The 72,089-nt window shown below is 41.2% G+C and overlaps 1 protein-coding gene across 1 annotated transcript; it reads left to right on the forward strand.

Annotated features, from left to right (window-relative positions):
* Positions 1 to 22,024: 22,024 nt before the first annotated feature.
* LOC137636300 (clumping factor A-like) lies at positions 22,025 to 40,245 on the forward strand. Its single transcript, XM_068368725.1, has 4 exons — positions 22,025 to 22,224; positions 31,714 to 31,793; positions 32,613 to 34,060; positions 40,157 to 40,245. The coding sequence occupies exons 1-3, from the start codon at positions 22,025 to 22,027 to the stop codon at positions 33,980 to 33,982; spliced, it is 1,650 nt and encodes a 549-aa protein (XP_068224826.1). The 3' UTR covers positions 33,983 to 34,060; positions 40,157 to 40,245.
* The last annotated feature ends 31,844 nt before the right edge of the window (positions 40,246 to 72,089 follow it).

The raw sequence follows: 72,089 nt of genomic DNA on the forward strand, positions 1-72,089 counted from the left end.
GAAGAACTGGAGTGGTTGAGAAGTATATGCGGTATCTGGCCGATAGTCGGCGCTGGTGGGCACACCCGCAACCTTCATGGCGATCGCTCGCGAGTTTTTGGAATCTGTCGGGCCGTCGGAGACGTCAGCTATTTATATATTCACCGGGTAAGTATATTCAAAAATTTATCTTATCATGAAAATATCATTTTTATTTTTTACTGCACTTTAATTCTTGTTTGCAATTGTTACACATCCACATCAGTTCTTCGTGCTCTCTAAGAGCCCTGACCTGAAACAATTTTTCGAGGAGTACCGGATATCTCAATGAAAGTTCTAAGGACTCTCACGATTTCTGTGCAGTTTTATCGATCAAGGGTTGCACGAACGTGTATCTAGTTCGCGCATCTACTAAAACAAAAATATATTTTAGGCCCTGCGTGTGAAAAAGGTAATGGGCCTATTAAATCAATATGCACACGTTGCCATTTCTCTTTAACTAAAGGCCAGACTCAGGCTGGAGGTAGGTTTAATCTATGGGATCGGAACAGATTACAGAGGTGACACGAGTCTACAGTATATCTTTATTGTTTGTTTCTTTCCTTTCCTGGTCTATATATCACCTTATTGTTTGTTTCTTTCCTTTCCCCATAAAAATTATCAGTAGCTCGTCTAAGAGTGTTTGCTACGCTCATATGACTGGATACGGGTGAGGAATGTGATAATGCCATTGCCTTACTTATAAAACGAGTGGGTATACAGTCCAATAAACTAACTCGTTTCTTTTCAATTCAGTTACATACAAAATGTCATCCTCTATCACAAATCTGTTAGGTGGGAGCGAGACGTCGGTAGGAAATTCTTCAGTTTTCTTTCTAAGGTAGGCTTTGACTTTACCCCATACAAGACCCTTCATTCTGTGCACTAATTATCTATCCTACATCCCAGTCACAATCATCCTGAACGTTTTATGCCTCAAGGACAGGTTCATGTTCACGCTGCTCATTCAATTAATTTATACTTGAATTGGGCCCAGGACATTCATTCACCCTTCCTGTCCGAACCGTGACTGGTTTGCTCAGGTTGGCGCATACTCATCGACCTTGTTATAGCGGCGATAGATCGAGATAAGGCATCTGCGACTATGTTAGTACGCCCAGGAATGTATTAAAATTCTAATAATGCTTCTAACCTCCTCGCCTGACGACTCGATAAATCTGACTTCTTAAAAATGCATGACAAAGGTTGATGATCAGACTTGATATGAATCTTATGTCCTAAAATGAAATCACGATTCCTTTCTAATACCCTCTTAACCCTTTTACCCCCGGGGTATTTGGAAATTTCCCACCCTTAACCCCCAGGGGGTTATTTTTTTCAAGCACATTTTGCAGTATATTTTATTTAGATTGCTCTAACAGCCTTAATTTTTGTCATAGAGAGGTCAGGTTGGTCTCATTCTCTTGGAAAATGCCTGAATTTTCTCAAAAAATTATCAAAAAATATGAAAAACTAATTTTTCAATATTAAACTTACCCGATAATCATGTAGCTGTCAACTCCGTTGCCCGACAGAATTCTACGGGAGGGATACGCCAGCTATCACTATACTAGAAGGGGGTGTACTCACAAGCGCCACCTGTGGCCAGGTACTACAGTACTTGTTGTTGTCGCCACCTCACTTTTTCCTCTGTCGTGCTTCCGGCTAGACGTTCTTGGATACGCTTATGATTTTGGAGTATTGTTCACGGTTTGGTGAAGTATTTCTCTAAATTTGCAGCTATTCGCTATACTGGAAACTTCTATGTTAGCTTAGCTAGCGTTTGGAATTAATTTAATTTTTATGGTGACGAAGAGAGTATGAACTCTCTTTCACCTTTAAATGGCCGACCCTTCCCTTAGACGGAAGTGTTGGTGTCTAAGAGAGTATAGACTCTCTTTCTTAGTTTTGTTATAGATTTATTTTATATCTCTCCGCTTTTTATAGGCCTCTTCGATTAACTTACTTTTATTATAAACTTATTAAAATTAATTTTTATATTTGTTTATATTCGACCTTTCCTAATAGTAGGCGGTCTTTTCTTGGTACCGAAGTTAATTAACATTGAGCCCGTCATTTGGGTTTTACCTGTTAACATATTATGCTATTTTAATGTTTTTGAAAGAATTTCTTTGATAGTCTCGTACTGTTTTCAAAGTTGAACTAACGTTTTGTTTTGTCTCTGCAGTTGTTGACGTTCAGAACGTTCAACTTGCGCTCTATCGTTACGATAGAGAGAGAATTTTCACGGTGTCACGTTGCAGTAAGAGTAACCGTGTCTAGCGTTTTGTTCATTCTTTCTTAACTTAATGGTTTTAATTCTAATAAAGGAACTTTTCATTTTGGGAAATATTTCAGTTTTTTCCTTTAACAATAATATGTTTTAACGATATATATGATTGGGCTCTTCTCTCAGGTTCTAAGTCAAGAGAGAGAGAGAGAGAGAGAGATAGAGACGGAGGGAGAAAGAGGAGGATAAACGTTTCATTCAAGCGAGTAACGTTGTTATCGTTTTTGCTCTTCTCCCTAGTCTCTTTAGGGGAAGAAGGTAAACGTTTCTAGAGTGATCTAGTGTTTAGTCTCTTTCCAGCCACTGAATTATTTATCTTTCATTAGATTTTTCTGTTACATTGTAATTCTGTTTTCGCAATTACTAACTTTTGAGAAAGGATAGAATTGCGTGTTTCAGGTACAAACCACTTAAAGTTTCGAGTTCAGTGAAATAAGTGCAAACAGAAAATCAAAGTGATAAGTGATTAGCGCAAAGTGTGTCAGTGTTGTGCGTGAGGGTACTTCTGTGTGTGCCAGTCGTCCTCCCAGTCCGGGACCTCTTGCAAGCTCCCAAGCCCAGGGGAGAAGCAATGTCGAAGGGCAAAAGGGTTCGGCAGGCCTTGATCGGCGCACAGAAGTATCCTCGGTGGTTGCGGGCGTGTCTTACAGAGACCGTCACTCCCACCCGCAGACGATTGAGCCCTTATTTTGCTCGTCTGCAGAAGAAATTTCGGGGAGAAAACGCTGGTCTCAGGTCTCAAGACCTCTTAAACGTAAAGTCCAGACCTATGCCAGACGTACGAAGTTAGAGTTCAACAACCCGTGGGTTAGCTCTGACTCGCCGCAGTCATCAGTTGAATGCACTCCGCCTAAGAGGAGTAAGGTTCTGCCGCAACAGATCTCTGCTGTTAAGGCTTTACCTCAGCAGACCTTAGTGTCTGCCGACCCCAAGTTGACTCTACTGCAGTCCATGCAGTCACAACTTACGGTCTTGATGCGTGAGTGTCAGGCTGAGAAGGTTGCGCCTCCTCCTGCGCTCGCTCCGCCTGACCGCAGTACTGCCTGCCAGGCGTACGATGTTGAGCCACGTTCTGAGTTTACTGTTTCCAGTGGTGTGCAGCTCCCTCCGCCTTCCTTAAGGCAACCTCAGCAATGGGAACAGGAGGCTTATACCTCTCTTCCTCCGCTTCCACTTGCTGTTCCACCAGTGAGGCAACACTCGCTTGAGGTACAACAACCTCTCCCATCCATGAGTCAGTCTCCTCAGCTCTCGCTGCAGCGAGCTCAACCCTCCTCAAGGCAAGCACCTCAACACCTTAGCCTTGCGCCTCAGGAGCCTCAACTTGCGAGACATTTACTGCGTTCTGCGCAGCCACTACCTCATCGCTCTCAGCTCACACCGCAGGAACCTCAACTTGTTCCTCAGGAACTTGCTACTGCGCATCCGCCAACCACTCAGGAAGCGCAACCCTTGAGTTCAGCCACTCATGCCAGGAGTCAGCCTCCTCCACCCATGCGCCTACCTTCTGCTACTTCTTTTGATCAGCCTTTGCAGACTGAGCCTCAGGTGTTCCCTCAACAGAGTCTTGAAGAGGAAACCACAACTATTGTTGTTCCAGCTCGTTCTGACTCTGCTGTTCAGCATACCTTACCTCCATTTTCAAACATTATAATAATGGAGGTTATTTGTATTACTTATATAAAAAATATATTTGTATTCCTTGCAATATATTTTTAACAAATCGCAAAATATGGCAAATATCATGAGTTATGAATGTAAGGTAATATTATGTTGATATTAAACCCCTTGCAAGCATGCATGTAGTAATGCAGTGTTGCCAACAGGGCGAGTTTCCCTTTCCGGAGGTGAAGTAGATTATAGTACATTTAGTGTAGCTTAATTCTACGATTATCATGCCGGCTATCAAATTCATCAACAAAACAGTCTAAATCAATTCCCTCGGCACGTGCACTTTCAATGGACGGTAATGCGATATTACTCACTCTAGCACTGGTCATGGAATTTCTGAGAAATGTTACACGCCATGCAACACGCTCTGCTTACCTTACAGCATGCTCTACATACAGCATGCTCTGCATACAGAATGCTCTGCTTACAGCATGCTCTGCATACAACAGGCTCTGCATACCTTACCGCATGCTTCTCAGTCACACATCTTTGGTTGTTGCCAACTCACTAGACTGTCAAGCAGTTTCTTAACGTTGCCTTCTAGTCTGCTGCGTTTGCACAGTGTAACCCTCACTGAGAGAACTTAGCTTTTCTCGGATATGGTCCCTGTAGATGAGAAAGTGCTTTTCTCCCTCCTTCTGATATTCCCTTGAGGACTCTGTCATTTGGAGAGGAGCCTTTAGCTGCGTAGCCTCCTATGGACTTTTATTTAAGCATAACATGCTTCCAGGGAAGGTAATGGTCCCACTTCAGTCGCTAATCCCGTCTGTTACCACACCTGCTCCCATAGTCCTTGAGCTGTGTTGCAAGACATGCAGTCCAAACTTAGTCCTTGTTAGAGGATTTTTTGTTTACGGAGTCAGTGTGTCACTGGGAAGACGTTCAACAACCAGCAGGAGTGACTTGTTGTGACGCAGTACGGCAACCTTAGCAACCCGATAAGGAGTTGTCTGTACGACCCAGACAGTCTAGACAGCTTCGGGTTGTCACTGTACTTCCTCGCTTCCCCATGGTTGACAGTTCACAGACTGTGCAGCAGTACCATGATCTTGTGTCCGGCTCCGTCAGACGACTGGCTTTTAAGAGCTCCCACAAGTCGTCGCTGTCTGGAGATTCTCAAATGGACTATGGATCTGACCAAGGAACTGGGCCTCCTGGTCAATTTTGAGGAGTCTCAGCTCGTCCCATCCCAGACCATTGTCTCCCTGGGTATGGATCGTCAGAGTCGAGCTTTTCGGGCTTTTCCGTCGGCCCCAAGGTTCTTCCAAGCCCTAGAATGCATCCAGAGCATGCTGAGAAGGATCCGATGCTCAGTCAGGTAGTGGATGAGTCTAACAGGGACACTTTCATCGCTGGCCCTGTTCATCGTGTTAGGGAGACTCCACCTCCCCCCCCCTTCAGTATCATCTAGCTGCTCACTGGATAAAGGACATGACGCTAGAGACGGTCTCAGTTCCTGTTTCCGAAGAGAGAAGGTCTTCTCTCGCGTGGTGTAAGAACAGCTTTCTTCTCAAGGAAGTCTACCTTTGGCTGTTCAGAAACCCGACCGCCGTCTCCTCTCGGACGCATCAGACACGGGCTGGGGTGCGACTTTGGACGGATAAGAATGCTCGGGAACATGGAATCAGGAGCAAAGGACACTTCACATCAATTGCAAGGAGTTGTTGGCGGTTATTCTGGCCTTGATAAACTTCAAGTCCCTCCAGCTTAACAAAGTGGTGGAGGTGGACTCTGACAACACCACAGCCCTGGCTTACATCTTCAAGCAGGGAGGGACTCTTTCGTGGAAGTTGTTCTAGATCGCAAGGGACCTCCTCATCTGGTCTAAAGATCGAAAGCTCACGCTGGTAACGAGGTTCATTCAGGGCGGTATGAATGTCATGGCAGATCACCTCAGCCGCAAGGGTCAGATCATCCCCACAGAGTGGACCCTTCACAAGAATGTTTGCAGCAGACTTTGGGCCCTGTGGGGTCAGCCAACCATAGATCTGTTCGCTACCTCGATAACCTAGAGACTCCTGTTGTATTGTTCTCCGATTCCAGACCCAGCAGCAGTTCACGTGGATGCTTTTCTGCTGGATTGGTTCCATCTCGACCTGTATGTATTCCCGCCGTTCAAGTTTGTCAACAGGGTACTTCAGAAGTTCTCCTCTCGCAAGGGACACGGCTGACGTTGGTTGGCTCCGCTCTGGCCCGCGAGAGAATGGTTCTTAGAGGTACTGCAATGGCTGGTCAACATTCCCAGGACTCTTCCTCTAGGAGTGAACCTTCTACGTCTACCTCACGTAAAGAAGGTACACCCAATCCTCCACGCTCTTCGTCTGACTGCCTTCAGACTTTCGAAAGACTCTCAAGAGCTAGGGACTTTTCGAAGGAGGCAGCCAGAGCGATTGCCAAAGCAAGGAGAACATCCACTCTCGGAATCTATCAGTCTCAAGGGGAAGTCTTCCGTAGCTGGTACAAGACCAATGCAGTTTCCTCAACCAGTACCACTGTAACCCAGATTGCTGACTTCCTGTTATATCTAAGGAAAGTAAGATCCCTTTCAGCTCCTACGATCAAGGGTTACAGAAGTATGTTGGCAGCGGTTTTCCGCCACAGAGGCTTGGATCTTTCCACCAACAAAGATCTACAGGACCTCCCTAGGTCTTTTGAGACCTCAAAGGAACGTCGGTTGTCCACTCCAGGCTGGAATCTAGACGTGGTCCTAAGGTTCCTTATGTCATCAAGATTTGAACCTCTCCAATCAGCCTCTTTTTAGGACCTCACGTTAAAAACTCTTTTCCTCGTGTGCTTGACAACAGCTAAAAGAGTAAGTGAGATCCACGCCTTCAGCAGGATCATTGTTTTCACATCTGAAACGGCTACATGTTCCTTGCAGCTCGGTTTTTGCTAAACGAGCTTCCTTCACGTCCTTGGCCTAAGTCGTTCGAGATCCCAAGCCTGTCCAACTTGGTGGGGAATGAACTGGAGAGAGTACTTTGCCCAGTTAGAGCTCTTAGGTACTTTCTAAAAAGGTCTTAACCTTTACGAGGACTATCAGAAGCCTTATAGTATGCTATCAAGAAACCTTCTTTTCCAAGTTTTAAGAACTCAGTTTCTTACTATTCAGGCTTCTGATTAGAGAAACACATTCTCATCTGAAGGAAGAAGACCTTGCTTTGCTGAAGGTAAGGACACATGAAGTGGGAGCTGTGGCTACTTCTGTGGCCTTCAAACAGAGCCATTCTCTGCAGAGTATTATGGATGCAACCTATTGGAGAAGCAAGTCAGTGTTCGCATCATTCTATTTCAAAGATGTCCAGTCTCTTTACGAGTACTGCTACACCCTGGGACCATTCGTAGCAACGAATGCAGTAGTAGGCGAGGGCTCAGCCACTACATTCCCATAATCCCATAACCTTTTAACCTTTCTCTTGAATACTTTTTATGGGTTGTACGGTCGGCTAAGAAGCCTTCCACATCCTTGTTGATTTGGCGGGTGGTCAATTCTTTCTTGAGAAGCGCCGAGGTTAAAGGTTGTGATGAGGTCCTTTAGTATGGGTTGCAGCCCTTGATACTTTAGCACCTTTGAGTTGATTCAGCCTTCCAAGAGGAACGCTGCGCTCAGTAAGGAAGACGATCTTATTAAAGGCAGAGTAACGGTTCAAGTCGACTTCCTTACCAGGTACTTATTATTTCATTGTTATTGTGGATAACTGATTATATGAAATACGGGATACTTAGCTATCCTTTAGTCTTGTACACTGGTTTTTTCAATATTAAACTTACCCGATAATCATGTAGCTGTCAACTCCGTTGCCTGACAGAATTCTATGGAGGGATACGCCAGCTATCACAATACTAGAAGGGGGTGTACTTACCAGCGCCACCTGTGGCCAGGTACTCAATTACTTGTTGTTGACACCTCCTCAATTATTCCTCTGTCGTGCTTCCGGCTAGACGTTCTGGGATACGCTTATGGTCTTCGAGTTTATTCACGGATATTTGGTGAAGTATTCTCTCAGATTAACGGCTGTCGCTTTACTGGAAACCTTCTTATATTAGCTAGATAGCTTTTATATAGTACTGATATAACGGTTAACGATTTTTGCTTGTTTTTGGATCCCCCTTTGGCTAACTCTTTGGATTACAAGATGTCTGACATTTCGCAAGCCCCCTCCCATAGACGATGTAGGTCTTGCAATAGGCGTATTCCGAAGGCCTCGGTAGATCCTCACACCGCTTGTTCTGACTGTAGGGACAGGCCCTGTCAGTTAGAAAATCGATGTGAGGAATGCGCCGGACTTTCGGAATTGGAATTTGTCCGTCTTTTAAAATATTCAACTAAGTTAGAGAGAGGTAGAGTTAGGAGGAGTTCTTCTCACTCTTCTATGTTTTCCTCACCTCATGATCCCCTACCTTTTCCTACCCCTGTAGTGGCTACCCCCGAACCTACTGTGTGCCCTCCGCCTGATATGTCAGTTGTTTTGCGTGCTATTCAGGCTTTAGGCGATAAAGTAGAGTCAGTGGTAAGTGACCATAAGTCTCTGATGGCCGAAGTTAAAGAACTGAAGGTCAAGAGTGCAGTGGGTGGAGTTAGTGCCAGTGCTGTGACGAGTGCTAGTGTCGGTGCAGTGCCAAGTGCTAGTGTTAGTGCCAGTGTGGTGCGTGAGGATTTTTCTGTGCGAGCCAGTCGTCCTCCCAGTCCGGGACCTCTTGCAAGCTCCCATGCCCAGGGGAGAAGCAATGTCGAAGGGCATAAGGGTTCGGCAGGCCTTGTTAGGCGCACAGAACTATCCTCGGTGGTTGCGGGCGTGTCTTCCAAAGACCGTCACTCCCACCTGCAGACGATTGAGCCCGTCTTATTCTCGTCCGCTGATCAACTGTCAGGGAAGAAACGTTGGTCTCAGGTCTCGAGACCGCTTAAACGTAGAGTCCAGTCCGCGAGTGCTCAGCCAGGTTGCAGTCATTGGCTCAGCTCTGACTCGCCTCAGTCATCTGTCGACTGTACTCCGCCCAAGAGGAGTAAGGTTCTGCCACAACAGAGCTCGACTGTTAAGGCTTTACCTCAGTCTACTATCGTTTCTGCCGATCCCAAGTGGACCCTGCTTCAGTCCATGCAAGCACAGCTTTCGGACTTGATGCGTGAGTGTCGGGCTGAGAGTGTTGCACCTCCGCCTCCGCCTACACTCCCTCCGCCTGTTCTCGCTCCGCCTGTGCTCGCCCCGCCTGCGCTCGCTCCGCCTGGTCGCAGCACCATCTGCCAGGCGTACGATGTTGCACCACTTTCTGAGTTCGCTGTTCCCAGTGGTGTTCAGCCTCAGCCTTCTTTAAGGCAACCTTTACTTGGGGATCAGGAGAGTTATTCCACTCTTCCTCCGCCTCCCCTTGCTGCTCCACCAGTGGTGCAACTCTCGGTTGGGGTACAACAACCTCTCCCTTCCATGAGTCAGTCTGCTCAGCCATCGCTGCAGCGAGCTCAACCCTCCTCAAGGCAAGCTCCTCTACACCCTGGACTTGCGCCTCAGGAGCCTCAGCTTGCGAGAACTTTACCTTGTTCTGCGCAACCTCAACCTCATCATGCTCCGCTCATCTCACAGGAACAGGAACGGGCTACTCCGCCTCCGTCCTCCGCTCAGCAAGCGCAATCCTTGGGTTCAACCTCTCTTGCTAGGAGTCAACCTCCTTCACCCATGCGCCTTCCTTCTGCTTCGTCTGTTGTTCAGCCTTTGCAGTCTGAGCCTCAGGTTTTCCCTCAACAGTTACTGGAAGAGGAAACCTCTGTTATTGTTCCTACCCGTTCTGACTCTGCGGTTCAGCATTCTTGTCCGATCTCTCCGCTACACTCGGGTGATGAGGTGTCGGATGATGAGGAGGCACACCTTGATCCCTCCTCAGACGTGGACGAATCCAAGCTTTCTCCACAGTCTATTGATTTTCGTAAGGTCTTGGCTCTACTCAGGGAGATTTACCCAGACCACTTTGTCTCTGCTATTCCCCGCTCTCCACCATCTGAGTTTTCGCTGGGCGTACAACAAGCTAAGTCCTCTTATACTAAGCTTGTCCTAGCTAGATCCTCTAAGAGGGCTTTAAGGATCTTAGGGGAGTGGCTGCAGTCTAAACAACACCTTGGCAAGACTTCCTTCATGTTCCCTCCAACGAAGCTCACTTCGAAAGCGAGCGTTTGGTATGCCACAGGGGAAGCACCAGGCTTGGGAGTACCTGCCTCTGCCCAGGCTGACTTCTCAAGTCTGGTGGACTCGCCTCGGAGAACTGCTATGAGACGCTCGAAGGTTTGTTGGACCTTCTCAGACCTGGATCACTTACTGAAAGGGATGTTCAGAGCATTTGAAATGTTCAACTTTCTCGACTGGTGCCTGGGGGCCCTCAGCAAGAAAACCTCTCCTGCGGACAAAGATTCTGCCATGCTATTAATGTCCTGCATGGATAAGGCCATCAGAGATGGATCGGGCGAGCTAGCGTCGTTGTTTGTATCAGGGGTGTTGAAGAAAAGGGAACAACTGTGTACCTTCCTTTCCGCCAGCATTACACCTTGCCAACGGTCACAACTCCTTTTTGCTCCGCTCTCGAAGTTCCTCTTTCCCGAAGAGCTAGTTAAGGACTTGTCTGCTGCCCTGATACAAAAAGATACGCACGATCTTGTAGCCTCATCGGCTCGTAAGTCTAAGGTTGCCACCTCAGTCCCCAAGACTTATCGCTCCCCAGTGGCTGATACCCCGGCTACGAGGTTCATACCGCCCTTTCGTGGTAGAGCCCCCAGCCGAGGAAGCTCCCGTCCAGACTCTCACAGGAGCAAGTCTAGGAAAGGATCCAGGACATCTAAGGGAAAGAACTGACTCTCCGTTTCTCCAGACAACAGTAGGAGCCAGACTCAAGATCTTCTGGCGAGCCTGGGAGAAGAGAGGTGCAGACGCACAGTCTGTCAGTTGGCTGAGGAACGGTTACAGGATTCCATTCTGCCTCAAACCACCTCTGACCACATCGCCCATCAACCTCTCTCCCAACTACAAAGAAGAGGACAAGAGGCTAGCATTGCAACAGGAGGTGTCGCTACTTGTGCAGAAGAAGGCAGTGGTTATAGTCCGGAACCATCAATCCCCGGGCTTCTACAACCGTCTCTTTCTTGTGGCCAAGAAGACAGGAGGTTGGAGACCGGTGCTGGACGTCAGCTCTCTCAACGAGTATGTCACCAAGCAGACGTTCACGATGGAGACGACCAAGTCGGTCTTAGCAGCGGTCAGACAGGAGGACTGGATGGTCTCGTTGGACTTGAAAGATGCATACTTTCACGTTCCCATTCATCCAGACTCCCAACCTTTCCTGAGATTCGTTTTCGGAAAGGTTGTCGATCAGTTCCAAGCCCTGTGTTTTGGCCTAAGCACAGCTCCTATGGTCTTTATTCATCTGATGAGGAATGTAGCGAAATTCCTACACTTGTCGAACATCAGAGCCTCCCTCTACCTAGACGACTGGCTGTTGAGAGCCTCCACGAGTCGTCGTTGTCTGGAGAACCTCACTTGGACTTTAGACTTAATCAGAGACCTAGGTCTATTAGTCAATATAGAGAAATCTCAACTCATTCCCTCCCAATCCATTGTGTACCTGGGAATGGAGATTCAGAGTCAGGATTTTCGGGCTTTTCCATCGGCCCCCAGGATAAGCCAAGCCCTAGAGTGCATCATGAGCATGCTGAAGAGGAGCAATTGCTCAGTGAGACAGTGGATGAGTCTCACAGGGACCCTCTCATCACTGGCCCTGTTTGTCGAGCTAGGAAGACTCCACCTCCGCCCTCTTCAATTCCATCTTGCTGCTCATTGGGACAAGGGCTCGACTCTAGAAGCAGTCTCTATCCCTATCAACCAAGAGATGAAGACCACTCTCCTGTGGTGGAAGCACAATCTCCTTCTCAAGGAGGGTCTATCATTGGCCATTCAGACCCCCAATCTTCATCTCTTCTCAGATGCATCGGACTCGGGCTGGGGTGCGACCTTGGACGGACGGGAATGCTCGGGAGTATGGAACGAGGAACAAGGATTACTCCACATCAACTGCAAGGAACTGCTAACAGTTCATCTAGCCCTGTTGAACTTCAAGTCCCTCCTGCTAGGCAAAGTGGTGGAGGTGAACTCAGACAACACCACAGCCTTGGCTTACATCTCCAAGCAAGGAGGGACCCATTCGAGGAGCCTTTACGAGATCGCAAGGGACCTCCTCATTTGGTCAAGAGGTCTAAACCTCACTCTGGTCACGAGGTTCATCCAGGGCGATATGAATGTTTCAGCGGATCGCCTAAGCAGAAGGAATCAGGTCATTCCCACGGAATGGACCCTCCACAAGAGTGTGTGCAACAGACTTTGGACCTTGTGGGGTCAACCTACCATAGATCTGTTTGCCACCTCCATAACCAAGAGACTTCCGCTGTATTGTTCCCCTGTTCCAGACCCTGCAGCAGTTCATGTGGATGCTTTTCTGCTGAACTGGTCCCATCTCGACCTGTACGCATTCCCTCCGTTCAAGATAATAAACAAAGTTCTGCAGAAATTCGTCTCGCACGAAGGGACACGGCTGACGCTGGTTGCTCCCCTTTGGCCTGCAAGAGAATGGTTCACAGAGGTACTTCAATGGCTAGTCGACTTCCCCAGGACTCTACCTCTAAGAGTGGACCTTCTACGTCAACCTCACGTAGACAGGTTGCACCCAAACCTCCACGCTCTTCGGCTGACTGCCTTCAGACTGTCGAAAGATTCGCTAGAGCTAGAGGCTTTTCGAAGGAGGCAGCCAGTGCGATTGCCAGAGCTAGAAGAGTTTCCACTCGTAGAGTCTACCAGTCTAAGTGGGAGGTCTTCCGAAGCTGGTGTAGAGCCAATTCAATATCCTCTACCAATACCTCTGTGATCCAAATAGCTGACTTCCTTCTACATCTTAGGAATGAGAGATCCCTTTCAGCGCCTACGATTAAAGGATATAGGAGCATGTTGGCTTCAGTTCTCCGCCACAGAGGTTTGGACCTGTCTTCCAACAAGGACCTTCAAGACATTCTCAAGTCTTTTGAGACGTCTAAAGAACGTCGTCTTTCCACTCCAGGCTGGAATCTAGACGTAGTCTTAAGGTTCCTTATGACATCTAGGTTCGAACCTCTCCAGTCAGCTTCCTTTAAGGACCTTACCCTCAAGACTCTTTTTCTCGTTTGCCTTGCAACAGCTAAGAGAGTCAGTGAGGTTCATGCCTTCAGCAAGAACATTGGTTTCACAACCGAATCTGCAACATGTTCTTTTCAGCTTGGATTCCTAGCATAGAACGAGCTTCCTTCACGTCCTTGGCCTAGATCGTTCGAAATACCTAGCCTCTCCAACATGGTAGGTAACGAACTAGAGAAAGTTCTTTGCCCTGTCAGAGCTCTCAAATATTATCTTAAGAGGTCTAAACCTATTCGAGGACAGTCAGAAGCCTTATGGTGTGCCATCAAGAAACCCTCGAGACCCATGTCCAAGAATGGGCTTTCGTACTATATAAGGCTTCTGATCAGAGAAGCACATTCTCACTTAAAGGAGGAAGACCTTGCATTGCTGAAGGTAAGGACTCACGAAGTAAGAGCTGTAGCTACTTCGATGGCCTTTAACAAAAACCGTTCTCTGCAGAGCATAATGGATGCAACCTATTGGAGGAGCAAGTCAGTGTTTGCATCATTTTATCTGAAAGATGTCCAGTCTCTTTACGAGAACTGCTACACCCTGGGACCATTCGTAGCAGCGAGTGCAGTAGTAGGTGAGGGCTCAACCACTACATTCCCTTAATCCCATAACCTTTTTTTAACCTTTCTCTTGAATACTTTTATTGTTGTTTTTATGGTTGTTACAGTAGGCTAAGAAGCCTTCCGCATCCTTGGATTTGGCGGGTGGTCTATTCATTCTTGAGAAGCGCCTGGGTTAAAGGTTTGGTAGAGGTCCTTTAGTAGGGGTTGCAACCCCGTGTACTTTGGCACCTTTGGGTTGATTCAGCCTCCAAGAGGAACGCTGCGCTCAGTAAGGAAGACGAACTTTAAATAAAGAGGCAGAGTAACGGTTCTATTCGACTTCCTTACCAGGTACTTATTATTTCATTGTTATTTGAGATAACTGTTATATGAAATATGGGATACTTAGCTATCCTTTAATCTTGTACACTGGTTTTCACCCACCTCCCTGGGTGTGAATCAGCTACATGATTATCGGGTAAGTTTAATATTGAAAAATGTTATTTTTATTAATAAAATAAATTTTTGAATATACTTACCCGATAATCATGATTTAATCGACCCTCCCTTCCTCCCCAGAGAGAACCAGTGGACCGAGGAATAATTGAGGAGGTGTCAACAACAAGTAATTGAGTACCTGGCCACAGGTGGCGCTGGTAAGTACACCCCCTTCTAGTATTGTGATAGCTGGCGTATCCCTCCATAGAATTCTGTCGGGCAACGGAGTTGACAGCTACATGATTATCGGGTAAGTATATTAAAAAATTTAATTTATTAATAAAAATAACATTTTTCACCCACCCCCCTGGGTGTGAATCAGCTACATGATTATCGGGTAAGTTTAATATTGAAAAATGTTATTTTCATTAGTAAAATAAATTTTTGAATATACTTACCCAATAATCATGATTTAATTGACCCACCCTTCCTCCCCATAGAGAACCAGTGGACCGAGGAAAAAGTGAGGTGGCGACAACAACAAGTACTGTAGTACCTGGCCACAGGTGGCGCTTGTGAGTACACCCCCTTCTAGTATAGTGATAGCTGGCGTATCCCTCCCGTAGAATTCTGTCGGGCAACGGAGTTGACAGCTACATGATTATCGGGTAAGTATATTCAAAAATTTATTTTACTAATGAAAATAACATTTTTATAGCATTTTTTTGCAAGGACGTACCGGTACGTCCATGGGGGTAAAGGGATGGCTTTTGTGAAACGTACCAGTACGTCCTTTGGGGGTAAAAGGGTTAACGGGTTTCAGGCCCCTTTAATGCCTGTGAGGTGAATGCTACTGGGCGGGAAATCCCTTCATCATCAGTTTGTTCTATTACCCCTCCAATAGCAATATCGCTTGCGTCACTTTACCAAAAATTGACAATTGAATTTAGGAAAGACTAAAAAACTATCTTCAGACAAAGCTTGTTTCAATTTTTGAAATGCTTCATCATGTTCTCGCGTCCATTAAAAATTCTGTCTTTCCAAGCTTATCCAAAGGGCATGAGATTTTCCCAAAATCTTTGATAAAATGCCTGTAATAGGATGCTAACCCTAAAAAGGAACTAAATTGTTTAGGGGTTCGCGGATGAGGATAGGTCCTAATCGCCTCTACTTGGTTTAGGTTGTTTAGCCTCTCCTGGGAGGGAAACGCCTTCGCCAGCTGGGAGTCCAGGACCATCCCTAGGTACATCGTCTTGGTGGTTGGGACTAACTGGGACTTTTCCAGGTTGATTGTAATCCTGAGGTCCCTGCAGAACTGTACAAGTTTCGTGCCCTGCTCTTTTAAGCCTGCCTCTGAGGCTGAAAGCAGCAACTAGTCGTCGAGGTATCTGATCAACCTGATGCCCTGTTTGTGTGCCCAGGGTGAACACCCTCGTAAACACCTGAGGTGCTGTTGACAGGCCGAAGCAGAGGGTCTTGAACTGCAGGGATTGGAACCCCCATTTTACTCTGAGGAACTTCCTGCTGGAGGGGTGTACTGGGATTTGAAAGTAGGCATCCTTGAGATCTAGAGACATCATGAAATCCCCTTCTCTCAAGGCTGCCAGCACCGACTTTGGCGTGTCCATCTTGAAGGAGGTCTTCTTGATAAACTTGTTCAGGGCCGAGAGGTTGATGACTGGCCTCCAGCCTCCCATAGCTTTCTCTACCAGGAAGAGCCTGCTGTAGAACCCTGGGGATGGGTTGTAGAGCTCCCTTGCTCAACATGGCTGCCACTTCCCCTGCAGGGCTGCTCTCTTCTCGGTATCCTTGGGTGCCAGCCATTCTGCCCCATGTTCGGGGATCAGAGGGGCTGGTTCCGCCAGGAAGGGAATTCTGTATCCCTCCCTGAGGACTGTCACAGTCCAGGGGTCCGCACCATTGTCTCGCCATGCTTGCCAGTAATATTTAAGGCATCCCCCCACCTGAGGCGTGGGAAGGTGTGGGGGGCCTCTCTCCCTATCTCCTTCTGGGGAGACGGTTAGAACGGCCTCTCCTTGATCCAGAATATTTCGGCCTAAAGGAGGCCTGGGCTGGGGCACTGCCCCTGCGGGAGGTCCGTGGGGATTGGTGCTAGGAAGGGGAGGAGGCCTCCTGTCTAGCCGGAGTCGTAGGCGGGTAGGCCCCGTCCGCTGATGGTCTCCTGTGGGAAGGACATCTTGTCGTAGGCTACCTGGGCTCGGACGGATTCTTCAACTTACCCACTCTCTCCAACATCTCCGCCACCGCCTGAAGGGGGAACACGGTCTCGCCCCACACCGGTGCATTTCTCAAGAATTTAGCTTCCCGCTCGGGGAGTCTACGGGGCAGGCTGTTAAGCACTGTGTCCCTTCTCTTCAGAACCCAGTTTGCCATCTGGGTCAGGGACTGGAAGGTGAGGAACTTCATTGCCTTCCCCCCGAACGGATAAGTTCTTGCAGCAGGGCTTGGTTCTCTGGGACCGACAGGTCGTGCGCTAGTTTGAACCCTGCTAGGCTGCACGCCCACCAGTCCAACCATGAGGTCACGTTGACTATGTCGTGAGAGGTGTCTTCCATCATGGCGGCCTCCGCTTGTGAGAAAACTACTGGGGCAGTAAGGCTCCTCTCATCCGTGTTGCCCTGGTTCAAGGTTGCGACGGCTTCTTCCAGCGTGGGGGCCCCTGAGTGAGGACCGTCTGGCACATAAAATTTCTTCTGGGTCCTGAGTCCAGGTAGGAACTTGAAGGACCCTTGGGCTCTTAGGGGGTTCTTAGGACTCGCAACAAACCGATCGACGAGCTCCATGCCCAGGGCAACGTCGGGCGCTAAGGGTAGGGTCAAGGATGGTTTCTGTTGAACAGGATTGTCAACCATCCTGTCCAAACCTGACAGCCAAGCCTGCTCTGATGACGGCTGTGGTTCGTCCAGTCTGTGGTGGTGCCGTATTAGGGCCAGAACTTTCCTATAAGAGGACACCTCGTCCGGGGAACACTCGCTTGTGTCTAGTAACTCTTCCACCTCTTGCACCTCCGTCTCGGTAGCATCCTTGAACACGAAGGGATCTGTGGGAGCGGAGGTATCCCTTCCCTCTTGTCGGGTTGATGGAGCGGCTGTCTCCGTCACGGTTGGAGCCGCCGGGGCAGGGGTAGCCGTCATGGGTCTACCCCCTCCCGGGGAAATCCGTAGGGAACTACTTGACAGTAGCGGCAGCGGAAGTTTCCGTGACTTGGACGGAGCCGGTGCGACAAAGCGGCTGGGAGCCGAGCTGCTGGGTCTCATCCGCGGTTGTCCCCGTAGGACGGATGGAGCCGATGACTTGCCGGGCAAGGGCAAGGGAAAGGGAAAGTGTGCCAACGGCTGCACCCGATGGGTGGGCGGAGCCGAAGAGACACTGGGCAAGGTAGCGGAAGTGGCTCCAGTGGCCACCGAGGCAGGCACTAGAGCAGCAGCTGTCCTGTTCGACCCGCAAGGGGGATAAGCCACTCTGACAAACTTCCTCCTGGAAGAACTCTTCTCGCTCCCTCTCCTCGTGGACTTCACCTTCTTCTCGTAGGGCTTGCGTAGGAGCTCGCCTTCCTTCTTCATGATCTGTTCCTCTTCTTCCTAGTGTCCCGGTCGCTGGAGTCCTCTGACGAGGAAGAGCTGTAGGACGAGGAGCTGTCCGAGAAGGAAGACGAGGAGGAGGAGCTGTCCGAATCCTCCGTTTTTTCCACTATTCTTCTCGGGGCCCTCGGTCTAGATACCGCGATGACGGGCTGCATAAAGTCCGACGGAAGCATTGCTGAGGGCGCCGGGGCCGTGCGAAGTGCGCCCGGAGAGGCAAACCAGCCCTCAAACTCCTCTTCTTGGCGTCAAGAAGTGGAGTTTGAGTGCTGGTTTGCCTCTCCGGGCACACTTCGCACGGTCCCGGCGCCCTCAGCAATGCTTCCGTCGGACTTTATGCAGCCCGTCACCACGGTATCTAGACCGAGGGCCCCGAGAAGAATAGTGGAAGAAACGGAGGATTCGGACAGCTCCTCGTCCTACAGCTCTTCCTCGTCAGAGGACTCCAGCGACCGGGACACTAGGAAGAAGAGGAAGAGATCCAGAAGAAGGAAGGCGAGCTCCTACACAAGCCCTGCGAGGAAGAAGGTGAAGTTCACAAGGATAAGGAGTGAGAAGAGTTCTTCCAGGAGGAAGTTTGTCAGAGTGGCTTTTCTCCCTTGCGGGTCGAGCAGGACAGCTGCCGCTCTAGTGCCTGCCTCGGTGGCCACTGGAGTCGCTTCCGCTACCTTGCCCAGTGTCTCTTCGGCACGGCACACACTTCCGCCACACTAGCAGACCCCCCACTCGTCTGCGTAGGCCCCACACATACAGATTCCTCTATATCAGACTCATGGGGAACGGCAATGGGCAGTTTCCCCGCAACAGAACTCGTCCCCTACTCTGCTTAGGGGAAGGTGAAGGAGAACCTCTCCGAGGACGCTGAGGGCGACGTCAATGGCGAGGTGAGGCCCGCCTTCTTTTTAGTGGCAAACAAGGTCCCCTGTAGCTCCGGCCAGGACTCGCATTCCGGACACGTGGAGGAAGGGGAGCACTTATTACCCCTACATGAGGCGCACAGCGTGTGCAGGTCGACATCCGTCCTGGAGATCCAGGACCCACAAGACTTAACAGCTTTGGGCCCGGGACAACGACGCTGAGATTCCATAATTAAGGAAGAACGGAACGCGCAAGCAACACAAATACACAAGGAAAGGATAAGGAACACAAAGGGAACACGTGGTGCACAAGGGATGGGGAACACAAAAGAATACGTGGTACACAAGGCGGATCGGACGGGATAAGTGAGAGAGAGCGGCGAGATGATATCTACGCCGCGACCAGGCGCTTACTGACGACTCAGTTTTTATAACCTGATGGGAACTTAAGTTTGATAACAGGCTGCTGGGGCGCTGTCTTCAGTCTTCTTACTATTGGGTCATCCTTGACGCCACTGTCACCGCGTGGGGTTTTGGGTCATCCTTGACGCCGCTGTCACCGCTCGGGGTTTTCCTTGGGCGGGCGGCCTCTGCCATGCCGCAAGCGGTGGCGGATGCAATGATGGGGGTCTCCACCTTGGGAAGGCTTACAGAAAACCAACCGTGGGTTGAGGGTAGTAGGGTGGTGCTCCAACCATGGGGGTTGGTCCTTCGATGGCTAATGGTGTTGCTGTTGCTCCCGTGTCGGGGGTTCGAGCCGATTTACATTGGCGGGCATAATGACCCCACTTTCCGCAGTTAAAACACTGCAGTTTCTTCTGTGTTTGCGACTTATATTTCGCCCCTTGGGCCGAGGTTTTCTTCTTGACACTCGGACCGCTTCCGGACAATTTGACTTGATGAGAATGACGTTGACTGGGCCTGCTATTGTTGCTTATGTCCTTCGGAACGGGGTTTTCCTCCCTCCCGTTCGGTGTGTGTACCCGACATCAAGGTTCGCACATTCTCCATGGCCCCCTCTATGGGCATGGGCTGATACAGTGTGCCCCACGTATACGTAGGAAGTTGGAATATCATTGTTTTCCTTAACCAAGCATCTTCATTGTCCTCCTAGGCCTCATGGGCATCCAAAAAATCTTCCAACTCTGCGGCAATTCTTGTGAAAAATTTAAAGTGCGACTCGGCTTGTTTTCTTGTCAGCTCATAGTTACATAAGTGATTGTATAAACTGGCGGTACTCAGGCATAATCTTTTTGCAGGTGCCATCTCAACGTTCCCCACGATGTTTGGTTGATGAATTCCGGATCCTTCCTCGTTTTTCGATGTGCATCTCCTGAATTCTTTGCTTTGCCAAGACGATCTTCTGACGTTCCGACCAGCATCTTTCTGATGTCGCGGCCTCTATGGTACTTAGAAAAGTTTCAATTGAAAGGAACATGCGTCCTTCCTCCAGCACCAGGTCCTCGAAAACGGGTACATATTCTGTCAATGGGGGAAACGTACCGTATTGATTCACTCGTCCGTCTCTTCTTGGCTGGGGTTCGAATCCATCTTCGCTTGACCATCCGTCTCTTCTTGGCTGGGATTCGAATCCATCTTCATGATGTGAAAAAAATGTTGCCAAAAACTCCCTGTGATTCTGGTCATTCCATGCCAGCGGTTGTTCATGGAAAAATAATTTCTCCTTCGGGCCCTATAAAATTATTGTATTCCTCCGATGTTGTTCTGGATCGTGATCATAACTTTCTCTTGTTGTTCTTCCGGAGTGCTCATTTTGTAGTCTTTTCAATCAAATTGTTGCAAAAGATATCCCATACACGTCACCACTTTTTGTCACGTGGCGGTGTGGTAACTGTGGCTTGAGGCATAAAAATATTGTAAACGAGGTTAATGACAGAAGTTACTCTGTAACTTTTTCTACAGTTTGTATATTTAACAAAAATCAATTCACATTCTAACTGAGCCCATCAATTATCAGTTACGATAGCGTTGAATTATCTTGAAAATGTTTAAAATCACACATTACAAATTGAATTCAAGTTCAAAATCTTCTAGTCAGGATGCCAGAGAACTTCAAATCAATCAATCAATGAAAATCTTCTAAGTGCTCCTTAACGGTACAACAAAAATCACAAATTTTTAGGGTCTGGCTACTGTGATGGATGCAGCGGGAAGTTAGACAGCTAGAATAAACTACATTATGCAAAAAGGATGTTTGCAAGGCCCGGATTGGCCTCAGACGACGGGACGGTACTCTCTAGCTCTACTGAATCTCTTCTGATTTTTTGGCCATACTTTCTCCTCATGTGTGGCAGGACCCAGATGGGATACCATCCGTTTGCTGTCTCATCTCCATAGCCAAGACCTGTGGGAAAAGGATAGGACTCAGCAATATGACAGATCAGCAATGCGTAGTTGTTGCGGATCAAGCAATTCAGAGCTTCGAAGGCACAGATCAACAGTTTTGTGCCAGCATTCGTCTCGTTACTGTTTGCTTTCTTTTTTAATTTAAATTCTGTGACATAGGGAATCAACTTTTATATATGCTGATGGCTCCAAATCTGATGCTGGCGTTGGATTTGGAGTATACTGTATAGTAATTCTTTTATTTGTAGAAGTACACTCTCCAATATCTTCCATATTTACTGCTGAATTATATGGCATACTAACCGCTATTGAGAAAATAGCGTTGAGGGAGGAAGGCAATTTTACCATTTATAGTGATTCAAGAAGTGTCCTAAGCTTTAGAAGGTTTTAATTCTTGTAACCCTTTAGTTTTAAAGATTTTAGATTGGCTTAAAATTATTGGCCGAAAAGGTATAACAGTTTGATTTTGCTGGGTTCCAGCACACGTAGGTGTTTCTGGAAATGAAGAGGCAGATTCACTGGCAAAGAGTGCCGCAGCCGAGTTGCTACCGAGAAGGTATCCCATTTTCTGTAATTTTTTCTACCAGCAATTAAGAATTCTATTTATAACAATTGGCAAAAGCATTGGGATAATTTAACCGAAAATAAGATGAGAGAAATTGCGATTGTTATATCCCCTTGGAGGTATATTGGGATGCCCCGAAAATGGGAGACTACTCTTTGTTGTCTCCGCATTGGTCACACTCGGATGACACACGAGTTTCTGCTGGTTGACCAACACCAACCATATTGCGACGACTGTTTGATACCCTTGACAGTGAGGCATTTGTTGACTGAATGCCCCACTTATAGCACCAAAAGAAATAGATATCTGTTTGAGGTTCGGAGTGAGGATGGCAGGTTCATCCTTGCCAAGATCGTTGGACATGATGTGTCGTACACTTCTAGTGGCATCTTTAAATTTGTATCAGAAGCAGGTCTTCTTAACGCTCGCGAGGACGATGCTCCTGTTGCGAGCACTTCTGCTCACGAAACATATACGTTGATGCGTGAAGTTCGCGGTTTTGCACATGAATCTCGCAATTTCATGAGCAAATTGCCGAATTTTGCCAGCAATGCTAGAGTAGATGTGTCTGAATTGCGAGCAAGTGCGGATCCAACACCTTCATCTCATCCTACTGTGTCTTCCACCTCCGGCGGAAGATCAACACCCTTCCCAGAAGGGTTCAAGGAGCCTCCTAATAGGTTTGCAAATGTTCCTAATAGTCTGAACCTTCCTCCGTGTCCGAAGGAATGTTTTCCTCTGCCTCAGAGGTTATCTCCTCAGTCAACTGGCAATCCTTCTAGGGTTTCACCCAAGAGACACTCGTCTATGGGCTTTCAGGGTGGATCTAGGGATTCAGAGCTTCCTCCTTGGGCTTCGACCTGCATGGTCAATATCCTGAACGCTCTGAAGTTTGCACCTCCACTGCCACAACCCCCTACTGTTCCAGTCAGGGCTACCCCAAGGATACTTCTAGAACCCTCGTCGAGCTCGTCAGTTGGGAGTCAGAACCCTAGAAGGAGATCGATGGCAGAGAAAGCTCGCAGATCACCTCCACCCTGATCGCGTGCTGAAGGCCAAGCCCCTGCTGATTTTTATATGGCTAACTTGCCTTTCATGCTAGTGAAGGTAAAGGAAGTCATTACGAAGAAGCAGAGGAGGCAGGTGAGAGGCATAACTCCACCTTGCGCTGACATCATGCACCCTAGGACGAGTAAGGACATACATTAGGCTCGCCCAGGAAGATCGCAATCCATCCCTTTAACCCTCAAGATATTGAGGTAGTGCCTCCAGATCAGCGTCCGGTTTCTGTTCCTCTTCCAGAGAAATAGTCTCCAGCTCCTACTGCCAAGGCTTTGTCTAAGTCCTCGAAGGCCTCGCAGGTTCCCCTTCCTAAGAACGTGGAGGATCACCCCGTGGGAAGGGAATTGAAGGACTCCAAGACAAAACCGAAGAAGTCCTTGCCAAGGGAAGCTAACCCAGGCTCTGGATGTGAGCCAGGAGGTGTACTACCTCTTAGACTCGTAGGATGAGAATCTTCAAAAGGTGGCCAGTCCGAACAGGAGAGAAAAGAGTCGAAACATACCTTTTGGCAGGTCCTCGCCTGTATGAGGGCCATTAACAGGTTGTCTACTCCTGGTTCCACCATCCAGGAAGGGCAGGATATGGTGCTCGATGAATTATTCGAGACCGAGAAGCCTTCTATGTCCAGTGCAGTTTTGCCCTGGTCCAAAGGTCTAACAGCTGCCAAAAGGAAAGCTATCTCCCAGCTAGCTGGAACTTCTAGCTCCTTGAGGGCAGGGTCCTCCTCTTGGTCTCTACCACGTCCTTTTGTGTTACAAATGAAGAACTACGAGATCGAAGGGGAACCGCATTCCACCATGACTCTCAACCCTTAGGTAGAGTCCCTAATGAAGGGAGTTTCCACTCAAACCCTCTCTCTGATGACCTCTTTGTCGGCGGTAGAGCTCCTAAACATAGAGAGAGGCGTGAGGTATGCCATGCAGCTGCTTCGTTGCTGGATCTATGGTTGGGATCCCATGACTTGTCGAAGCAGTCGGCCAGGAAGACATTGGAGTCCTTCCTAATGTCAGGTACCCGGACTCTTGAGTTCCTATTGCACCACGTTGTCAACCTGTGGGCGAACGCCATACTCAAGAGGAGGGATAACGTCATAGGTCGGTTCTATAAGCAAGTGCTGAAAGTGGAGGTCTCTCAGTTAAGGAGTTCCACTCTCGATGATTCTTCTCTCTTTGTTCTGGAGGAAAGGGGGCTGCTTAGCGATGGAGGAAATCGTACAACGATTCTCTCCTCCAAAGAGCTATGACATCTCGGTCCTATGGTAGACCTTCCTGGTCTTCTCAGAGTCGGCAAGCACCTTCCTCTAACCAGTCAACTGCTAGGTTCTAGGGGCCTTCTAAGGTGTCTAAACGTCCCTTTCAGTCCAAGGGACAGAAATGGTCCAAGTCTTTCTGAGGAAAGAAGGGAGGTAAGGGAAGTGGCCGAGGTGGCCACTCCCACCAAGAATGGCCTTCCTCATCACCTACCACCTGTGTTAGGATGCCTACAGCGCTGCTGTCAGAGGTGGCAGCTTCATGGTGCAGATTTCTGGACGGTTGATGTAATCGCCCTAGAGTATCGCGTCCCGTTCATGCAATCTCTCCCTCCTCTGACTCAGGATCCAGCGCATCTAGGCTTCTATGTGAAAGGATTCGCAAAGGAGCTGGCCCTCAGGGCTGAAGTCCAGACCATGTTGCAGAACGGTGCTTTCCAAGAGGTATTGGACAGGTATCCACGCTTTTACGTCTGATTTTTCTGGTGAAAAGACGACTGGAGGCTAGAGACCAGTCATCGATCTCTCCCCTCTGAACAAGTTTGTCTAACAGACTCAGTTCCGAATGGAGACAGCAGACATGGTCATCCAAGCGGTACCTTCAAGGGACTTCATTTGCACACTAGATCTGAAGGACGCTTACTTCCAGATTCTAATACATCCGTTTTCAAGGAAGTATCTAAAGTTCATTCACAAAGGCAAGACATACCAGTTGAAGGTTCTATACTTTGGTCTCGTGACAGCCCCTCAGGTTTTTACCAGAGTGTTCGCCCTAGTGTCATTTTTGGGCTCACAGGTATAGCATTCATCTTCTCAGATATCTGGATGACAGGCTGATCATAGCTGACTCTGAGACGACCCTTCTTCGTCACCGAGATATGCTTCTCGAGTTTTGTCATGATCTGGGGGTCCTGATAAATCATGAAAAGTCATCAGTGCAACCTTCACAGAAACTAGTATACCTCAGAATGATCATAGACAAAAGAGTACACAGGCTGAAGGAAGTGGCTGCTCCCTTCCTCAGGACAGAAGTTCTCCCGCCCTCTCGTTGGCTGAATCTGTTAGTCCACCTAACCTCTCTCATCCGTCTTGTTCCAAACGGACGCCTCAGGGTAGATCCATGCTGTGGCAACTGAAGTCCGCGTGGAACCAACACTCCGACCCACTGGACACCGGAGTTCCTTTAACTCAGGATCAGGTGACGGATTTGAATTGGTGGATGGTAGACGAAAACCTTTGACAAGGTCAGCTTGTCCCCCCCCCCCCCCCCCCCCCCCCCCGGATTTGATGCTCTTCACAGATGCATCAAAAGAAGGGTGGGGGGCTCACCTGCTGCACTGGCCTTTGGTCAGAATCAGAAAGGTACCAGCACATAAATCTTGTAGAGATGAGAGCAGCCCACCTAGCTCTTCATCAGTTCAAATAGTTACTGGCAGGTCACTGTGTGGTGTTGATAAGCGACAACTCTATAGTAGTGGCTTACATAAACAAACAGAGCAGTACCTTTTTGCAGCCTCTATGCCATATTGCAGTAAAGATCCTCAGATGGTCAGAAGAACATTCAGTGGCTCTATCAGCTCGCTTCATTGCCGGCAAGAGGAATGTACTCGCAGACAATTTGAGCAGAGCGCCTCAGATAGTAGGCTCCAAATGTTCTTTGAATCGTCAGATAGCGAACAAAGTCCTAACATTGTGGGGTTCCCTGACTGTAGACCTGTTCGCAACATCTCTGAACATCAAGCTTCCACTGTACTGTTCTCCAGTCCCGGACCCTCAGGCTCTATGGTAAGATGCCTTCCAATAACGGTGGGACAACATCGACGTGTACGCCTTTCCCCCCGTTTTGTTTGATGAGAAGACTGCTCAACAAAACAAGAGCATCCAAAGATCTAATGATGATCCTTGTAGCTCCGTTATGGCATCATGCAGATTGGTTCCCAGACCTCCTGCAACTTCTCGTAGATTGACCGAGAGAACTCCCTCCATGACCAGATCTACTCAAACAGCCACATGCGGACATCTTCCACAAGACTGTGCAGTCGGTACGACTTCAGGCGTGGAGACTATCCAGCGTGTCCTCTCTCAGAAGGGGTTTTCATGACAAGTTGCAGAACCAATGTCCTGACACTTGCTCAGGTCCTCAACCTTGGTCTACCAGACTAAATGGAGAGTCGTCTGTGGTTGGTGTCATGGAAGGAATAGCTCTACACTCGATGCCACTTTTCCAGTAATACCGGAGTTTTTTTGTATACCTTCTGTAGGAAAAGCTCCTTTCTGTATCGGTGGTGAAAGGCTATCGCTCAGCCATAAGCCTTGCCTTCAAGCCTATAGGAGTCAACATTTCCTCTTCGTTGGAGCTTTCTTTTTACACATACGGAGTTATAAGATCACTTGCCCCCAGTCAGAGATCAGGCCTCCTCCATGGAACGTGGTTCGTGTCTTGAGGTCTCTAAAAGGACCTCCCTATGAACCACTACGCCATGCAACTGACCGAAATCTGGCTTTGAAGACGGCATTCCTGCTTGCTTTAACCTCGCCAAAGAGAGTCGGTGAACTTCATGGCCTCTCATATGACATCGCCCATTCAAGGGGATGGTGGGAAGAGACGCTCGGCTTTGTCCCTGAGTTTATTGCTAAGACTCAAAACTGGGGATGCTGAGCCATAGATTCGGGCCCTTTCAGATTGCAAGTCTTCGTTATGTAACCAACGACCCAGATCAGTTGTTACTTTGCCCAGTGAGGAGTTTGAGATACTATCTTTAATGCATTGCAGCAACACGGCGCTGACTAACATCGTTGATTGTTAGGTGAGGGAGAGTATCCTCCTGGATTTGCCAAGTGATCGAAAGAGGCTTGGCTCCGTATCCTTATCAAGCTCGTCGACCTAGAGCCCGTGAGGTCAGGGGAATCAGTACTTCCCTGGCGTTCAAACGCAACTTTTCCATGTTGCAGGTTCTCCAAACAGGTGTGGGGAAAAGACAAACCACATTCACAGCCCATTACCTCAAAGATGTGACCCACAGGAGGCTCGATACGTTTACTATCGGTCCTGAGGTGGCTGCTCAACAAGGGGTTTAAGATACCTCAAGCTCCTTGATGGACAAGTAGCAAGTAGCAGTTAGTTGATAGCATTGGTTTTCCGGGTTAAGATTGGGATGAATGAGGAGAATGTCTGGCTTTCCTTCCTTCATCTTCCCCTCTTTGGGTACAGCGCCATGGATCCCTATGCAAGCTGGCTTCAACCTCTGCAGGTAATTATCACTTCCCTTGTCTTGCCTGGTTTAAGTCATAGAGTTTTTATACTGTCCACGTTCCCATTGCTTTCTGCGAGGGAGTGATGTGATGCGTCTTGTTGTTTTTTCCTGTTTAAAACTCAGACGTTCATACAAATAATAACCTCTTATTTTACTAAATTGTAGAGGCTGCGAATACACTCACTTTTTATATTTCAACGAGGTGTCAAAGTTTTCCCTAGCCCAAAGACATATACTGTACAGTACTAGGTAAAACCTGGTTAATGCCCATGCAAGATCAAGGCTTCCACCCACCTAAGAGTGAGTCATCCATCTAAATAACAGAAGGTTTGTTAGTATGGGAACAAATGACAAATTCAGAGATAATTTGTATTTTTCTCTAACTAATACGAGCCTGGTGTTATATAAATTGGCCCACCATCACCTGTCTTCCATTAGTCCTGCCTGTAATAAAAGTGACGTCTCACAGATGTGAGAGTATATATAGAGGCGGCTGGGTACCCCTCAGCCACCCCCTGGCACCTCGCAATTGTAGTCTAATAGCTATCTCCAGCTGCCGCTGAAAGAATATTCATGTATAACACCAGGGTTGTATTAGTTAGGGAAAAATAAAAATTATCTCCGAATTTGACATATTTGTTCGACTACTGTACAGAAATGCTTTGCTAAAGTTAGGTTAGGCAGATTAATCAATCTACATCAGTTATGTCTGTTTTTTCCCCCACTATCTTTTTTCATAATATTTTTACTTCATGGTGTATTATTATTATTTTTATTACTTTGCTAAACTACAACCCGAGTTGAAAAAGCAGGGGCTCCAACAGGGATAATAGCCCAGTGAGGAAAGGAAACAAGGAAAATTAAAATATTTTAAGAACAGTAACTACTGTACATTGAAATATAAATATAAACTATAAAACTTTAGCAAAACAAGAGGATGAGAAATAAGATAGAAGTGTACCCGAGTGTACCCTCAAGCAAGAGAACTGTAGCTGCGGTTGTTTCCCTTCAGTCATACATTGGCGCGAAATGACCTTCTGCCTTCATCGCTTGGCCATAGGGCACAAAGTCATAAATTTCATGCAGTTCAGGGACATTTTTCCATAGTTTTCCAATTACAATGGTACCACGGTTTACGAGTTTCATTCTTTCTGGAAGCTCGCTTGCAAACTAAAATGCTCGTATCCACATGTCCATAAATACATGCATTCATATGCTTCTGCGCAAATGTACACCCTCGTCCTTCCTTTTACCCCCACCATAATGTTAAATTTCGAGCACATTTTGCTATATAATTTTTTTAAATTGCTCTAACAGGCTTAATTTTTGTCCTAGAGAGGTCAGGTTGGTCTCATTCTTTTGGAAAATGCCTAAAGTTTCTCATAAAATTATCAAAAATATGTAAAAACATGTAATTAACTGTGTTTTGCAAGAACGTACCGGTACGTTCTTTTGGGGGTGAAAGGGATAGTAGTTAACTTTCAGCTTGGTTGGAACTTCAGTAGTTAAAATTTATATCAAGGTTTTGTCCTCAACTTAGAAACATTTGACTTGCAAGTATCCAGAGATGCAAACACAAATCTAACTAAAAATAAGAAAGATAATATAAAGAAATATCTGTAATAAAACAATATTATATAATTTAATACAGTAGAAAAACAGCATTTCTAATAACCTGATCTATTTCATATGAAACCCGACTATTTGTTGACTTTTTTTAGCTGGAAATTATAGGCTTGGTATTCAGGTTAGGCCAACCCTAGGCCAAAATGTAACGAAATTTGGCTTGCAAACAATTCGACTTACAGTACAGCTTCTTGGAACTAATTAAGTTTGTAAGTTGAGGACATTATGTACTTTACACCTGGTGCCGTCAACTGGCTGTTTTAATTTTTTTCCATCTCGTTTATGGTTAGCAATTGTGTGCCAGGGAATTTAAGGAAGATGAAAGGTTTGGCAGATTTCCTGAGAAATTTAGTCGACTGACAATTTCTGTGTAACCTGCCGATACACTATTTTTTTTTTTTTCTGTTGCTGTTTATTGCCTCGCTGTGTTTAGTAGTGATGACGATAACATCGTATTTTAGGGATGAAGCTTCATTGCATACTGTCGATAGAAGGAGAACTTGAAGTTATTCCTTCACATTCCTCTCTTAGTGCCAACATTGGATCCATGCATTTATTGAACTTAGAGCACACTGCCGGTTGGAAGGTAAAAAGGGCGCTGCCCTTCTTTTACCGTTTGTGGAAGATTAGTCCTTTGAAACCGATTGATAGGAGTTACGTATAAGTACCATGGGGAGAGAAATGTTAGGAATCACTTAAGTGTAGTATCTCAACGGGTGGCCGGTGCCCTGGCCAACCTACTACCTAGGATGTGGTTTATCCAAGGCTTATCATAGTCAAACTTTGTCTTGTTTATTGTAAGTGCCTCTGCCGACGAAGTAGGAGAGGTTATATTTTTCCCCAATGTTTGTCTGTCTGTTTGTGAAAAGCTTCCTGGCCCTCAATTTTACTCAGAGTTGTAAAACTTTCAAGAATTAATTGTTGAAATGTGTTAGTGATTTAGACTTGGAAGTCCTAGGTTAAAGGTCAAGGTAGAACAAAAGGTCGACCGAATTAACCCTAACCTCTAGTTCCCTTTGCTATCGTAGGATTTCGTTGAGGTTTCTTCCTACTTATAACTGTTTTGAATTTCATTCAACTTTATACATTGGTCTTCTTACATGTTTATGGGCCCTGCTTAAAAAGTCGATGAGTGTCGCTAAAACAAGGTGTCTTGGGTAGTGTCATAGCCTCTGTATCATGGCCTTCCACTGTCTTGGATTAGAGTTCTCTTGCTTGGGGGTACACTTGGACATGCTGTTATATCTTATTTCTCATCCTCTGTTTTTTTTTTTTTTTTTAAGATTTTATAGTTTATATGTGAAGGATCTAATTTAAAGTTGTTACTGTTCTTGAACTTTTATTTTGGTTGATTATTATTCTCTTGTAGTTGTTTATTTCCTTGTTTCCTTTCCTTACTGGGCTATTTTTGCTTGTTTGTTGGAGCCCTTGCCCTTATAGGAACTTCCTTTTTGAACTAGGGTTGTAGTTTAGCTTGTAATAATAATAATGAAAATAATATAATAATAATAATGATGATAATAATCATAATCATGTTATTTGTTCCAATGACTAGAGTGGAAGGCTGGTGCCAGGATGAAAATAAAAAGAATTTCACCTTAAAATCAGCAGGATTTTGATTGAAAATACAACCGGGAGAAGGTCTATTCCTATTCATATCTAGTGTTCAAGCTTAAGTAAAGAGACTTCTCTCTAGTTTTGTGACTTATTTGGTTTTATCAGCCACGTCATCCCTGTGGGATGAGGGCAAGAGCTGACCTACTATGTCGGTGTTAAGAGGTTATAGGTGTCTGGGTTCAGTTCCAGTTTCATCCGAATAGATGCTCTCCATAATGTCAACCGGGCAAGCCCAACCCTCCACTGTGGTGCCCAAGCACATCAGTGGCCTCCCCAGTAAACAGCTTAAACTCACGGTCCAGGGGCTGGGATCTGTCTGCTGCTATGCGAATGCTAAGCAAACACGTTGCCATTGACTAGCCAGTGGTGTTGAATTGAAAACATTTGGAGAAGGAAGTTTGCATAAGTTAAGTTGCTCTCTTTATCGGGCTGCATTTCTCATTTTTATAAAGGAGGCTTGGGGAAGAAATTAATGGAATTTGTTTTTACCTTCGCCAACAAAGTTGGTTATATTTTACCCCCTGTTTGTGTTTGTTTGTGAACAGTTTCCCAGCCACAATTTTATTGGTAGAGTAATGAAACCTGCAGGGATTAACTGCTATGTAAAAAGCTGGAAATTATAAAATTTTGGAAGGTCAAGGTTACGGTCAAGCAAAATGTCCAATTCACGTAATCAGCCATAAGATTGGACATCGTTGTCACAGAGACTTCAAACTTGGTTCATATTTAAGTGTATGAAAATTCACACCAATTATGACATTTTAGGTCAAAGGTCAAATTCAAGGTCAAGAAATAAGCTGCTGAGGTGGAGGTCTGCGCTCTACGGAGTGCCCTTCTAGTTGGTACTTTTACTGAATGAAATTGATTTCAATGTGAAGTAGTAGTGTTACTAGTAAAGAGTTGGGCTGTTTTTTTTCTTGAAATCACTTAAAGTATTGTCTCCTGATTTTGACTTTACGGTTTCTGAAGGTGAAGTTCAGTGTTTTATTTGTTAGTTTCATAAATTTGTACGATTTATGCTTTGTTTTAGAAGTATTTGTAATTTTAATTGATTAACGTTATTTGTTGACTTTTTTTATCTTTGAAAAGGGATGATATGTGTTGTTAAAAGTTAGTTATCTCGTGACATAATTCTCTTAATTTTTAAGTACAGTATTCTACTTTTCATTTACTGATAGACTTGCTAAAGATGTGCTATGTTTTCAAAAGATCCTATACAGTAATGATGATGATGATGATGATGATGATGATGATGATAATAATACTTTAAACTTTCTTGTATAAGAGGCTAAATTCATTACAGGAACATTTGTGTGATAATTAATCTTATAAGAAATTAATGTAAATTTATTTCTCTACAGACGAGGCATCACTTCAAGACCTAATACGGACGTTATCAGTCATTTCAGTACATCATTGAAGTTGATTCAATACAACTCAAGTTAGTTCTAGAAAAAGTGAAGTAAAATTAGGTCGATAGAACCTTAAAATTGATAATGTTGCCTATTACAGTCTCTTTCAGACCGCTAAATTCAGATACGGTATTCGGGCCAATAAACTTAGTTTGTTCGCATACCAACAAAGCTTCTGTTATTTGTTTGGAAAAATACAAATTATCTCCAAATTTGTCATATTTAAAAAGCAACTTTTTTGTAAAATAAATTACACAGCAACAGTTAACTAAACCAACTCCATTTCAAAGATAAGCTAAAAGCAAAGCAGTAGTTACAGAAGAACCCAATGGTAGTTAAAAAGTAAAGTTAACTACCTTTCGAGATATCAAATCCCTTTAAAGTTAGTTTATTTTTTTTTTTCAATTAAAATGCGGTTACAAAATAACGTTAACTACCTTTTGAAATATCAATTCTCCTTAAAGAAAAAAACTTTGCTTCATATCTGAAACCAGAGATGATCAAGTATATTGATCATAGTACTGTAATGGAATAGTAAGATTACTGAGTAAATCAAGTTGTTGAGTACAAGATACCTCAAAGTACACATGCTATTTGCTTTTTCCAGAAAGTAAATTTTTCATGTATTCAAATGTAGCCTCATCATTATATCGCAAGTATATTGAAAAATCTCTCTAAGTTCAACGAATCCAGTTATAATAATCAAAACGTTACTTAGTAACTTGGGTTGTATCGAATCAATTTTGTATTGAAATGACTAAATAGATATGCTGCTCACAAAACTGCCAACCAGGACGCTGAATCAGTTGAAGATGCTACAATACATAGGAGCCTGGATTGACAAAAAGACTCCACAAGCCTTGTGGACGCTGGATCAGTTAACGATGCTTCAATACATCGGAGTAAGGATTTAAAAAAAGGTCAGGATTTAAAAGAAGACTCCGTGAGTCTTGTGGACGCTGGATCAGTTACGAATGCTTCGATACATCGGAGCCAGGATTTACAAGAAGACTCCGCGAGTCTTGTGGATGCTGGATCAGTTACGAATGCTTCGATACATCGGAGCCAGGATTTAGAAGAAGAATCCGCGAGTCTTGTGGACGCTGGATCAGTTACGAATGCTTCGATACATCGGAGCCAGGATTTACAAGAAGACTCCGCGAGTCTTGTGGACGCTGGATCAGTTACGAATGCTTCGATACATCGGAGCCAGGATTTAGAAGAAGACTCCGCGAGTCTTGTGAACGCTGGATCAGTTACGAATGCTTCGATACATCGGAGCCAAGATTTACAAGAAGACTCCGCGAGTCTTGTGGACGCTGGATCAGTTAACGATGCTTCAATACATCGGAGTAAGGATTTACAAAAAGGTCAGGATTTACAAGAAGACTCCGTGAGTCTTGTGGACGCTGAATCAGTTACGAATGCTTCGATACATCGGAGCCAGGATTTACAAGAAGACTCCGCGAGTCTTGTGGACGCTGGATCAGTTACGAATGCTTCAATACATCGGAGCCAGGATTTAGAAGAAGACTCCGCGAGTCTTGTGGACGCTGGATCAGTTACGAATGCTTCGATACATCGGAGCCAGGATTTAGAAGAAGACTCCGCGAGTCTTGTGGACGCTGGATCAGTTAACGATGCTTCAATACATCGGAGTAAGGATTTACAAAAAGGTCAGGATTTACAAGAAGACTCCGTGAGTCTTGTGGACGCTGAATCAGTTACGAATGCTTCGATACATCGGAGCCAGGATTTACAAGAAGACTCCGCGAGTCTTGTGGACGCTGGATCAGTTACGAATGCTTCGATACATCGGAGCCAGGATTTAGAAGAAGACTCCGCGAGTCTTGTGGACGCTGGATCAGTTACGAATGCTTCGATACATCGGAGCCAGGATTTAGAAGAAGACTCCGCGAGTCTTGTGGACGCTGGATCAGTTACGAATGCTTCGATACATCGGAGCCAGGATTTAGAAGAAGACTCCGCGAGTCTTGTGGACGCTGGATCAGTTAACGATGCTTCAATACATCGGAGTAAGGATTTACAAAAAGGTCAGGATTTACAAGAAGACTCTGTGAGTCTTGTGGACGCTGGATCAGTTACGAATGCTTCGATACATCGGAGCCAGGATTTACAAGAAGACTCCGCGAGTCTTGTGGACGCTGGATCAGTTACGAATGCTTCGATAAGACTCCGCGAGTCTTGTGGACGCTAGATCAGTTACGAATGCTTCGATACATCGGAGTCAGGATTTACAAGAAGACTCCACATTCTATACCAAATTGATGGCTTGGTAAGTTTGTGAATTTTGAGCATCAGTTTTTAGGTAATTAGGACACTTCAAAGGTATCACTAACTGAAGGGTTTACTTAAGATAGAGAATATTTTTTGACATTATATGTTAACCCTTTTACCCCCAAAGGACGTACTGGTACGTTTCACAAAAGCCATCCCTTTACCCCCATGGACGTACTGGTACGTCCTTGCAAAAAAATGCCATAAAAAATTTGTTTTTCATATTTTTTGATAATTTTTTGAGAAAATTCAGGCATTTTCCAAGAGAATGAGACCAACCTGACCTCTCTATGACAAAAATTAGGCTGTTAGAGCAATTTAAAAAAAATATACTGCAAAATGTGCTGGGAAAAAAATAACCCCTTGGGGGTTAAGGGTTGGAAATTTCCAAATACCCCGGGGGTAAAAGGGTTAATTCTAATATACAGGCCTTCTCCACCATGAGGCTCAATACTACAAAGTATTGTAGAAGTTTTATTCCAGCTTTGGCAATGTTGTGGAATGATCTTAATTGAATAGTTGAATCAATAGAAATTCAAAAGTTCAAACTTGCAGCAAATTTTTTTTTATATTGAACAGGCTGACATAAGTCTCATTTTATATTTTTTATATAAAAGATGTTTTAATGGTGTTACTGTTCTTAAAACATTTTATTTTAATTGTTTATTACTTTTCCTACAGCAGTAGTTTGTTTATTTCCTTTTTTCCTTTCCTCGGCTATTTTTCCCTGTTGGAGCCCTAGGGCTAATAGCATCTTGCTTTTCCAACTAGGGTTGTAGCTTAGCTAGTTGTAATAATAATAGTAATAATAATAATAATAATAATAATAATAATAATAATAATAATAATAATAATAATAATGATAATGATAAACTCAAGATAGTATTAGGATTTATATATACTGTATAATTATATAATAAAAATGATAAAAATTCCCCTGAAAGAATTTTCATACAGATCTTACCAATCAATTTCCCCTTCCATTATTATGATTTTTTAAGTTAGCCTCACTGAGTAATATATTCTACACACCCATTCGTGCTGAATCTTATATGTTAACAAAACAGATCTGTAACAGATAATCGACTATTGAAAACTTTCAGGTATCTGGTGATAATCTTTGCCTTTAACCATTTTACCCCCAAAGGACGTACTGGTACGTTTCACAGAAGCCATCCCTTTACCCCCATGAACGTACCTGTACGTCCTTGCAAAAAAATGCTGTAAATTTTTTTTTTCATATTTTTTGATAATTTTTTGAGAAAATTCAGGCATTTTCCAAGAGAATGAGACCAACCTGACCTCTCTATGACCAAAATTAAGGCTGTGAGAGCAATTTAAAAAAAATATACTGCAAAATGTGCTGGGAAAAAAATAACCCCCTGGGGGTTAAGGGTTGGAAATTTCCAAATACCCCGGGGGTAAAAGGGTTAATCTTACTGCAATCAACACCTCGGTAGTTATCCAGGGCAGAAAGGCTTTAGAAAATGAAAAAAAAACACCTTGTAATGATGAATCCAACAGAAATTCTGTGGTAAGTCAGATAACACAATATGTCCCGTAAGTGTTCTTGCTATTACTGCACCTTGCGTTGTAGGGGGGCATTCATAAAAGTTCTAAGCAGTGTCTACTTACCCCATAGCTGCATGTGCATTTTATATATATATATATATATATATATATATATATATATATATATATATATATATATAGATAGATAGATAGATAGATACATTAAGTATAAATAGATAAAAGAAATGTGTATGTATGTATGTATGTATGTATGTTGTGAAAATCATAGCCATATCATGCTCTGCTGATTTTATGAAAAAATATTTTCCTTTAACCCTTTTACCCCCAAAGGACGTACTGGTACGTTTCACAAAACTCATCCCTTTACCCCCATGGACGTACCGGTACGTTCTTGCAAAAAAATGCTATTTAATTTTTTTTTTTGCATATTTTTGATAATTTTTTTTGAGAAACTTCAGGCATTTTCCAAGAGAATGAGACCAACCTGACCTCTCTATGACAAAAATTAAGGCTGTTAGAGCAATTTAAAAAATATATACAGTACTGCAAAATGTGCTTGAAAAAAATTAACCCCTGTGGGTTAAGGGTTGGAAATTTCCAAATAGCCTGGGGGTAAAAGGGTTAATAACATAAAATATTCTAATGAGATAATTAATATTTTATTTACAATAAGTCTCATCATAGCATTTTCTTTTATAAGCTACAATTACTTTCTTGGTCCCAAGTACGTCGGCATAATCATCTAACTGCCACTCATTGAACAAGAAAGGAAGGAAAGTATCTTTGAACTGTGATGAGGATAGGCACTTTGTAAAAGGTTTAGACATTTTTGGCTAGTACCAGTGATGCTGATAACTGTGTCAGTGTCTCCCCAAATTTGATGCGCTGGATCTTTAATTTTGCTTCGAGTATAGTCATTACACACAAAGTGCACTTCGTTGCTTGTAGCTTTACAAGTCATAACTACGAGAGCTTTGGCAATTCCACTGTAAGTAGAAGGAAAGCTTAGAATCATTCTGATCAAGAATATTCAAATCACTTGCCATATTCAACGGTTCAATATCTGTTGTTGCCAATGACTCAAGATGTTTAGCCAATTTGGACTTGCTGGTTTTAATCATTGTTCCATCTACATTGTAGTGACTAAGGGGAACTACTGACAGTGGATGAGAGAACTTTTCTTAAGTCTAGGTTTTTTTGGCAGGATAAGTAAAGAAGACTGCGAAATATGTCTCGTGAACATATCAGCTCTTACCACTTTTTTATCATTTGTTGACAGAAGACTTTGCTGCATTGCTAGCAAAGTTTCTAAATTTCCCTCTCTTGATGGGCTTCTCAAATTGTGCTGGATCTTTATCACTTCATCAAGGAACTCCTTTTGTCATTCAAAACCTTTCTGATTGTGAGGCTGGTTTTCCAGAAGATAAGTTGATCAGATAGCAATTGCTTTACTCAACCTTTTGAAATGGATTCATGGTCGAACCTCCCTTGTATACATCGTCTTCAGCAGATGACAATGCATCAAGCCTTTCGCAGCGTTCATTCATGTTATTATTTTTTGCCCACTACACTAGTTCTTCCAGTGGTTGCATTTCATCCTAATTCAACACCTCAACTGTTATAATGGCATCAGCTGGTTAATCTGAGATATTTTATGTTGTTTCTTAGAATGAGGACAGCAGCTTTGATGTTCTGTTTTGAGTAGTCTTTGTTAGCAGAAATAACTAGCCCTTTTTTCTTTGTCTGCATTATTAGACCCTAAGTGCCTTTGAGCATGGATATTTGATTCCTTCTTTGTAGCAATATAAGATACTTTTTTATTAGGTTTGTGTTAAAACTTCTATCTTCATGAACTGCACAAGCCTAGTGAATGCATTGCCTCTATTCACGTGATAATGACCCTGCTTTAGTTTCAAGGTCATTTTGTGGAAATGTATGGCAACATTTATGATAGTTTGGATCCCGGGCAGTTAAATCAGCTGATACATAATCCTTCTTGAAGTCCGAGTCATTGGATATCTCTACATATCGCTTCACCATTCTTTGAAATGATTCAGTAACAACTGTTATCAAGTGTTCGAATTGAGCACTAAGTTTCCGTCCTACTTTGATTCTTCCTTTCTTGTTGCAGAAAATACATCTCTCCAATATAGCTAGTAGTTGATTTGGTCCTAACAGAAACTGCAACAGTGAACAGAGGGGACATAATTGTTTAACTGCTCATTATGTCTTAATCTTAAATAATAGACATTAGAAGGAAAGAGTGAAATAACAATTGCAACTAAAATCAATACCGGTGATCTTTTAACCCTTTTACCCCCGGAGTATTTGGAAATTTCCAACCCTTAACCCCCAGGGGGTTATTTTTTTCCCAGCACATTTTGTAGTATATTTTCTTTAAATTGCTCTAACAGCCTTAATTTTTGTCATAGAGAGGTCAGGTTGGTCTCATTCTCTTGGAAAATGCCTGAATTTTCTCAAAAAATTATCAAAAAATTTGAAAAACAAATTTTTATAGCATTTTTTTGCAAGGACGTACCGGTACGTCCATGGGGGTAAAGGGATGGCTTTTGTGAAACGTACCAGTACGTCCTTTGGGGGTAAAAGGGTTAAGAACAGCTTGTAGGGCAACTGCTGTTCTATAATTATCAATCTTAGCTCCTGATTTGATTGCTAGAAAGTTGCTGTAACAGGCTGAGTGATAGCCGTCTCCATGATGATTGTCACTAGGTTAATATCACTGAGAATGACATACTTTGATGAACTTCACTGTTTTTAAAAGTATTTTTAACATGGGACCACTTTTCTTTGGTTAAAGAAGTATCTTACCTTCTCTCTCTCTCTCCAAGAGCATATCCCTAAAATCGATATGCTGTACACTCACAAAATTGAATATGCAAGTCAATCATTCAATTGCATCAAATAAAGGGCTAATTTAATAAGTAAGTGTTGACTTTTTCTGATATATAACTAAAGTAAATATTTATATGATTCTCATTTCAAGTCTATCATTCCTGAACCACCAAGAGAACTAACTTAATTTACCTTTGATTCTTTAGGGTGGAAAAATGTTGTATTTTTATTAACCTTAATGAGTTCACAAAGTTTGTGTAATTGATAAAAATATCAGCTGTGGTAACAATACTTATAAGCTGTAACAAGTATCTGCACTATAAAAAATATTTGATAGATTCTGTCTTTCTATGGCCACTGACAATACACACTCAGGCACATTATTCTATCTAATTCCTCTTTCCCTTGTTTTGTTAAAGTTTTTATAGTTTATGTAGGAAATATTTTATTTTTCCTCTTTTCCTTTCCTTACTGGGCTATTTTCCCAGTTGGGACCCTTGGGACTAAAGCATCCTGCTTTTCCAACTAGGGTTTTAGCTTAGCAAAAAAATGGGAGAACCCAAAAATCCAAAAATTGCAAATAGCTAAAAAATGTCCAAGGTTTTGCTTGTAAGCACTCAAATTTTGGAGTCTGCCCAAAAATACATATAAAAAGGTTATCCTTAAATTTCCTAATGAGAGTGTAATTAAATTCATATAATTCCTGGAACAATTCAAGGAGATGCAGTATTAAGCATAATTGTTATATGTTTTACTAATAACATGTTTCTCAGGTCTTTAGACTAGATAGATTGAATCTCAGGTTTTTAGACTGTAGACACAAGACAGGTCAATTCAGGTAGATGCAATTTTAATGATGGTGTTATATGCTTTTACTAATAGCATGGACTCTTTGGTCTTAAGACTGCAGATACACTGACTTGCATTTTAAGACTGTAGATACAATGCAGATCAATTCTAGGAGATGCAGTATTAAGCATAATTGTGTTTGATGTTTTATTAGTAAGCATTGACTCTTAGTCTTAAGACAGTAGATCGATTGACTCTCAGGCTGTAATGCTGTAGTTATATAGACTCTTAGGTCTTCAGACTGTAGATTTATTGACTTAGGTCTTAAGACTGTAGATACAAGATAGGCCAATTCAAGGAGATGTCGTATCAAGCATAATGGTGTTCCTATGTTTTCCTAACAGCATTGACTTTATATCCTTTCACTGAAAATTCATGGTACGGGTTGTCGATATTATTTGCCTACAAATATTATTATTTTCCGGCGGAAATACAAGCCATTCACTATTTATAGGGGTACATATATACATATACCTAGGCATTTCCCCCAATTTTGGGGGGTAGCCGACATCAAACAAAAAAACGGAAAAGGGGACCTCTCTTCCCTACGTTCCTCCCAGCCTGACAGGCAACTCAACCGAGTTCGGCTGGTACTGCTAGGGTGCCACAGCCCACCCCACCCTCCCCCGTTATCCACCACAGATGAAGCTTCATAACGCTGAATCCCCCACTGCTGCTACCTCCGCGGTCATCCAAGGCACCGGAGGAAGCAGCAGGGGTATTACTATAAATAGCTCCAGGTTTGTATGCTAGGAAAAATACAAATTATCTCAAAATTTGTTATTTTGTCTGATCTATCTTATAAGGAGTAGGATTAGGTTCATCTATCTTAGTGTTAAAATAACCTATTCTTTCTCAGGTCTGTGGCAGTGACAAAGAGGTCAAATACTCCATATCCATCTCACCTTACCCAGAAGTTTCAATTTCTTCCTGGTCCTTGGAATTTGTCATATTGAATGAATGGTAAGGTGGTGTTTTCCACTCATTTTTGTACAAACATGAAATTTACAGATACATATGGTGTATATGCATGTTCATCTGTAAATAGGGAAAGAAATATAGTTAAAATTAGCTTACTCATGTTATTTGGGAAATACGAAACAAAAATACGGATTTTAAAGAAAGTGGCTGTCATAAAGCTTAACCCTTTTACCCCCAGGCTCTTTGGAAATTTCCAACCCTTAACCCCCAAGGGGTTATTTTTTCCCCAGCACATTTTGCAGTATATTTTTTTTAAATTGCTCTAACAGCCTTAATTTTTGTCATAGAGAGGTCAGGTTGGTCTCATTCTCTTGGAAAATGCCTGAATTTTCTCAAAAAATTTTCAAAAATATGAAAAAAAAATTTTTTATAGCATTTTTTTGCAAGGACGTGCCGGTACGTCCATGGGGGTAAAGGGATGAGTTTTGTGAAACGTACCAGTACGTCCTTTGGGGGTAAAAGGGTTAAAGAAAGTGGCTGTCATAAAGCTTATTAAATGCTTAAGGTAGTGATGGCTAATTTGTGGCAGAGTACATTCAAAGCTTTAATGAAGTCACTCTAATTTGTTTGCCCATTTTATTTTTCATTTTTTTAAATGCAGTTTTCTCTTTAGATTTCCTGGATCTGTAATGAAGGCTAATGAGAGGCAAAAGATCTTCAAACTTTAATGATATCATTTTATTTTATTCCTTGGACAGGTGTTGATGTTCAGAAATCTGCGCCAAGAAATTGTTAACATGAGAACGGTGAAAGATTTTCATTTCCTGCGGAAGATTCTTATAAACATCTCAATAATTGCTGTTGAAAAATTAGGTTGAGATCGTAATAGGTCATGGCTAATAATTACTGGCAATTTAAAATGAAAAAGGGAGAGATTCGTCAGATACTCACGGCACTGCTGAAAATGCAGTTTATTTCAAACCAGAAGTTCTAGCTTGATCTGTGACAAAAATTTTCGATAAAGAATGAGTTCTATAAAGGACCACGTTTGACAGGTGACGGACCATCTGTGAATCCTTGAAGAAGCTACACCAAGTGAAAACTTGTTTTCTAAGTGCTTTGATAATGTGGATTTGACAGTTAACTGAATGTACTGTGTGATATTCTAAATACTGTGGAATATATAGGACAAATAAATCTTATAGGTCCTCCAGGACACACGGTTTCCATGTGTGACAGGACCAGGAAAACAGTGTGCGAATCGAAAGAGAAACTACGGAGTGGGCTCATGCTGGTTTCAAGAACTGTGAGAATTGCTGTTAATATTTGACCTGGTAATCTAACTAACACAAATGTGAACAAGTTTTGAAGAGCATATTTAACAAATTAGTAAACTCATACCGAATACTTATGAATTTTAGCCTGCACTATAGGAAGGAAGAAACTCATGGTGTATTTGTTCTCTTGAGAAAATTGAAAACATGAAGCAAGTGAAAATTCAAGAAACTAGTGCTTTGCTACACCACAATTAAGAATCTCAAATCATTAGAACATAAAAACTTCTGGTAGAAGGAATTATGACCACAAACTGCCTGGCCATTCAATAAGATCAGGCCGTACGAGTTTGACAAAAGGAACTTCTGTTGGGCTAATATGACCATTCTTCCGAAAATTCAATCCAAAATTCAATGGTGAGTGTTGTAATCTTAAGAAAATTTGAATAGTATTCCAACCCCTTGGATTATATTCATGTAAGATAATGTGATTTAATTAATTGATTATGCAAATTCTTTGTTAGTGCTAAATGTATGATGAATTTCAGACCATTGTTTAATGTACCGAGCAAATTTTTTTGTATTTTTTATATAAAAGTTTTAATTCCATAGTTTTCTTAGAAGTATCAAATCAAACGGCATTAACCCTTTTACCCCCAGGCTATTTGGAACTTTCCAACCCTTTAACCCCTACGGGTTATTTTTTTTTTTCAAGCACATTTTGCAGTATATTTTTTTTTAAATTGCTCTAACAGCCTTAATTTTTGTCATAGAGAGGTCAGGTTGGTCTCGTTCTTTGGAAAATGCCTGAAGTTTCTCAAAAAGTTATCAAAAATATGCAAAAAAAAGATTTAAATAGCAGTTTTTTGCAAGGCTGTATCGGTACATCCATGGGGGTAAAGGGATGAGTTTTGTGAAACGTACCAGCACGTCCTTTGTGGGTAAAAGGGTTAAGCTAATAAAAGGTATATCCATGTTTGCTATATTCCCTGGAATTTTGGTTCTATTTCATGTTATTTATTAACTTTTGTTAAAGAAATTTAATGTGGTATGCATGATGGAACAGTGTTATAATTTTATCAAGAACAGTTGATTAAAACTAGATAACAGATACAAGTTTTAATACTATATTTGATATAAGTTTTAACGATAAATTTTCATACAAAAAACTATTGCTAGTCGATTTGGTGTTCACTCAATTTGAAACTGTACCGAGCCCTAACAAATGACATTCCATGCTACTATGCTAGCATTTACTCAACAGCTATTAGTCTAGCATTTTCTACATTGCTTTTACTTGATAGTTTTATTTGTTATTCCCCATTTTCTTTTTACTGCTTAGAAGAGTTTCAAGTTTGATAATCCAGTATTTAAGATTGGCTTTCTATATATGACTTTTATTTGCAGGTTTGTTACTACGGAAGGAAACGTTTGAAGTTCGGAAAAGAACAGTCATGCTGTTAGGATACCATCCACCCCATGCGACACTGAAATATGGAATCTATTGGTAATATGAAAAAGTTACCTGCTAGGGGTACATTGGGCATAAGTGACTTGCTCTCACTGTCGGATGAAAGGATGTCTTCAGGAGACTGAAAACTGATGATCTGTTGAGGTGATAGATCCTCGAAAACGATGGATGTATGAAAACCGCTTGATGTATAGGAGAATTGTGTTATCCAGAAATGATCGTCGAAGGCCTCTACTAAGTAAACGGAAGACAAGAGATTCAGAGTACACATTCAATTTGAGGCATTTCAAAATAATGGATGGAAAGGTAGAGTAAAATATCCTAGTCGTGGATATATATCATGATGTCTTGAAATTCGACTCTGTAAATATTAAATCGAGAAAAACTATGTAAATCAGTGACAGAGTTGATAGAGGTCTTTAGATATATCAGTTTAAAGTGTGATTTGTTATGCTCCCGAGAGCAGTGTCCTCATGTTAGAATGGAACGAACTTAGATGACAAATTTTCAATAAATTCCTGTTAAAATTCAGATCTTAAGATTGGAGAACATTTTTTGTTCGTCGTAGTTTACAGTGTTTCTCGGACAAGTGCAAATTAATTTAGTGTTCTCCAAAGAAATTATTTAACATGGGAACGGTGAAGTTTACGTTGGATTTTAACGATCCGTTGGAATGATATCAATTGCCTAAAATAGTGATTGTAAGCAGTTGTTAAAACTGGATCCATGTGACTTTGTTAATAATACAGTAGTGCATTTAATATTAGACAAGGAATTTTCATCTCTCCAGTGCAAAATTTTTATAACTTGTTGATAAAGCAGGTTAAGATAATAGGTACAGTAATTGCTAACCATTAAAAGTAGTTTAGACAGTAATTGAAAGGTCACAGACTAGTGAAAACTACCTTATGGTGTCTACTGAAAATGTAATTTGATTGAACCTAGAAAATGGTATAGCCTACTCCAGAAAAAGTAAAGATCTTTACTTTAAGGGCTTCTTTTCGGTTCCTATACAGCAGGGGAACCCTACTCTACAAGACAACTTCACAGTCATTTTATCATGTCCGTTTGAAAACATTCAACATTTCACACTGCATATCGCTCGTTTATTGTCAAATCCACAATATCAAAGCACTTAGAGAACAAGAAAGTCTTCCGTTGAAACCTTAATATCTTCAGTCTTTCGAATGTCTAGTGGGAGCTTATCGTATAATCTCGAGACTGTATATTTAAAAGTCTGTATCCTACATATATCTAGGTTCCAATAATTTGAAACTATCTAACTCTTTTCGTGTCAAGGATTCCACGACATAGGAAAGGAGCACCGAAGAATTTTTGTGGAAGCTACTGTACGTCAAGTGAAAAGATTGTAACAAAACTCAAACATTACAGTACTGTGTGGACTCTTAATTATTCGAGCCTAGATATAGAAACCTGAACTGATAATCTTCCTCTAACATCAAAACACGTAAGTGTCTTAAGAAAAGCGTAGATAGTACTCTTGAAACAGCCTGTAGGCCTACCAGAAGGAAAAAAATATGCTGGAGTCTGTGTTCTCTCAGGGATAATTTAGAACATCAAGCAAGGGAAGATCTAAAAAAAATGTTATGTTACATCGCAGCTAAGAACAGAAAATACTTAGACCTACAAAAACATTTTTTGATAAGAGGAATTTTGATCACAATTACATCATAGATATACGAAGACACTTCCCTCAATTTTGTGTTATAGCCAACATCAAACAAATGATAAAAAGGGGACCTTTCCTCTCTAAGTTCCTCCCAGCCTGACGAGGGACTCAACCTGAACATTTTTGATAAGAAGACTTAGAACTAAGAAGATATGAAATTAGAGATTTGAGATGATACCACTAGGGAGAGTTTGGCAAATGGACCTACATGTGGACAGATATTACGACCCGCAAAATTCATCGTGGATGCCATCAAAATCTATCAATGGTGAGTGTCCTAATATTACAAATTCTTAATCCAATATCAGCTCCTTAGGAGATTATATTCAGATTGGACAAACAATGTGTGGTGTTCATTCTTTGAATATGCAAATCCTTAATGTTAGCATTGAAATAATGAATTGCAACCCAAATTCAATGTAGAGCACAAGTCCTGAAATTCTAAAAGGAAATATTTCTATTCATAAAAGTCACTTATTGTATGATTGACAATTAATTTAGGTGTAGTGTTCAAAGTACATTTTTGGGGTTTAGTAAATACGCATTGATAAAGTGTTCTGGCCATTACACAAATAAGAAATTTCTTCCTAGCATTTTGATTTTGGTATTATCATGAAGTGTACAAAATGCAATGAACTCTGGACTTTTTAGTATTAAACCCACTCACTTTTGAAATAGCAAATTTCCATGAACATTGGACTAACTTGCAGAAGATGCATTATGGTTTTAACATCAATATCACTTTAGTATTTTCCTGTGCCTCACAAAGCCCTGTTGTATCTCTTGTTCCTCTTATAGACTTGATAAAGCCTTTTCTCTTGTATTCCAGAAACCTGATCTAAGCTTTTCAAGTTCACGATATCCATTTGCTCCTTTTTTTTTAAGTTTCTTGATTTGTCAATCACTATTTTTTAATTTTTTTTTATTTAGGGTTTTAGAGATTCTTCAGAGACCACAACATACAAGAAGTCGGATTTGTTTTCTCTACGAGTCAAATCATTTAGATATATTCCCTTACATATACACAAAGTTGTAGATATGTAGGAAAATATCCAGAGAATTGTGATTTTATTAACAAGTCAAATGAACGAAAGTACACAATCATTATTGTTGTGGTAGCTTATTGGAAACTTCCCTGCCTGTCAGTCCACAATCATTATTGTTGTGGTAGCTTATTGGAAACTTCCCTGCCTGTCAGTCTGTTGGACTGGCGTTCGAGATCCGCTCAAACTCGGTAATTTCTGGTAGTGTACAACCTTACCGGCACTGTATTTGTGAGCTAGATATGTTGGCTTGCAGGGAGCCTATAGGTCTACCAGTTGAATCATCATCAACCATGGCTGGGCATCCCTGGTTCTAGCTTGGATGGAGAGGGCTGTAACGATGGTCACGGCTTAGGTGCTGATCATATGTATATATAGTCATTCTCTATGATATTTTCCAGTCCCTTGCCTCGGCTATTCATGAACGACCTTTAAATTCTACAGGAGAGATAGAAATGAAAGTTAACCCTTTTACCCCCAAAGGACGTACTGGTACGTTTCACAAAACTCATCCCTTTACCCCCATGGACGTACCGGTACATCCTTGCAAAAAAATGCTATTAAAATTATTTTTTTTCATATTTTTGATAATTTTTTGAAAAAATTCAGGCATTTTCCAAGAGAATGAGACCAACCTGACCTCTCTATGATAAAAATTAAGGCTGTTAGAGCAATTTAAAAAAAATATACTGCAAAATGTGCTGGGGAAAAAATAACCCCTTGGGGGTTAAGGGTTGGAAATTTCCCAAAGAGCCTGGGGGTAAAAGGGTTAACATATTGATTCAATTGGTAGTGAAAACTTGAGTTAGGACACCAGCAACAAGGTTTACAAATAATTGGCCTTTATTTAAAAACAAACATTAATAGATTAAATATTCATTACGATCCCAATTAACGACTTTAAATACATTAATCCTCACTGTATCCCATCTTCAAAGTGATGAGTGGAGTGTACAATGAAGGTAAATCACTCTCATTTACAGAAATTACTCCCCAATGCAACAAGGGGATTAAAGCTTTCAAAGGAATCCCCAAAGCTGGAGTCCTTTTGTGGAGGATTAATTTTATCTTATTTGCTTTAGTTTTGCCAAATCGAGAGAGAGAGAGAGAGAGAGAGAGAGAGAGAGAGAGAGAGAGAGAGAGAGAGAGAGAGAGAGAGAGAGAGAGAGAGAGAGAGATATATATGCCGAGCGGGTGCGGGTATGTATGTGTGTTTGTGTGTGTTTTGTCCGCGGTGTGCCCCGCCGAACAAGTGGTACAGTAGTTTGTAGCGATTGTTTGTAGTGGGAAAGACTGTTGGTATAATTGAGGTTGTTTGTTTACATTTTTAGCTAGGTTAGGGCGGCAATGAATGTCTTGGGCGAAAGCATTTTCTATTTAACTGTTGCAGGAGTTGGTTGTATGTTTTTTGTTCATCGACCAGCCGGCTTGGAAGTGATTTTTTTGTATTAGCGTAAGTAATGTTTTCATTTATATTTGTTTGGCGCGATCATGAATGATAGAAAAGTTTATTATTTATCCTTGATTATAGTGCGATAGTTTAGTTAGGTAGGAGTGTTCGTAAGCGTTTTTCTTTTTTATTGCAGGCGTAATTCCTCCTTTGGAGAGATTTTTCTTTTTGTGGATTGATAGTTACTGACCTGGCCTGTATTAGATTATATTAAGACTACTCCTTTAGACTCCTTGGAGTTTAATTTTGGCCTTGAAGGTGTGGCTTGCCAGTCGTATAGATATGAATACCTTGCTGATGACGAACCGGACCGTACAATGAATGTAGGATTAGACTGCGGATCCTGTACAGTGATACCTCTGGATACGAAAGTTTCTGCTTACGTAAAATTCAGGGTACGAAAAGCGATACAAAGATTTTTATGCCCCAGTATACAAAAAAATTTTCATGATACGAAAAGCTTACGAGATCCCAACTCGTCGCCGAGAGTACAGTACCTTTTTTATTCAGGGTATCAACCCTTAATTTAGGTGTACAGGTAACAATACACCTTCACTGATCCAAATGCTTTACATACAGTACTGTAACTTTTATACAGTAGTAAAGAAAACGGACCGTTTTCTTAGGGCTTGGAGGGGATAACTAGGCTATAACTACATTATTGAATAATCTCATGGTGGTTTCTGGAATGGATTAGGCTGTTTTTAACGGTTGGGTTAATTATTGAATGATAGAAATGGCTGCATTGCATGTTTATTACTACAGTTTAGCGTGTTTATGAAAGAAAAGGTGTCTTTTCGTAAGGCTTTGAACGGATTAGGCTATTTACATGTAAAACGCGACTCAGGATACGAAAAAATCAGCATACGAAACCGTATCCTGAACGGATTACTTTCGTATGCTGAGGCATCACTGTATATAGAAATTTGACCCGGCTGTAAATGGATTTTTCCCTTGATGATGATGATGATGATGATGATGATGACGACGACGACCACCGCATAAGATTGCACAGTCGAATTGACTGTACGATATTGTTGGCCAGTGGTATTAGGCTACAAGGACTGTTGCCAGTGTGAATTAAGAGTTTTCTCTTGTTTTGGCATTGTTTTACCTTTTTTTGCTGGGTTACTGAATATGATTGGTGTTTCAGTGTTAAGTAATTTATTTTAGTCTTAATTGTGCTTTTGGTACTGTGTGTGGACTGACGGTGTTGGGTATATTAAAAGGAAATTGTTTTCCGATTATTGGCGAGTTCTCGATACCCTCACGCACCGATGTATACAGTATATTTTTGTGTGTTGTTATTTTTGTCTGTGTCAAATTTATGATCCTCGAGTTTCTTGAGCGTTAAAGATTCAGTTAGCTGCTTGCTAGGCCTGTCCTAACCTATTGCTGAATATATTGTCAGCACCTCAGTCGTTTGGTCCACGGCTCCTTATTCAACATACTCAGAGCAGCCCTAAGAGAGTTTAATTCCTAGGGGTTCCCCCATCCGCCACCCGGGGGACGCGTCTGGTAGGAGTTTTCTCTCCCCCGGAGTCAGATTTATGATATGTGAGTTTTTTTTTGTTTAATAAGTAAGTAATATAGTTTTAAGGTTATGTTTTGTTTTACTGTTCCCTTCGTGCAATAGTCCAGTTGACGTAAAAGTAAGGGGAAAGTTTGTGTCGTGGGATAATTTGTCTGTCAGAGTGATCAAAGGTGTGGGGATTTGTTTTTGACAAAATCTCGCCACATAAATTTGGCGCCCGAACAGGGACTGTCGAGGTGGGATTGAAACTGGACTGTTGGACAAGGGTAAAATAGGTTTAGTAATTAGACTTGAAATAATAATGGTATCGAAATGGAGGAAATGGAAGAACAGTTACAGGTTTTAAAGGAGGAATTGCGGTTGTCTAATGAGCAAGATGAGAGGTTGTTGCTGGAGAATGTGAGGTTAAGTTGTGAGAATGAGGAGATGCAAAGGAAACTAAGGGAACTTCAGGGAATTGTAGAGAGAGTGGAAGAGGGTGTTGAGATGAGGATGCGAGAAAATGAGGAACGAATGGAGAAGCGAATGGAAGCTATGATGGGGCAAGTACTGGCTATGATGAAAACTCATGGGTGAAGGTGCAGTCGGAGTAGTGGCTTCTTCTTCGGGTAACGGGTTGATGGTGGAAGAGAACGATAGGGTAAGTGATAATGGGGAAGGTAATGATAGTGATATTGAAAGTAAAGGGACTAGCCATAGTAAGATTGGACCGAAGGGTGATAGGAAGAATGAGAAGAAAGGTAAAGATAATGTGAAGAAAGGTCAGGGTGTGAGTGAGGATGATCATGAATGGGTGAAAGTGGTAAGTAAGAAAAACGGTAAGAAGGGAATTGCTAAAGATAGGACTTTGAGTGTAGAATAAGATTCATTATATTCAAATGAGGAAGAAGGCAACAAGAAGGGAGTAGCCAGTGAAGGTATTAGTGAGAATGAAGTAGAGGAAGTTTGTAAGACTGTTTATGAGAGAGGTACCTAGGTGTGAAAGGTTTAATGAACATAGCAGTAAGGATGTATATGACTTATTTAGGGAATATGAAAGGTTTTGTCAGGCTAAGTATGGGGATAGTAAGAGAGTTTGGGCTAGGGATTTGGGAGAATTTTTGTCAGGATATTTGTTGACGATGTATTGGGCGGATAATGAGTGTAGGAGATGTTGAGTATGAAAGTGTAAAGAAGAGAATAATTGAACTGGTAAAACGTATGAAGGGTAGTGTTAGGTATAAGCGTAAAAATGATTTTGATGAAGCACGAATGAAGGTGGGTGAATCAATCTCGATGTATGTATGTCGGTTTGAAACTTTAGCTAGAGAGAAGTATGGGGACGAAGGAATAAATGAAAATAAGGAACTAATGAAGAAGTTTTTGGGTACAGTACTAGAGAGTGTGTGTGAGTTTATTAATTTGAAACGGAAGGAGAAAATGAGGTGGATTAAAGAGAGATTGACTTGGGATGATATTTTAGAGATAGTAGAGGATTACGAGTTGGATAGGTGTATGAAAGAAAGTAAATCTGTGAGTGTAAGAACTGGATTGGAGGAAAGTGTGCCAGAATTTGGTAGTTTTAGAGATGCTGTTATGAGAGGGCCAATGAGGGTAGCTGAGTGTGTAGTAGATAGAAATGTTAGGGCGAGTAATGTAGGAATACTCATGCCGAGAAATGAAGGGTTTAGACAGGAAAATCAAGTTTGGAGGGATAGAAGTGCTGGTCCGCAGCAAGTTAGGTTAGGTAGTGGTATCCGTGAAGAGAAGTGTTATAGGTGTGGGAAGGTAGGACATAAAAAGAACGAGTGTAGATGGGCATTAGGAGCATGTCTCGGGTGTGGAGAGACAGGGCATTGTATTAGCGACTGTAAGAAAGAGAAAGTGGTTAAGTGTTATCGGTGTGGTACGACTGGGGATGTAGCAAGTGGATGTAGGAGTAATCGTACAAATGTGATTTGCGGTAATTGTGGTAAGGATGGTCATTATGCGAGGATGTGCCAGGAGCAGCGTGCTAAGTCTACTGAATGTGGGGTGAATGGGCATGTAGCAAGGGTTTGTAGGAAGACCGGATTTAGTCAGCCAGGATGTTTGGGAAACTAATTAATCAGAGGGTTCAGCTGGGTGAGTCCTCGTGTGTATGGGGAGTGAATGTGATGCATGTTCGTGAGGGTTTATTGCATGAAGATGTGATGGGGGAATGAGCACAAGATTGCATGAGTGGGAAAATGATTTTTAATGGGGTAGAGTTGTTTGGTTTGATTGATACTGGGTGTGGTGTCATATTAATGTTTAGGAATGCATATAATAAGGTAAAAGAGGTTTTTGAATTTGAGGGATGTAAGGGTGAAGTAAAATGCATTGGTAATTTGCATATGCCTGTGCAAGGCAAGTTGCGGGAATATGTTATGATTGGGGGCCTGATGATGGAGGATAATGATTTTTATGTGGTCGAGGGAGCGAATGAGAAATATGGCGTACTGCTTGGGTATAAATTTCTGAAAAAATGTGGTATGATTGTACATCCAAGTGTGAATATGATAGAAATAAAGGGTAAGGGTAATATTTGTGAGGAATTTTATTTAAAAGAAGACGGCAGAGTGAGTACGAAGGTGTGGAGGGGAGTGCCGTTGATAGCAAAGGAAAGTGTAAAGTTATCGGGTAAGAAAGGTGAGGCTGTTGGCGTAAAAGTTGCCTGGCCGAGAAGTCTGGGAATTTCCAATAGTGACAAATATGAATTTGTAGTGGAAGGTATGGAAGCAGGTAATTTGGTGAAAACGAGCGCGTATATATATGATGGTGTTATGAATATGCAGGAACCTCAGGGTATGTAAGTTTGTTGTCGAGTGATAGGAGGAAGAGAGTACGTGGTATACGTGAGAGCGATTGCATGGGATGTATGTATACACTGATCGATGTAGAGGATGAAAGATATGTTAAGGCGAGACAGGTAATGGCTGGTAAGGTAAAGAACGATGACGATTGGGATTACGATACGTTGAAAGAAAGAATCAAGTTAGATGAGAGTATAAGTGAGGTCGAAAGGGAACGATTGTTTAAGGTGTTATGGGATAAGCGGAGAGTTATGAGTCTCGGTGACGATGATTGGGGGGGTCAGACCTGCCAGAATTTAGAATAGTTCTCAGAGATGATACCCCCATACATCAGCGTCCCAGGCATTTTTCTCCGCCTATTGCCAAGGAGATAGAGGAGCAGTGTCAGGAATTATAGTGTATGGGTATAATAGAAAGGAGTGAGAGTGCCTGGAGTAGCCCTATTGTCCCTGTACGAAAGCCTGATGGAAGTTTACGCATGTGTATTGATTATAGGAAGGTGAATGAAGTGACTGTTAAAGGACGTTTTCGAATGAATGTGGTGTCTGATTGTGTTTATAAGATGCATGGAATGAAAGTTTTTACTAAATTAGATTTGGTGCAGGGCTATTACCAGATGCCTCTGGCAGAGGGGAGCAGGCCCATTACGGCATTTTCGAGTAGTAATTGTCACCATCAGTTTAGAAGATTAAATTTTGGCCTTGCTAATGCGCCTGCTGCCTTCCAATGGGCGATGAATGTTGTTTTGGCTGGGTTCGATCGACAGAAGGTGACTTTTTATAGATGATATTCTGATTGTGAGCGAGACTGTTGAGGAACATATGCAGTTGCTTGAGGTAGTGTTGAGGCGGTTAATTGAAGTTGGTGTGAAAATTAAGCTTGAGAAGTGTACGTGGTTGGCCTGGGAGGTGAAATTTCTTGGGCATGTAGTGGGTGAATCTGGTATAAGGAAGAGCGACAAGTTTGTGAATAAGGTGCGAGAATTTCCACGTCCCCAGACTGTGCGTGAGTTCCGAGGTTTTCTTGGTTTGGTTGAGTTTGGTTGCAAGTTTGTTAAAGATTGTTCAGGTATAGGGAAGGCTTTGAATGAATGGACGGGTAAAAGGAATAGTACAAAGTTAAAATGGGATGATCAGATGATAGAAGCATTTGAAAGGTTGAAGGATGAGGCCACAAAAGACATCACTTTGGCATTTCCAGACTATAGTGAAAATGCGAATACAGTATGCTAGAGTTGTGTACGAATGTGAGTAGGGTTAGTATGGGTGGTTGTTTGGTTCAAATGCAGAGGAATTGAGAGTAATAGCGTATGTTAGTAAAGCATTTAATAAAGCTGAGCAGAAGTATTCGACGATTGACAGGGAATTGGCTGCAATACGATTTTGTGTGAAAGCATTGAAAGTATTTTTGTATGGTGTAAAATTCATTGTGCATACTGACCATCAGCTGCTAGTGTATATGATTAGGAAAGAGAGTGTGAATGCAAGGGTTGGTAGGACAATAGAGGCCTTGAGTGAATTTGATTTTAGGTTAGAATATGTACCGGGAAATAAAAATGTGATAGCAGATGCAATGTCGAGGATGCATGGGAGAATGGAAGATAAAGAGAGTAATCAGAATTCTGAAAGGTTGCCTGAAGGTTTAATGGCGCTCGAACAGGGACTGGCCAGATAGTATTACATTGAATCCCTCTTTGGGTCCGGCCCCATTTTGCCTTATACATATACACCGAATAGTCTGGCCTATTCTTTATAAATTCTCCTCTTTAGTCATACACCTGACAATGTTAAGATAAGCGAAAAAATCTTTACTCAATGGGTTAACTACTGCACCATAATTGTTCAATGGCTACTGCCCACTTGTTAAGGATAAAAGAGACACTTTAGCTATGGTAAGTAGCTCATTTAGGAGGAGGACACTAAAATATCAATCCATTATTCTCTAATCTTGGGTAGTGCCATAATCTCTGTACCATGGTCTTTCACTGTTTTGGTTTAGAGTTCTCATGTTTGAGGTTTTACTTGGCCATACACTTCTATTTGTTTACTTATTTCCTTTTCTCACTGAGGTGTTTTCCCAGTTGGAGTTCTTTGTTTATGTCATCCTACTTTTCTATTAGATTCATGAGTAAGTTCTAGACGAATTAGATGCCCAGGTGTCAGCACGAAGAAACTCGCTGAGGGCTGGGATGTCCGTGAAGATCATATCTCCGGCGTACACATGTCAAAGGAAATACTATAAAGTCCAAGGAGCCATCCCCACCCCCTTGCCACTTGACCCTGTGGTGTGCTCTAGCGCATGGTGTACCAGCAAATTAATTGTCCTCCCAATCTATTGTCTTTGCAGTCTCTGACGCTTAGAATGTGAAGTGCGTGGCTATGGCGACCTTTGAGGCAGTTTCCTGGGTGGATGGACCACTGGTCGGGCACTGTTGGTTTCCTCGCCAACACAGAAGAGCTCACACACCCTAACAAGCATGATACTTTAAAGAACATTGTCCTCATTGGAGATATGGCATTGGAGTTCCTCGCTCATCAAGGTGCCCACCAGTAACTAACTGGCTCCTAAAGAGATTTGATGGTGTGGCCTCCAAATTCCGGAGACAGATTCTCTGCATGCATGGAGTGTTACAACTAAGAAGCACTTCCATCAATGGTCACTCCATGTTCCCAACAGAATTTGTTTTGACAGTACCCGAAAAGTGGAGGGGACTCCCTTCTCCACCATGCTGTATCTTTTAGGTAGCCACAGGTCTTGCCCATCTCTGGCCAACAAAAATTGTCACCTATAGCAAAACAAGCGTATAAGGGGATGTCGAAAGACGATTCTCGCTCAGTACAGTCCACCTCCAGGCAGGGAACACAGTAGCAGGTGCCCATTTCAAATAGACAGTGCCGAGGGCACGGTCAACGAAGAGGAAAAAGGTAAGGATGACGCAGGCACCTGGGCGTGGCCAATCCTCCCACAGCAGCACAGGTGAGGTGATGCCTACAGCTCAGAAGTTGAAGGTGGTTACATCATGGAGCTGAATAACGGGCGGTGGATGTATCGCGCTTCAGATAACATGTACCGTTCATCAGCTCTCCCCCTACTCTGATTCCTCCATTGACGATGTTATTTTCCTTTCGTCAGGGGTCAACGAAGGACCTCTCTCTTCGGTGGAAATTCAGACCATAGTAAATAAGGGCTCTTTCCAGGAGGTCATCAATGGGTCCCCAGGCTTCTTCAGTTGACTCTTTCGTGTCAAAAAGGCATCTGGAGGCTGAAGACCTCTTAAGAGTTAAATGAGTTAGTTGTGTAAACTCGATTCAAAATGGGGACAGCAGTCATGGTCAGACAGGTAATCAGATCATTAAACTTTATGGTGACAATAGACCTGAAGGATGTGTACTTCCAGATCCTAGAACAGCCCACCTCAAGGAAGTACCTCTGGTTCGTCATAGCGAACAAGGTGTATCAGTTCAGGGTGCCATGTTTTGTTCTTTCAGTGGCAATGGCACCGCAAGTTTTCACCTGACTGTTCTCTCTGGTATTGGCCTTGGCTCATGCCAACAGAATCGGTCTATTACGTTATCTAAACGATTGGTTCTCTTGCCCAGACAAAGACTTATATATATAGGGAGGGTAATAAAGATTGACTCTGTAAATTGAGAGAGGTCAGTTCTCTTTCCCAGACAAAGACTGATTATATAGGAAGGGAAATAATTTTGACTCTGTAAATCAAGAGAAGTCAGTTCTCTTGGCCAGACAAAGACTGATATATCTAGGAAGGGAAATGAACATGATCCTCAGGATAGTTATCTCATCACAGGATCGTCTGGCTTTCCTGAGGAAGGTGCCCCTCTCTCTCTCTCTCTCCTTCAACAACCTCAGCTGCTGGCACATCGGTGGCAGAGCCTCCTTGCTTCCTTGAAATGCCTCATTACGAAAGGACATCTCCAGATGTGTTCCATTCAGTGGCAACTGAAGAACTACTAGTCTAAAGGCAGTTACTCTCCCGGGAAACAGGTTCCGATAGGGGAAGAGCAGAAAAGAAACGTGGAGTGGTGGTTAGGCAAGATCAATCTCCTAAAGTATTCAGCTCTCCTCTCACCCTCTCCAGAACTAGACTGTTCATGGATGCATTAAAGGAAAGGTGGAGAGCATTCCTCTTGCAACATCTGTTGTTAGGACAGTAGTGAGACAAAGATTGTTGGTGCCACATCATGTTACAGCTCAAGGCAGCCCTGTTGGTCTTGCAACACTTTTGACCTATCATGACTGGTGACTTAATGGTGTTGGTGAGTGATAACACCACAGTGGTGGCTTACAGAAACAAATGAGGAGGTACTGTTTCACTGCAGCTCTGCCAGTTAGCAGTGGAAATTTTGGAATGGGTTGGGGACATAGCTATCACCTTGTCGGCTCACTTCATTCCAAGTAAAATGAACATTCTAGCAGACAAGTTGATCAAGAGGATGCAAATAGTTTGATCCAAGTGGTCTTTGCATCCTCAGGTAGCGAACGAGATTATGACTATGTAAGGTTCATCAACATTAGACTTAGCAAGGGTTGGGGGGGGGGTGGGGGGGGGGGGGGTGGGGGGGGACAGTGCTTCCCAGCTGCCAACTGGTAACTACTGATCAGTTCTTTACACCTTGTTATGAATTTTAACAGCCATGTACTACAGCTTCTTGGTTATCTCTCTAATATAAAGAACTCAGGTTTGTACAGTTAGAAAAAATACAAATTACTTTCAAAGTTGTCAATTACCGTATTTTCCGTGTGATAAGACGCACCTTTTTTCATGAAAATTTCCCCCCAAAATCCCCCTGCGTCTTAACACTTGAGAAAAAGTTTTATAAGGGAGTTTAACACCCTTCAAACATCTAACTATTGACATATAAGTACTTAAACTGATGAGATAGAATATAAATATACAATTATCATTCCTATGTCATAAATTCATTTATTTTTATATTCCACTTCCTTTAATGAAGTACAGTAGCAATTATTTTTTTCCTATTTTTTAATTTTTTTTTCTTTGTAATCAGCTGATGACTCGCTAATCCCCTTCTACAAGCTAACATGCCAATTAATGATCTCGTAGCAGACGACGCTATGCCATAGTTGTTTATGCAGTATACAGTATATGTATTTTCTCATATTTTGTTGATATTTTGTAATAAAGCAATATATAGATAATGACTTTGTTGCCTGAGTTACGAAATAATACAAACAGACGTGTGCTGAATACGACCTTGGAAAAAAACTTCTGTTTGTTAATTGCAGTATTACCAATTTGCAGAAAAGTAACCAGACCGAGAATCACATAAGCAGTAGCAAAATTATTCCACCTAAAAGAATGTCTAGATTTCTTTAATCAATAATTGCATTTTGTGTGAAAATTTCCAGGCTATATGAGGAATTTTGGAAATAGTACTAGAATTTTACCTCTTTTAACAAAATTTCATGCACCTTTGATAACACTGCTTTCATGTAAACAACACTTGAAAAAACAAACAATCTGACTTAACGTGTAGTTGTGGTGGAAACTACGACTGCTTTAGTGGTTTCTTATATGAATATGTAATAAAATTGGGATAAATGGCATATAGGTAATTAATATTAACAAAAACATTTCATAATTCACCCAAAATAAGAAAAGTTATTGTGCAGGACAATAATCACGGTAGAGTCGCTGACTAGGGATTTGTGCTAAGAATTTTTTTAAATCATCATTTTTTTTTCTAAAACTGCCTTGCTAATTTAAGGGGGCGTCTTACCACTTGTAGCGTCTTATGACACGGGAAATACGGTATTTCTTACTTTTTAATAAGAAAGAAATGAAAAATTTGAAAGTAATTATAATAGTACAGAAAGTCCTCAACCTAAAAACTTAGTAGGTTCCAAGTTGAATTATATGTAAGTTGAATTTTGTAAAAGTTTGGCCTGGGGTAGACTTCACCCATTTCACATGCCTATAATTTTCTGCGGAAAAGTCAACAAAGTCCCGTTTCATATGGCAAATACTGCCTTTCTTACTGCAATAAATTATATATTGTTTTATTTCAGTACAGTACTTCATTTTGAGTTTTTGACTCGATATCTGAATTTCAGTTAGATTTGTCGTCTTATATCCCAATGTTTATAAGTTCAGGACCTTTATCTACCTTGTAATCTCAATTTTATGATTATATTAAGTTTCTTCAAAAGAGGAGGGTTGCAATTTGAGTTAGTTACAGTTAGCATTCCTGGTACACCTCACTCTTGAGTAGGTGGCCGTTTTCTCAACATTACTGAGAGGAGAGTGTGTGTGTGTGTGTGTGTGTGTGTGTGTGTGTGTGTGTGTGTGTGTGTGTGTAGCCCCGCCGACCACTAATGTCACCAATCCCTACACTATTCGTTGGTTACTTGACTACAGTAAGGGAATGACACGGTGCACTTTCTCAGAGTGTGGTGTGCCAAGAATTCCTATATCCAACTATACCTACATTGAAATGCCATTGATCACAGAATAATACTAAGTGTGTGTGTCCTATCTTGTGAGCCTTGTAGTACAGTAATAGAAGCTAAGATTTTTGATGTTTGAAGCCTGGTCAACCCCATTGTTCTGATTTTAGAATCTTTTTAAGCCGATGGATTTTAGATTATAATGACTTAAATTTCTTTTTCATTCCAGAAAATTATTGCCTTTTTTCCAAGACAAATCTTGAAGTTCTGTGATGAAAGTTCCTAAGGAAGATACTTTGTGAATTCTTAAGGAGATGATCCATGCTCAGCACTGATAAGGTAGGTTTTCATTAATAACTGTTGAAGATTATTCGTTAAGGGAAGTGTTTTAGTTAGGTAATTACATTTCAATTAAAAGGAGTCATAAGTACAGGCATAGAAATGAAATACAGGTACAGTATTGTATATTAATGAGGTCTTGAAATCTAATGTGAAACGTAAGGTTGTCAGTTATTATTGCCAGTAGTTTGTCAAATATTCTAGAAATTTGTGTATTCATGTGTGCAGAGTAACTTGTAATTGCACGAATAGAATGACTTAAGGAAGTAGAATTGATTAATATTCATAACATTGATGTGCATGTACATGAGTGTTGTAATTCAAGGGGTATTAGTTTCTTGAGTGTGGTGGGAAAAGTGTATGGTAGAGTACTGATAAATAGGATTAATGATAAAACAGAGAATGCAATCTTAGAAGTACAGGGTGGTTTTAGAAGAGGTAGGGGTTTTATGAATCAGATTTTTACAGTTAGGCAGATATGCGAGAAATATTTAGCAAAAGGTAAGGAGGTGTATGTTGCGTTTATGGATCTGGTAAAGCATGTGTTAGGATAGGAAATGAAGTGAGCGATTGGTTTCCGGTAAGAGTGGGGCTGAGACAGGGATGTGTGTTGTCGCCGTGGTTGTTTAACTTGTATGTTGATGGAGTGGTGAAAGAGGTGAATGCTCGAGTACTTGGACGAGGATTGAAACTGGTAGAATAGAGTGACCATGAATGGGAGGTAAATCAGTTGTTGTTAGCGGATGATACTGTACTGGTTGCAGATGCTGAAGAGAAGCTTGGCCGATTAGTGACACAGTTTGGAAGGGTGTGTGAGAGAAGGAAGCTGAGAGTTAATGTGGGTAAGAGTAAGGTTATGAGATGTACGAGAAGGAAGGGTGGTGGGAGGTTGAATGTCATGTTGGATGGAGAGTTACTTGAGGAGGTGGATCAGTTTAAGTACTTGGGGTCTGTTGCAGCAAATGGTGGAGTGGATGCAGATGTATGTCAGAGAGTGAATGAAGGATGCAAAGTGTTGGGGGCAGTTGAGGGAGTAGTAAAAAGTAGAGGGTTGGTCATGAATATAAAGAGAGTTCTGTATGAGAAGGTGATTGTACCAACTGTGATGTATGGATCGGAGTTGTGGGGAATGAAAGTGATGGAGAGACAGAAATTGAATGTGTTTGAGATGAAGTGTCTAAGGAGTATGGCTGGTGTATCTCGAGTAGATAGGGTTAGGAACGAAGTAGTGAGGGTGAGAATGGGTGTAAGAAATGAGTTAGCAGCTAGAGTGGATATGAATGTGTTGAGGTGGTTTGCCCATGTTGAGAGGATGGAAAATTGCTGTGTAAGAAATGAGTTAGCAGCTAGAGTGGATATTAATGTGTTGAGGTGGTTTGGCCATGTTGAGAGGATGGAAAATTGCTGTCTGCTAAAGGAGGTGATGAATGCAAGAGTTGATGGGAGAAGTACAAGAGGAAGGCCAAGGTTTTGGGTGGATGGATGGAGTGAAGGAAGCTCTGGGTGATAGGAGGATAGATGTGAGAGAGGCAAGAGAGCGTGCTAGAAATAGGAATGAATGGCGAGCGATTGTGACGCAGTTCCGGTAGGCTCTGCTGCTTCCTCCAGTGCCTTGGAAGACTGCGGAGGTAGCAGCAGTAGGGGATTCAGCTTTATGAAGTTTCATCTGTCGTGGATAATGGGGGAGAGTGGGCTGTGGCACCCCTAACAGTACCAGCCGAACTTGGTTGAGTCCCTTGTCTGGCTGGGAGGAACGTAGAGAGGAGAGGTCCCCTTTTTTGTTTCATTTGTTTGATGTCGGCTACCCCCCAAAATTGGGGGAAGGGCCGTGGTATATGTATGTATGATAACATTGAAGTAGAGATAAATACAATAACCAGGAAATGGGAAATCCTTAGTCTTTGTAAGACCATCCTTATGATATTTTACCAATAAGTCTGGGTTCATTAATGTATTATATAAAGTCTGATATTCAACAAGTACAGAGATAAAGTAACTGAGGGTAGTAAGCAGCTTGTTATCTGAAAATGACACCTAATTTGGGGAGTATTATCATCATTATTACTAGCTACGCTACAACCCTAGTTGGAAAAGCATGATGCTATAAGCCCAATGGCTCCAACTGGAAAAAATAGCTCAGTGAGGAAAGGAAACTAAGGAAATAACCTACATGAGAAGAAATAACAATCAAATTAAAATAATTCAAGATCATTAACAACATTAAATTAGATCCATCATTTGTAAACTATAAAAACTTCATAAAAACAAAAGAAACAAGATGGAATAGTGTGTAGCATGCCTGAGTGTACACTCAAGCAAGAGAACTCTAATTTAGGTCTGGGATAATATTTTACTAAATGTGAGAATTTTTTAAATATTCCGGTAAAATTCATAACCAGGTTCATGCAATAATAATAATAATAATAATAATAATAATAATAATAATAATAATAATAATAATAATAATGACAACTTGATCACAGACACTAGTATATGCAAATTTTGCATCATTCTCCAATTCAACATTTTTCATAACATTTAAAAACTATATATAAATAATTTAAGAAAATCATTCTTTATTAATCAATGCAGACATAAAAAATCAAAACCTTTTACCTCTTTATACGAGAATTCTAATCTTATGCTTGAGGTCTGGTTAGTGGTTATGGCTACTTATCTTTGTCATAATACCTGGTAATACATGACACAATTAACTTGTTTCTTTACTCCACAGAGAATCGTTTGAGGAAAAAACTGCAGTGGAAAAAGTGGTGATAAGAAAATTACAATTTATATCTCAAGATCACAAGAAAATTTGGAAGATTCCGCAAAATAGAAGAATGCGTCAAGAAAAAAATCGAACATTGTCTCTAGCAAATTTTGTTTTTCTAAAATGTCAGTTTTTATGTGCATTTTAGGTCATAATAGGGGATCCTCCTGTGTTATTGCTAGCAGGATTACTATAGAATTAAGATTTAAGCAGCTTTCTAGTATTAATTTATTAGAGCCATAAACTTATGGGATAAAATAGTTCATTAAGCTTCAATAGACTTGATAAACATAACATCTAGTATCAGCCAGTCTTAAGTACTGTATCAAGATACTTTTATCCAAATTAGTTTGCTAGATATCAGGTATATTGGCCATTTGAAGATGCATAACTATTCAAAAGTGATATGTGGAATTAGGTAATATAGTTCATTCAGTGTTAGTTTTAAGCTGTAGAAAATCAGAAGCTATCTGATGTAGATTCAATGTTTATGCAATTATCACTAGCAAATTTTTTAGACCAGTAAGGTAACTTACATAATTGACGGTAACTTTTGTGCAGTTCTCGTACATAATAATACGTTTTGTAATAGTTACGGAGAATAGTTTTAATTTTTTTGCAAAAATTTCTTTGCGAAGGTTAGGGATAATAGTGTGACATAGAACCAGTCAGGCCAAAGTTAAGTTGCCTAGCTAAGTATTGGCAAAATGAATGATAATTGCAAATAGTTTTACGTTTTCATATAGTTGAACTGGATTTGAAATGATAGGTATTTTTAGTTAGGGCATTCACGGCAAATAATCAGTTATGGCAACGCTTTGAATAATTTTGAGCTGCTTCATTTGTAATGGGCCTTGTCAAAATTCAGTTTGATACAAGCGACACATCAGACTGAAAATCTTAGTTACAATCCCTGATGGGAAACATTCAAGAGATTTTAGGGACTAGTGGATAAATTTGCCATAATTTTCAAGCATAAGATAGTTTACGTAGGTTAGTTTTAAGTTTGCCATGAAAATTTTGCATATTGCTTAAACTTTATGTACTGTTCAGAATAGTATAAAGAGCATTATTATCATGGCTTCTCTTCATATTTCAAGACACTGTGGGCGCGTGGATGTATGTTCCAGACTGAAAATGTTTCTTTAAGTAAGTTTGGTAAATTTGGGTGTAAAAGGTACGAACCCTTGAGCAACCTTGACTGAAATGGTCAACTGAAAAAGGCACGTTTGGTAAGCAGGGTATAAATTAGGAAATCCTCTTAATAGTGCATATTTAAAGGGTGTTTGGTAAGTTGATAATCATAGTGAAAACTCAAAGATTTTACCCTTACAATTGAGTTTCAGTACTGTGTGTGAATTACCTAGGCACAAATTGAGAGTGCTGCTGCATAATAACAGTATTTTATCACTGTTTAATTGAAGTTGCTATTAGATAGATGCCTTAAATTGTAGAGGATATCACACAGGAATTAATAAGCAACTAGATTTAAAATGCTTATGTTAGTGTAATTCATTTTTGACGATAGTTTTAACTACTCAGGTTAGCAACTAAATTCAAAATCAGAACAAGTTTAAGGAATTTCAAAAGTAGATGACTATGTCTTGGATATCTACAAAAATAGATAAGTATGTTCTAGTTAATATTACATTGATACATTTTGCTTTTTAAGAATCTTAGAAGCTTATTATTATTATTATTTTTTTTTTTTTTTGCAAAAGTATTATATATTTTACAGGCTTTTGTTTTAAAAATAAAACTCATTACTTTTACACTTGCCAAACTAATTAAGTAATTGGTTTTTAATGATCTTCAATATCTTATGAAGTAGGTAATCTAAGTAGCCATTTGAATGGCAGAGGCAGGGGACTGTGTGTGTGTGTGTGTGTGTGTGTGTGTGTGTGTGTGTGTGTGTGTGTGTGTGTGTGTGTGTGATCAGCGCCCAATATCAGTCTCCACCCAAGCTAGGAATAGGGAGGCCAGGCTATGGCTGCTGATGACTCGTCAGGTAGATCTATATGCTCCCTCAAATACCCTTCCTTAGCTCACAAGGATGGTGAGCTTGCAAACACTACAAGAGACTATCAAGCTTAAGCTGGTCTAGAACCCCAGTCCAATAGATCGTCATGCAGGGACATTTTTGATAGGCTACCAGTAGTGATATTTCAAGTATCTATCCGAAGTAATACCAAATATGATGCATTTCATTTTAGGGATAAAATCATCTCTTGCAGTGTTTTGGAGTTAGGTTTTAACGGCTTGGGAAATTACCTTTTGTTATTTCTCATTTATAGGGAACGTAAATTCTAGTTTCCAACGCCACAGTGTCTTGATATATGGAGGGTTTTTTTTAGGTTAAGGTATATATATATACATATTTTTTTGTGAATATTAATGTGCTTCACATAATTCCCATCAAACCTAATCAAGTTTCTTCTTATTGAGTTAAAAACTTAAATTCAAATAATGGGAATATTTTGTAATACCATATATTGATTTTTTTGTACAAGGACTTCTGAATTTCAACTCAAGTTCTCATCAGATAATTTTATAAGCTTTTGAGTTTGTTTTGCTCAGTTCTCATCAAATCTCCAGATCTTGTGGGATTATATCTAGCGTTTCCATAGTGGGAATATGTCTAGTGTTTCTATAGTGGGAATATGTCTAGTGTTCCTATAGTGGGAATATGTCTAGTGTTTCTATAGTGGGAATAATGTATGTCTAGTGTTTTCATAGTGGGATTAGTTACGTCCAGTGTTTCCATAGTGGATCATGTCTAGTGTTTTCATAGTGGTATTATTTCTAGTGTTTCTATATTGGGATTATGTCTAGTATATCCATAATGGGATTATATCTAGTGTTTCCATAATGGGATTATATCTATTGTTTCCATAATGGGATTAAATCTAGTGTTTCCATAATGGGATTATGTCTAGTGTTTCCATAATGGAATTATATCTATTGTTTCCATAATGGGATTAAATCTAGTGTTTCCATAATGGGATTATGTCTAGTGTTTCCATAATGGGATTATGTCTAGTATTTCCATAATGGGATTATATATAGTGTTTCCATTGAGGAATTATATTTAGTGTTTCCATAGGTATGTCATAAAGTGGGACCCTACAATCAAGGTATGAGATATTTGAAGTAGATAGTAATGATCTTTTTCTGCCTTGCTAGCTATAGAACAAATGAGAGACTATTCTAGATATTCAGTATTAGATAGATTTTCTTTTCCTCCTGTGCAAGTCTTTACATGCTATTCATAGGCATAATATTTCATAGAAAGATTCTCTTTACACTATACATGCTCCTAAGTAACATCGCACATTTGATCCTTAGATTTGTGGCTTTTAGAGATTTCATACTCTCAACATTCTGATCTTAACTTTGAAGAACAAGGGTGTTATTACACTTTTTTCAAAAGAATAAGGAAATTTTATTTTTATTTTTATATTTTGATTAGTTTTAAGTTTTATGTTGGGATTTCGTTTAAGAGTCCTTTTATATTTTGTTATTTTCAAGGAGCTTGCTTCGAGGGTTGGGACAAGCTGAGAACTTGAGCAATTAATTTCCTTAAAAAGTATGACCATGTCATTGAAAGCACTATTTATTATTGACCTTTACTTCCGGATCAGAGTTGAAGCACAGAAGTTCAAATATATAAAATGTGTAGTTAGAAAAACTCCGAAAGATTGTAGTAGTTAGAAAAACTCCAAAAGATTTACAAAATAAAGAGAGCTCCTTGGAGTCAGCATTGCAAAGACCCAAGGGAGTGTTCTCAGCAGGGAGTAACCAGCCAGTTATCAGCTTCGAAGCAGATTCAAAGACCCGTTTTCTAAGCTGACAAGCTGATTGCTGAGATGGGAAAAGTTCCTCTCTTCCCTTGTGCTCTTCCAGGTGTATACCCATTTTTTCTGTGACTGTTGAGGACTGTTTAGTCCCTTTCAAATATAAGAGAAAACTGCTATGAACAGAAGTTCAAGGGGGATGGTAAGGTTATTTCTGAGACGAGCCATCTGCTTACTTTCTCTCTCAATAATGTCTTGATATTTTGTATGTTGGCCAATATTTGTCTACATGTAATTGTTTTTTGAAACATTCCGTAAAAATTTATAGAATTTATTTCGATTGATATTTGTAGCAACGTTGAAGAGTAATTGTCATTTAAATTTCCAAGTAAAATTCCTCTGTGAGTAAATCAGGAGGAACTCTGCTGGGTTCAAACTTCTCTCGACATTCTACTTTCACTTTTTCTTAGGATTTTATACAGGTTGTCTTGTTAAGGAAATTATTGTTGTTTACAAAAACCTCATAGAATATTCGGATTTTTCTATTTATTTTTTTGAGAAAAGTTGTCATAACGTTGAATATTTTTCGTCTTAGTGTTATTTAATGTTAAAAACGATTTTTTCTTGATCAGAGCTTTAGATTTTTTTTATGAATTTGATTGACTGTATCACATGCTGATTTTTACTGCAGTTTACATGACTGTATTTTACAAAATTATTGTGTTCAAGTGTTTATATATTTTCATGTCCTTCCAGATGTCTTGAAAATGTAGAAATAAGTAACTTTAGATAAAAAGTCAAAAGTTATTCCTTTGGTCTAAGATAAAGCAATACTTCTAAATACATGTTGAACACATGCTGTTTATTCAAAAGGTGGTACCAGCTTGAGGCTTAAATAGCTTTTCGTCTGAGACTGTGCATCATTCAATTGTAATTGACATAAGAGGGATAAATATCCTAATGGGCACTTTTAGAGGTCTGTGTGAGAAACCTACGAAATTCATAACTTCGTCAGAAATTAGACAAAAACGGGTTTGTCGTTGATAGAAACAAATCATCCAAGTCTTGCAAAGAATTGTCTATTAGCATTTTATAGACTTTAGAAAGTCATTCCATTACAAAATACCTTGTAATAAGTCTTTGTCAGAAATTAGACAAACACAGGTTTGTCGTTGATAGAAACAAATCATCCAAGTCTTGCAAAGAATTGTCTATTAGCATTTTATAGACTTTAGAAAGTCATTCCATTACAAAATACCTTGTAATAAGTCTTAGTCTGGGTCTTAATGGCTTTGTAATGTTGTTATCCTTCTCCGAATACAAAGGCTTAATTGGATGTCTGGAAGCTAACCTGATTTCATGTTACTTTTCTAAAGGTTGGAGTAATATGGAAAAGTCTTCATTGTTGATAGGTAGACTCTGGTTAATATTTCTAAAACTTTAAGGATAATAGATCGGTCCTTCGTACGAATGAATGAAAAAAAAATTTGTGATTTTATTGTTCTTACAAAGTATTAGTAAATTTTGGTGCTCAGGAAATCTTGATAATGTGTAGCTTGTGATGAAAGGTAAATTCTGATGATTTTTCAAGAAGCATTGATTTCTGTTGGTACTGAATTTTGAAATGATTTGTTCTTGGTGGTCTAGATTTGGATCGTAAAAAATCTTGCTCATGACTGTAGAGTATAGATTTCTGAAATAACAGATCATGATAGTGTTTTCTTGTCTAATCGAATCTATAACAGTGCATTGTAACTAATGTCGACATTCTATGTTAGTAGAGTATGAACGAAGACCTGCAGGTAGAGTCTGAACACAGTATGATGAGTTCTCAGACATGATGGTACTGTATTGCTCCTGCAGTCAGTGCTCATTGCTATGGCTCACCAGGCCAGTCCTTAGCTTGTTGCATACCTTGCCATGTTTTAGTTTAATGGCTGTGCATGGTGCTGCTGATCTTTAACAGTAATATGTGCTACGCAGCTCTGCACCAGGGCAGTGAATCTGTTGTTAATATCTATTCTCCATACCAAGAGTTCCAGGTTATTTGGTGGAATTTTTAATTTTTCTAAGGATGACTGCTTGGTATTTGTATTTCTCATAGCTGCTAGTTCTTAAGTGGCTGATTTTCAATATTCCATTTAAGATTTTTTTCTGGCGTCATTTTTAGCCATACTGATCACGTTACCAAAACAGTGTATTTAGCTTTTGGTAAGCATCGCTTCTATGATTGTGCATTCTCTGCATTCCAGAATTTCTTGTGTGTGGAATCTGATCCGTCCATGTGAGGCCTTTAATTTTATTTTTATCAAACAGGAAATATAAGTGTACCATTTGCTTTGGATGGCATCAATTTAGTCCAGGTCTCTGCACATAGAGGAGAATATGAATACATACTGCTTTACACATGTATTTTAGTGGTCAGTCATATATACTTGTTGTAGACCTATTAAAGACCTGTTTACAGTCTCCAGAACATCATCATTAGTCTCTGTAGTATATGAAATAACCCCCAAGGTATTTGGCAAATGGCACCTTATGCAGTTATGTGTCATTAACCCTTTTACCCCCAAAGGACGTACTGGTACGTTTCACAAAAGCCATCCCTTTACCCCCATGGACGTACCGGTATGTCCTTGCAAAAAAATTCTATAAAAATTAGTTTTTCATATTTTTTGATAATTCTTTGAGAAAATTCAGGCATTTTCCAAGAGAATGAGACCAACCTGACCTCTCTATGACAAAAATTAAGGCTGTTAGAGCAATTTAAGAAAAATATACTGCAAAATGTGCTGGGAAAAAAATAACCCCTTGGGGGTTAAGGGTTGGAAATTTCCAAAGAGCCTGGGGGTTAAAGGGTTAATAGTGAAGAATAGCAAATAATCTATTTCAATTCATTGTACTAAGACTTCTGTCAAGTGCCTGGTATATTTGTCTCTTATGTGGTGTTTGATTTCCTGTGGGACGTGTGCCTAATTCGAGGCAGCATCTGCACATTGTTGGTCAATCAATTGGTGGTTATAATGTTAAAGGTTTCTCTATGGCTGTGGAATTACCTGTTTTCATTTGGGTGCCATCTTTTTTTTTTCTGTAGTAAATTCGATAAACAGATTAAATTGAACGGGCCAGAACATTACCCCATTTTAGTCCTATTTCCAAGGAACAATAAGAATTTTAACCCTTTTACTCCCAAAGGACGTACTGGTACTTTTTACAAAAGCCATCCCTTTACCCCCATGGACGTACCGGTACGTCCTTGCAAAAAAATGCTATAAAAATTATTTTTTTCATATTTTTGATAATTTTTTGAGAAAATTCAGACATTTTCCAAGAGAATGAGACCAACCTGACCTCTCTATGACAAAAATTAAGGCTGTTAGAGCAATTTAAAAGAAATATACACCAAAATGTGCTGGGAAAAAAGTAACCCCTTGGGGGTTAAGGGTTGGAAATTTCCAAAAAGCCTGGGGGTAAAAGGGTTAAGCAGTCAATACAGACTTTAGTTTCCATGCTGGAATGAAATAGCTAGTGTGTTTTGAAAATTTTGTTAGAAACTGCATGTTTTGCAAGTATCTTCCATGGGAACTTGTGGGCACTTTACCAAAGTCCCTGTTAAGGTCAACCAGGGCAAGGCATCAACCTGTATTTTTCTATCGACAATTCTCCTTTATTTGAGTCGGTGAGAATCGTGTCTATGGTCCCTCTTTCTTTCCTATACCAACACTTTGTCTTTGGTAGCAGAGAGTCAAATATATGTTTAGCAAAGCACAAGAACTAACTAGTATTTTATCAGCTGCAGATAGAAGAAAAATACCTTGGTTGTTGTTGCAGGAGCTTCTCTGCTTTATTCTTATGTATAAGAAGTGTGTTGTCTATCTAGGATTTAACTATTTCCTCTCCTCTAAAGGGTACAAATAATCTTGTACAGCTGTTTTAAGAATGTAGCCCCCCTTAAAAACTTTGGAAATTCTGTAATGACCATATTTTTTACCATCTTTAATATTTTTTATTGCACTCGGACCCTTGTGCAATTCTGGTAGCTTTTTGAGGTCATAAATGAGAGATAGGTTGGGTATAGTATCAAAACCACACTCACTGACAGTGCTAAAATTTGTTCAGTATAGTATTAAAATTCTCAGCCTAGTTCTTTGTTATGCTATCAGTTGTTGGTTACTATAGTAATTGTGTATTTCTTAGGTTGGCTAGGACACCAGCCACCCGTGTAGATACTGCCGCTAGAGAGTTATGGGATCCTTTGACTGGCTAGGCAGTACTACATTGGATCCTTCTCTCTAGTTACAGTTCACTTTCCCTTTGCCTACACATAAACTGAATAGTCTGGCCTATTCTATACAAATTCTCATTTGTCGTCATACACCTGACAACACTTGAGATTACCAAAAAATTCTTCTTCACCCAAGGAATTAATGACTGCACTGTAATTGTTTAGTGCTTATTTTCCTCTTGGTAAGGGTAGAAGAGAGACTTTAGCTATAGTACGCAGCAGCTTCTAGGAGAAGGACACTCCAAAAGCAAACCATTGTCTTGGGTAGCGCCATAGCCTCTGTACCATGGTCTTCCACTTTCTTGTGTTAGAATTCTCTTGCTTGAGGGTACACTCGGCACACTATTCTATCTTTTTTCTCTTCCTGTTTTGTTAAGTTTTTATAGTTTATATTAGAAATATTCATTTTAATGTTGCTGATTGTAGAATATTTAATTTTTCTTGGTTTTCTTTTCTCACTGGGCTATTTTCCCTGTTGCTCCTGGGCTTAAAGCATCTTGCTTTTCCAACTTGGGTTATAGCTTAGCAAGTAATGATAATAATGAATAGATGTGATATTACTGTACAGGTATACAGTATAAAGCTTATAAGTACAGTAGTTAGGTTAGCAAAGACTTGAATATCCTTAGCCATTTCTACTGTGCTGCAGTTCTGTAGCATACGTATTTGAAATATGCTTCCGTCCTTTGGTCCCCTTATCCAATTTGGGCCAGTACATATTAGTGGAGGTACAGTATACATGATACGAGTAATTTACTTTCCGTTGTTCAAGCAATTGCTGGAACAACTGCTGTACGAGTACAAAGTTCTCTTCAAATCAGTTTCCATGAAATCACTTAGTGAAGCCATTTTTTTTTATAATGCCGCATCAGTATCAGTTTGCAGAACATTTTGTAGATAGTGTCAGGGTTTTCGTCAGGAACGTTTGTTCATGAAGAATGGTTGTATGAGAAAGGATTCTTGTTTTTAGTGCAGCCCATTTCAAATTCTTCAACTCGGCCTTCTTGCAGATTTGAGGTTAAATTTGGAGTTTGAAGAGGAGTCCCATTAGTCAACTACCTGTCCGTCTAACACCCCACTCCCCATGTGATTTGGGTTATGCTTACATCATTAGTGTGTTTCTATGTGGTTATGGAGTAATCTAACATGTACCAGTGCTTGAATATCTAAACCATTCCTGTGTTTTGAGCTTTTACTCTAGCAGGAATATTGTGCTTGTGATGTCAAGATTGTGTTCAGCTAATAGAGGCAGTAGTAAGAGGCTATCAGCAGTCTAATGAATGTGTCTGGTTTTTCCTAACATGGATATTAGAATTCCAATGCAGGACAACCTTGTCTGTTCTATTCTGTTCCTTTTTGTGATAGTTTATATTCAAATTTTGTTTGATTTTCTATTTTATATTCAGATGTAGGTGGTGACAGTTTATTTGATATTTAACCATCCATATGCGGCAGTGAAGTTTGGTCGTCAGAAATAGTGTGGTAATGGACTTTGATCTGATTAAAAAAAAAGTGGATTATAAATCAATATTTCGTGATAACTTTTAGACTACTTTTTTGTAGTTGAATATAATCCTGGCTCTATTGATGTATTGTCTGTAAATGATGAGAAAATGGAGATTAGTAATTTTCATTATAATACGATTCATGAAATAAAGTTTGTAGATTATGATGTGTTACCTGATATTTGGAAGAAGTTAAAGGTTTACATTATTTGCTCAAGAATTTGGTTTTCTATCGGGTCTTTTTCCCAGGACACGACCCTTTCTTTAAGACTGATTCAGAAAGTATTTGTTCTGTATGATTTTTGGTTTTAGCTTCGGCAAGTCGAGCTAGCCTCTGTCAGTCTTTGGATTTACAAAATTCTGGTTGTTTGTGTGAACTTCTACATTTCTGGCTGTCTATGAAATTTTTGATATATTGCAAGCATTTGTTGCAATACACTTGAAAAAAATATCATGTTTGCCAGACTTTTTGATTCATGAAATCTTTGACTACAGTTTTGCATTCTTGAATTTTTTACCACATTTGCTTTCATGAAGGTTTTTGCCACTTTTTGCATTCGTAAAGTCATTATTGAACACTTTATTGGTCTTGCAGCTTTTTGTCACACTTGGACATTAATGAATGTTTTTGCTATTCTTGCATTTAAAAAGCATTTTGCCACTGGCATGTAAAATGCATTATGCCTTCCTTGAAGGAGTTTGCCATTTTTTCAACCGTGATTTTTTTTTTTTTTTATTCCATGCTTCTGCATAATTTTTATTTTGTTTTCTGCCACTTTGGCATTTATTAAGTTTTTCTGCCATTGTTTTCGAAACAATGCAGATGAGTGGAGGTTTGCAAACTATGCAATGTGTGTTTTCCGATGGTCAAGTAATTAGTGTATGGTATCAGTCCTCATGAAAACATTTGTGTGGGAGTGGTTTAGTGAAATCAGTTGTTACTTCTGAAGCACCTGGTATCACCTTGCAGATCTTTGTTAAAAAAATTTTGGAGTATTCCAGAGAGGCCCTCTGCAATTTGAGTGAGAAAAGGATATCGTCTTCTGCTTTTTCAGCCCAGCACACATCAATTTCTTAAACTTGGCCTGCCTCGGTCGAATATGAGTTTAAAGAGGGATCTAACTTTTATGACTTTCTTAACACGGCACCCCACACATGATTGGAATTACTCTCTTTTTGGTTATGATGTAGTCTAGAATGTGCCAATGTTTGGATCTTGGATGCATTCCTGTGTTTTTTAGTGTGCCCTTGTTCAGGAATATTGTCTTTGTAAGGACAAGATCCTGTTCAGTTCATAGAGAGAGTAGGCTGAGAACATTACCTGTACCTGGTTTTTCCTAACATGAGCATGGAAGTCTCCATGCAAGACAACATTGCTAGTTATGCTGATATTTTTTATAGTTTATATTCTGTTGTTTGATGACATCGGATTTGATCGTCAGATGTTAGATGGTGACAGCAGATTTAGTTT

The sequence above is a fragment of the Palaemon carinicauda genome, unplaced genomic scaffold (assembly GCF_036898095.1).
Source record: "Palaemon carinicauda isolate YSFRI2023 unplaced genomic scaffold, ASM3689809v2 scaffold269, whole genome shotgun sequence".
NCBI classification, from domain to species: Eukaryota; Metazoa; Arthropoda; class Malacostraca; order Decapoda; family Palaemonidae; genus Palaemon; species Palaemon carinicauda.

What these genes read in the sequence shown, in the direction of transcription:
- LOC137636300 (XM_068368725.1), top strand. Translation starts at nt 22,025, where the DNA reads ATGCGTGAAGTTCGCGGTTTTGCACATGAATCTCGCAATTTCATGAGC. An exon ending in TTCAAGGAGCCTCCTAATAG is followed by an intron (nt 22,225 to 31,713) that starts GTTTGCAAATGT and finishes ATTTCTCTACAG; the next exon opens with ACGAGGCATCACTTCAAGAC. An exon ending in GTTGATTCAATACAACTCAA is followed by an intron (nt 31,794 to 32,612) that starts GTTAGTTCTAGA and finishes ATTGACAAAAAG; the next exon opens with ACTCCACAAGCCTTGTGGAC.